General features: G+C 41.5%; 1 protein-coding gene across 1 annotated transcript; it reads right to left on the minus strand.

The window, feature by feature from the left end:
- Positions 1–512: 512 nt before the first annotated feature.
- On the minus strand, positions 513–46,822 carry CHODL (chondrolectin). Its single transcript, XM_077807275.1, has 7 exons — positions 46,732–46,822; positions 13,058–13,370; positions 12,106–12,263; positions 8,116–8,163; positions 7,611–7,694; positions 4,398–4,500; positions 513–597 (listed from the first exon to the last, which is right to left on the minus strand). Exons 1-7 carry the CDS (start codon positions 46,820–46,822, stop codon positions 513–515), a joined length of 882 nt encoding a protein of 293 aa, XP_077663401.1.
- Positions 46,823–72,089: the final 25,267 nt, after the last annotated feature.

Raw genomic sequence — 72,089 nt, forward strand, 5'->3', positions numbered from 1 at the left:
AATCAAGAGCGGTCTTGAAAAATGTGCAAATAAATAACTGAGCAATCCATTTATATCAAATATTTATGCAAAGATAAATTATTTTGTTACACTGTAAATTTATGTCCATTCAATTTACAGTACACCAACTAAAGTGGAATGTATGAGGGACTACAGGAAACAAAAATGTAATGATTACTACAAACAATTTTAAAACTGACACATATTGTAGATATTTCCGCCTATAAACCTCAAATGCGTTGTCCCTTCCATTGCTAAGTTGTAGCCGAGTTACTTCCCTTAGCAAAATAGACACATCCTCTTTCTTTATTTAGCATCACATGTTTCATTTAATTAATAATCAAATGTTACATACAAAAATGATTGGAATAGTTGCCTCAAGGGAGAGCTTACAGTTCATCTTGGTGATCCATTGCAATCTCAAGCCATTCCAAGCTAATGTGCTGAGATGACATTATAATGGAGCCCGACTGTCAAATATTGTTTTTGCTTTGTTTTCAGTCATTAAATTGTTATACCTCCATGGTACTGTCCTTCCTGGGGTTCTTTGAAATCCATAATGTGGACTGGTTTGGGCTGGTTTTTGTTCTTCCTTTACTAAAAAATAGAAATATAAAATAATTTCAATTCATTTGATCCCCCTGTGGCTCAGATTTAGGATGCGGCTAGGTCAGGGTATGTCAGACTTGCATCCATCCATTAATTCAGAGTTGCCTCTGTTATTGATTTAATGTAGTTTCTCCTACAATAAAGTTATACACAAGCTCTGCCTAAATGCATCACCACAGTGATCAGCAAAGGCAAAGAAACCACTAAATTATATTTGAAAGGAGGGTAAATTATTTTGTCTCCCTGTAGACTTAGATTGTCCATGCTGTACTATATTGTTTAGGTTCAGATTTTGCCACCCTTCCTTATGCTGAGCAGTACCTTATGCTGACAGCAGTCCCAGTGGCAAGGTTTTCTTCCATATGAACAAGTAGGACAAAATCTTTCGTTACAACTTGATCCATTTTCTACTGAAATCAATGGGCATTGGAGAAGACCCTAAATGAGGGTCCAATGACTTATGAGGAGAGGCTGAGGGAACTGGGATTGTTTAGTCTGTGGAAGAGAAGAATGAGGGGGGATTTGATAGCTGCTTTCAACTACCTGAGAGGTGATTCCAGAGAGGATGGTTCTGGACTATTCTCGGTGGTGGAAGAGGACAGGACAAGGAGTAATGGTCTCAAGTTGCAGTGGGGGAGGTTTAGGTTGGATATTAGGAAAAACTTTTTCACTAGGAGGGTGGTGAAACACTGGAATGTGTTGCCTAGGGAGGTGGTGGAATCTCCTTCCTTAGAAGTTTTTAAGGTCAAGCTTGACAAAGCCCTGGCTGGGATGATTTAATAGGGGATGGGTCCTGCTTTTGAGCAGGGGGTTGGACTAGATGACCTCCTGAGGTCCCTTCCAACCCTGATATTCTATGATCCTATGAAATGATGAACTGACCACAGTAGAAAAGTCCTAATTATGGCCGGTCAAAAAAATTTCCAACAACATTGGTTTTTCCTGGAAAATTGGGGTATTGAGTAATAAAAAGTGTTTACTTTCTACAGGAAAAAAATATTTTTCATCAAAAAATGGAAGTCTGAAAAAATTAATTCTGAAATGTCGCCACAGTACCTCATGTTCCCATTTTTTTCTGTGGGCTGGGATCCCCAGCCGGACTTCATCTTGCATGATCTACTGGGGCTGGGACTTCCAGGATGCACCACTTCCCCTCACCCCTGAGGGGGAAATGGTACATCCTGGGAGATTATATCAGATCAGGAAGCCCAGATTTTACAGGAGAATGGGAGCAAACTACAATGCCTATCTTACACCATGGCAGCAGTTCAAAATCCAAATGCTTTGGTTCCCAGACAAAATATTTCAGTTTTTTATTTTTTCCCAAAGGGGAGGGGGGTAATTGGAGTAATTGAAAAGATTCCCATTTACTTCAGTGGGTTTTGGAGCTGGGCTGTATTCTTCCAAGCTTTACTCCAGTTTTACACTAGTGAATCCAGCCCATTTTGTTCATTTATGTCTGCGGTACCCTGAATGGAAAGTCATCTAACCAAAAAACAGTTAAAAATATGCACTCTACAGTACAACATATCTAAATACCATGGATCAGAACCTCAGCTGCTGTATATCTTCAATGGGTTCCATGAAACTGTGACTATTGACACCAGCAGAGGATCTGACTCTGCATGCAATTTCTGCGAACAATGTTAAGTAAGGAGCAGTAAATAGTTTGAGGATATTGTCTGGAATTGTTGCTTTGACTGTGAAATACAATCATAGAAACTGAGACATATACCAGGTTGGAATTTAAACTTTCTGCAAGGCATTCAGATGATAATGGAGATGGGTCTGTGAAGCAGTTTCTCCTTGCTTCCCTGGAAGAAAGGAAAAGGAGAGCATCTAAGCATGAATGAGCTGAGTGTTGCTACTAATTACAGGAGAGATGCTCTGCTTCCCTTTACCACTACCCTGGAAGAGCCCAAACCATCCAAAACTGCCCATGTTCTTCCAAGCTAAGCAAGTCCTGGAAGGCCATGGGTTATGGCTCCACAGCAAGCTAACCTTTCAGAGGAAAGGTCATCCTCCCATGAAAGCCCACAAAAGAAAAAAGGGAGAAGAAGAGACTCATTTGTAAGTTGGGAACTTCCTTTCGTGGTAGAACTCCTCACATAAAGCACTGGAGTTCCCAACTTCTTGTGCTCTGCTCTTTCTAGCTCTTGGAAAGTGCAAAGTCCTTTTCTTGGATGAATTATTACAGTTTCAGGGTCATGATCTGAAACCCACTCAAGTCAACAAGTCTTTCCATTGACATCACACACTCACATTCTTGCATGGTCTATCTGGAAAGATAGGCAAGGCCTGAACTCAGCCTTTTAGAACCCTTTGCATGGTAACGGAGAGTGTAGAATGAGCTGCTAAAAAAAAAAGATCATGAATGTACCTGCCATGCTACTTACCTAGAAGGCCAATCCCACTGTTATGCAAGGTGAGATATATCTCCTAATCCTTACAATGTTATGGATGGATGGCCTTCATCACAACCTTCATGGAATCTACCAAGGCCCTTTTGGTCAGCATTGGAATCACAGTGGTTGTATGGAGGTATGGATTTGCCTGACACGTTACTATTGGTGAGGCTGGGAAATGCAAATCTTCCACTTCTTTGTGTGGAAGTGCACGTCATTAGGATACCGTACACATTCTAATGTAGGCCTCATGCATCTGGAGGGATACGTTTACTAAATAACTGTGTGATGCCAAGGAATACCGCAGTGATAGTTTATATAAATATCAGGAGATTGTTTCTCATTTGGGGCAATATTTTTTTTAACGTTTCAGAAATTGCTTATCTTTTATTTTGTTTTCTGTTTCACAAGGACGAATTAAAACTGAACCCCACCAAAACAGAGAAAATTAAGCCTTCCAAATTTTAAAAAATCTAAAAGAAAGCCCACATGGAACATCGCTCCATTTTACTGCCGAAACTCTCCCATCGGCTATTCCCTGGGTCCTCAGAGTTGTTAGTGATCCTGCCCTCCCACCAAAGCTGACATTCAGGGGCAGAAGAGGGCCAGCAATGAAGTACTAGCATCACAGTCATATGTATGTGCTTGGGAGGAGGGAGGCGCCACCACCAATCAATATGCTACAAAAGTGCTAACTGCTACTGTCAAAACAGATGCATTCTTAAATGTTAGCTGCTGTGATTTCAGTGCTGAGTGCTGGAATCCAGGTAATTACACTGTCCATAAACATGTTTGTTTTTGTAAAATTCTTCTGCTCTGGTGGTGTCTTTCTTGCTCTTCCTGGATGGCTAGTGAATCAAGACATATCAGGCTGCTACCCCTTTAAGTTTTTCTCCTAGCAACTTATGCCCATTCAGCCAGGGAAGAATTCACCCTTTGTGCAGAAAGTTGGGGGAGAGGGGTGCTTCTTGTGCATACTCCATGTCAGTGAAGCTTCCCAATGTCATTCCCAAGAGACCAGTTCTAATATAGATGGTGATCAGGCTGGAGGAAGTAAAGGAAAATTGCAACTGTAGGGGCAGAAAAAATTGTCCTCCTTGGAACTGGAAAAATTCCTTATGGCAGCATAGTGTGTCTTAAGGGATCTGTGGATCTACATTAGGCCAAAGCCTTTTCATTGGTGAAAAGCCATGAACATGAATTTTCAGCTGTCAGATATAAATAAGTTGTTTGGATTTTCAGGGACAACAAGATGCATACAGCACAACTAAGAAGGAAGCAGGGGAGAGATGTAAGCATTCTTTATGTTTGAAGAGCTTGCTAATGGAAACCTGAATTCATCATTGTAAGACAATTTCATATCAGTGTATTGAAAGTATTTACCTTTTGTGTAGCATCTGGAAACAGCAAGTACCAAAGGCCACTAATATCAACAACAGCAGTGGTATGGTTGGTATAACAACATAAATTAAATTTGGAATTATACCTACAAGGAAAAAAAAGTCTCTCATTAGTGCATACTGCATTGAAAGATGCTGTCCCATCTCACTGTATCTCTCTGTACGCCCACAGAGTTCAATTCTGAATTCCTTGTGCAGAAAGACTGCTAATCATTTTAGAAGGAAGATATGAATGTATTAGGAATGTAAGAATAAGCCCCCAATATTTCATGCAAAAGCTGTCCAGAAGGTGCATACTGTAGTTTTCAGTATAAGATTAATATCTCATTATACTTACACTGCAGCTAAAATATACATCTATTGTAGCAATGTACACTTGATTACATGCTATGGGCTGAATAGACACAGCTCTTATTCAGCCATGCAAGGGAGTAAGAGGGCATAAGTCCCAGGTCCACTCCCCACCCCCATTCCCCTTTACAGTCTGAAAAGTTACAGGCTGCCCTTATGTCATTTGAACTTTTTTTTTTCTCAGTATAGCAGTTAAAGAACAAAAACAATTCCTGAAGCATTAAGTCTCCTTTGAGATAGGAAGAGGTGAGGCCCTGTCCACGCAAATGCTTACAGTGGGCTCAAGAAGAAGGATGTTTAGACTCCAGAGACAGCTGTTGTGTGTATAATGAAGGAACCATCCTTTGCCCCTTCATTAATATGCCACCATAGACTTAACATGCTGCTGCTTACTGACCACCATGTAGTAACAAGCAATCATCATTGTACAGCTATGTTTAATAGGATCAGCTTCCAGGTTCAAGAGAGAAACTGTGATTACATTTTAAATAGGTTTATACCCACATTTCATTACCGTACATAAGATAAAGTACTCATAGTTGTCTAAACCTGACCCACAAGCTCGTACTCTGGATACTGTACTTCTTACCGACTATTTTTGAATATACTTTCACTTGCAAGAGCAAATGTTTAAGGCCAGTTTATTTGTTAATCGTAATTTGGCTTTCTATATACCATAGCACTAGTGTTAAATACAGTCTCTTTGTATGTCATGCATTGAAAAGCATAGTACCTATTTATTTATTTATTTATTTATTTACTTACTTACTTACAACAACAGCATCTGCCCTTGAGTGCTCAGATGAAAAATTGCTCTGAGAAACTAAGCAGGTGCAAACGGAGATCCACGGTTGGTTGCGGCTGCTGCTGCTTATCTTTCCCATGCACCATTGTAAGCCCCATGTTTTACCTCTCCATTATCTAGCATTTTTCAGGATTCTTTTTTTCTTTCTTGGCCTATTAGCATTCTTGTTATATATTCAGAGAGCTGCACAATAATGATGACATTTTAAAATAAAATGTTATTCTTTTAAATGACAACAATGGCAACAAAATAGTCCATTGACTCATGTAAAAGTATATGGGGGGGGGCTGGTAATGGGACATGTGGGCATTCACAACAAGGGAATTGATTCAAATCCAGTTGAGATGGATAGTAGTGGAAAGTTAATGCCATCTTTCAGCTGATCAGTGAGCCAGATGTTGAGCTGCTCCAGAGAGATGTTGCGTGCCTCAATGCCCACTGACATTTGTGAGAGTTGAGGGAACTTAGCACCTCTCAAGAATTGCTTGGAACCATGCAGATTATCAACCCTTAAATTAAATGAATTGGTGGGTCTCTGAGCAGTTCTTAGAGGGTAGATGGCCCCATACCAAAAAACAACACCACAGCAGGAACTTTTCTTGGCAGTTTCTCAGATGCTCTCAACCTAGAGATGATCCCTCCAGATAGGGGTTGGGGTACATGGGGAACCTTGCTTTACCATAGGGCTATTGGGTAGATAAAACAACACTTCAGTCCCTAGAACTATCAGTCTGGCACCTTTTGTGAGCACTAAAATTCAGTTTTAAAAGAGAAAACAAGTGTCTTATGTTTGTGTTAGACCATTTTACACATTGCTGGCCTTGACTCTATCAGAGATATTTGAGGCCTGATCCTGTAATCAGATCCACAATGGCAGAACCTTGTGCCCTGGTAGAGATCCACTGAGTTCAGTGGGGCACTGGTGAGGTGCAAAGGTCTGATCCAGGTTCATGCAGATCCAATTGCAGGGCTGAAGACACAGTAGCAATATTTGAAATAGTTGAGTATTCCCTCCCAGAAAGCTAATCATAACCATTGATTCCTGCAAGAACAACTAAAAGAAACTGATCAGAAGTCTTGGATTATTAGTCAAGAGTATTGTGATGGGGTGGACTAGGCCCAGAGGACCCCTGCTGGAGGCCTCCAGGTGCTACCACACTCCATCTCAGAGAGGAGTTGAGTCCTCCAGCTGGCCTAGAGAGGCTGTGGAGTGGGGGAGAGAAGCAGCCAATGAGAGAGGCTGCAGGAAGCAGCCAATCATGGCCCAGGAGGGTGATACAAAAGGAGCTGCAGAGCTAGAGTCAGGTAGTTGTTGTCTGGAGCTGAAGGAATGAGGACTGTGTTCCTGTCTGGCTGAAGAAGCAGCAGCAGTACCATGGACAGATCAGTTGCTGGCAAGGACCAGAGAGCAAGAGGGAGCTCCTGGCTGGCTGCTGGGACTGAAGATAGAATAACAGCTGGGGCCAGAAAGGGTGAAGAGTTCAGGAAGCCCTGGGGTCATGGCCCCATACCAGGATTGAGGGACTATTTGAGGCTAGCCCAGAAGGGGCTGTCGGACTGATTAAGGAGTGAGTCCAGGGAGGGCTGCAGGAGGACAGTGGCTCCAGGGAGGAAGCCCTGGGGGGTCTGGCCCCATACCAGGGCCGGGATTATGTAAAGACTGAGCCTAGGGAGGGCTACAGAGATACCAATGGAGGCATACTGGGATAGGCCCCTGGTGGATTGTACACACCAGAAGGGGTCCGTTTTGTTTCACATACAGATTGCATGTGTGACTTGGCCAGAGGGCTGAGGTGTTGAAAACCTGCCTAAGAAACCACCGACAAAGGTCACTGCAGACTAAAAGAGTGAAGGCACATGCACCTGGCCAGGGGACACTCATGAGAAGTGGGTGCCACCCCTTACAGGTATATTTGCAGCAGAGCTTTTAGGAATAAACTGTCCAATTCCCATCAACAGGGAAGTTGCATATCTAATCTAATTCCCTCCATCCTCTGTTACTATTTTACTTTGAACATTAAAACACTATGAATAAATTACCTGTTTCAGTAACAACTACATGAGAATTATCTTCTCGTTTGTTTTCATCATAAGGCTTTCCTGCTGCCACTGATGGGAAAACCTCTGAAAAAGAAGTTAAACAGATTAGAAAAATAGCAACTGTATAAAGAGAGGTTATTACATATTGTAGCATCTGTTCATAGTTTTTTATGTTTAAAACAGATTCATATTTGTTATCTGAACTGTTTCAGCATTGAATAAGTTATTGGAAGTAAATGTGTCTACAGAACTTTAGTGTATTGTTAGGATTAAATATGGAATAGGAATTAAAAGCAGCAGTGTTTTGAACTACATCTATATGTTTGCAACTACATCTGCAAATATTCCTCTCTGCAGGATTCTTTTTCAATATGTTCCACTACTAACACAAGTCTGTTTAAAAAAATAAAAAACTATGTAACTTTTCCTGGAGCCTGTAAATGATTCATGAGATTGTGTCTTTACCATTACAACTCAAGCTAAAAGTTTTTTTAAAGTTTCTTACCATAATCTGTCTCTGATCTGTCGCCTAGTTCTTTTTCTAGGACATTATCTGTTAAATCAATAGTTTGACAATGAAAGAGTAAGAGTAATAAAACAGACATCTTTTACATTGTTTTACACCTAGTACCACAGCTCAAAACTACGCCCCCATGTTCATTAAAAAGCACAATTATTGCAGAGTTCTTTAACTTCATATTTCAATATTTGGCAAGCACCTTTCTGAAGAATGTTTGACACAAAACATTCAAGTTAAGAGTTGGTATCAAACTACTTCTAGTCCATACTTCTGTACAAATCTATATAAATAGAAATGCTGCAGTTTAGCCTTAAACCCATTTTTTTTTTCTGGTGGAATTTACTAGTTTGTTGGATGAATAATTGAACCCACCCTTTTCTTGTGTCAGATTTAATTTGAATACAACTTTTCTTAACATCTCACTTCTCTGATAGTTAGAGGACCCTAGAACATACTAAAATGGGCAGTTGTCTTAATAGTGTGGGCTAAAGAAACCTTTTCTTATTTCCAAGATGATTATCAAAAAATTAGCTGTGGAGCAATAAGAAGTATGAACTAGATGTTTTGAGGGCAGATATCAAGGGGTTTTTTTTTGTTTGTTTGTTTTTTCGCTACAGACATCCCTAAAAACAAAAAAGGATACATCAGGGAACGATTAGAAATTGGATGGTAAGGAAATGCAATCATTGCAGAAGAGGAAGATAATGTTCCATTTCTAATTATAAATAACCAGTTGGAAACCATAACTATAAGACATGCAGCAAAGGCCAGTTAGGATGTAGAAATGGGAGAGTGGGGTTATGTATGTCTAAAGGATTCCATAGATTATTGAAATTATTTTGAATGGAGAGGATGATCACAGAAGTAGAATTTGTATGGTTATTTGACAGGTTTCAGAGTAGCAGCCGTGTTAGTCTGTATCCGCAAAAAAGAAAAGAAGGACTTCTGGCACCTTAGAGACTAACCAATTTATTTGAGCACAAGCTTTCGTGAGCTACAGCTCACTTCATCGGATGCATTCGATGAAGTGAGCTGTAGCTCATGAAAGCTTATGCTCAAATAAATTGGTTAGTCTCTAAGGTGCCACAAGTCCTCCTTTTCGAGACTAACCAATTTATTTGAGCATAAGCTTTCATGAGCTACAGCTCACTTCATCGAATGCATCCGATGAAGTGAGCTGTAGCTCACGAAAGCTTGTGCTCAAATAAATTGGTTAGTCTCTAAGGTGCCAGAAGTCCTTCTTTTCTTTTTATGGTTATTTGGATACCATTCCCATGCCATAAGATTATGAACACCAGTTGTATTACTGGTCTTTAGCTCAAAACAGTAATGCTCAGAGTTCAAAGAGGTAATAAAATCTACTACAATTACTTCAGCTTCTCCGATAAAAACTGGTTACATTGGGACATGGCTTGGAGAAAAATGTCAAAATACTAGAAACTATTGCTTCTAGAAGTAGCTAATTCTGGAACATAAAAGGGTGGATTAATTTTTAATTTGATCTGAAAATCAAGATGCAGGAGGAGTTGGCTCAAACTAAATGTGGTTATAGCTACCATTATATAATTAAGATCCACATCCTTTCAAGGTGAATGAGATTCAAACCCACAGCTAGTACTGTGACATTAAACATAATCAAGGGAGGTCCCTCATCTCCCCCCGCCCCCAACTGAAGATATTACTTAGATGGAAAACAAAAAATTGCAAGTGAACATATGCAGATTAGGCCTGGAGGCTGGCTGAGTAAGGGCTTGTCTACACTACCACTCAGGGTCGATCTAAGATACACAACTTCAGCTCCGTGAATAGCATAGCTGAAGTCGACATACTTAGATCTACTTACTGCGGTGTCTTCACTGTGGTAAGTTGACAGCTGACCCTCTCCCTTTGACTCCGCTTGCACTTCTCGTTCTGATGGAGTACTGGAGTTGACAGGAGAATGTTCAGCGGTTGATTTATCATGTCTACACTAGACACGATAAATCGACCCCCACTGGATTGATGGCTGCTCGCCGATCTGGTGGGTAGTGTAGACAAGCCTCATTGCCTAATGAGTCACAGAACTCTACTCACAGCATGAATTTCAGTAGCTCCATCATTAAGATGAAAAAACAAGACATGTTTAAGTACTTCAGAAGTAGGAAGTTTGAGGAATGGAGATCAATTGGTTCTCCTACTCTGATTTTTCTAAATTTGTAAATCTCGCTGAGATTGAAACAGTCACCTTAATCTGCATGCAGACTGTTGAGATTTACGGTCTGTAAGGTGTAAAACATTCTAGTTTGTAATGGACATCTTGTCACTTTTGTGGTTAGAGGTTGATTGTGTAGGAAGCTATTGGATGGGAATCTCTGCAGGTTCAGATTATGCAACTGAAACTCTGGTTCAGTGTAAAACTCTGGTTTTACATGCAGCCTGGCTTTGATGAGGCTGGTTTACAACCTGTTTGTTTTTTGTACGCAGTTTGGCTAAATTTATCCTGGTATTTGTAAGTTCTCTTTGTGGCCACAGTGGACAATTTAAGACTCAGTAATGCTTTGAGTACCATAATCCTGGTAAGAGACATGGTGTTTATCTACTGCCAAGCATAACTACGATAACTAAAGTTATAGCCTCAACTTCAAGCTTGCTTCCAATTTCCTTGTTCTGGCTGTCCAGTTTTAAGTCTCCACAACTGGTATATGCAGGATCCAGAAAAGATTCCCATGTTGTCAAGGTTCCTCCCCCACTCTGAACTCTAGGGTACAGATGTGGGGACCTGCATGAAAACCTCCTAAGCTTACTTTTACCAGCTTAGGTTAAAACTTCCCCAAGGTACAAATTAATTTTATCCTTTGTCCTTGGAATATCCACTGCCACCACCAAACTCTAACTGGGTTTACTGGGAAATGTAGTTTGGACACGTCTTTCCCCCCCAAAATCCTCCCAATCCTTGCACCCCACTTCCTGGGAAAGGTTTGGTAAAAATCCTCACCAATTTGCATAGGTGACCACAGACCCAAACCCTTGGATCTGAGAACAATGAAAAAGCATTCAGTTTTCTTACAAGAAGACTTTTAATAGAAATAGAAGTAAATAGAAGTAAAGAAATCACCTCTGTAAAATCAGGATGGTAGATACCTTACAGGGTAATTAGATTCAAAACATAGAGAATCCCTCTAGGCAAAACCTTAAGTTACAAAAAAGACACACAGACAGAAATAGTCATTCTATTCAGCACAATTCTTTTCTCAGCCATTTAAAGAAATCATAATCTAACACATACCTAGCTAGATTACTTACTAAAGTTCTAAGACTCCATTCCTGGTCTATCCCCGGCAAAAGCAGCATACCGACAGACACAGACCCTTTGTTTCTCTCCCTCCTTCCAGCTTTTGAAAGTATCTTGTCTCCTCATTGGTCATTTTGGTCAGGTGCCAGCGAGGTTACCTTTAGCTTCTTAACCCTTTACAGGTGAGAGGATTTTTCCTCTGGCCAGGAGGGATTTTAAAGGGGTTTACCCTTCCCTTTATTTTTATGACACATGTCATTTCTGGAAGTTAAGCCAAACTGAAAAATCCCTGGCCTCTTGTGTCCTCATCTGAACTGGACTCTCTCTCTCTCTGTGTGCGCGTGTGTGTGTGTGTAATTTTCTTCCTGTTGCGCTGAACCTTCCTGATCTCCATTTACCTGTATTCATTTTACAGATGGGGAAAGTGAGGGACAGATAAGTTAAGTGACATTTCCAAGACCTCACAGAAAGTCAGTGACAGAGCTAAAGGGCGAGAACTAGTGTTACCTGAAAGTGGTGAAAATATTTTGGCAACATTTCACATGAAAACATTGGCCAATTCATTTCATCCACTTCTCAAGTTCTTTCAGTACAGTTTTCTGCAAAATGTTGAGGATCCCAAAATCCCCAACATTTTCTGCCAAAGCAGTGCCTTTTCTGTTAACATATACCACATATGAAATCTGACTTTAGCTTTTTCTTACCTGGACTATACTTGCAGATAAAATTGTGCTTCATGTTGCATCTGTCATCGTTCCACTGGTAAAGGTAAGCCCCCCCTAGACCAGGGTTTGCAGTTGGTTGATGATACATCACAACACAAGCTTCACTTCCACAGGAAGGCTCATCCGTATACCAGTTTCTAGCCGTGCATATAAATCAAAATGTTCAAAAATTGCAGCTAAAAGGCCCACCGTATCATCTAATGGAACCATTTGCAAGCATCCAGAAATGCCATAGTCTAGCGACGGTTATAGTACATAGGCTCCATTGTCCCTTAAAGCAGAATAAGCTGCATTTCCCCCCTCTCCTGCATGGAACAGAGTGGGGGGTCTACTACCAGTCTTGCTGGTCTTGGAGCATCTTCCTGCAGTTAAGGAGCATCCATGCAGATGTTCCTTCCCTCCCTTCTGATGCCTGCTTCCCCTGCCACCTACCCACAGACGCCCTGCAGATTATGGCTCCTGAATTTTGCCATTTGTTCTACTAGTCTTTAGCTGAACCAGGAAATCTAATGGGATTTCCAAAATCTGAGGTGTGGGCAGAGTGAGTTACTCTAAACAGTCTGCACTAATTTACGCAGCTGTTGGCCTTCTAGTTTGGGGCCAAACTCAGCAGAGTTTGGTTGCCATTTTCTGACCCCCCGCCCCGCACCTCCGCTCCTTTCAACTCCACAGAACTGGAATCTTGTGGAGCCCTTACTTCTATGAAGCTGGGGGTGGGGGACTGAGACAAACATGCCACAGAGACAGCACTTCATCCTTCCACATCCCCAAGTGCAAATCCATTGGCTCAGCCTCCCCTTTGTTATTAGCCCCACTGAACAACTTTTCTATATGCTTAAATTCACAAAACATTTTACTTTTTTGGGTGCTGCACACACTGTGTTTCCCTCCATAAACCCTCTAAACTATAGGCAATCTCCCAGACTTTTACCTGAATGATGAAACAGTTCCATCAGTCCACTGGTAGAGCTCAGGGCAAGCACTTGATATTGCTTGCCCCTCTCCGCTTCTCCACAATCCGATCCAGAAGTCACCGTCAGAAATTCCAGAGCCTGACTTGGTGAGGTTTTGTAACATGTTTTCTATGAGCTTCTGTTCAGTTTCATTTTCCAGACTTAAAAGCACACCACCGTCGATTTCACAGGCATGGTGGGCCTCCTGAAAGCCCACACGTCTTGACAAGTCCTGGAAGTAGGCTATCTTGTAACAGGGATGCTTGAAATCTCCGTAACACACTTTTTGACCTGAAAAATATATATATATATACACACACAGCATCAGCTAGAGAATACAAATGAAAAGCAATCACTGAAAAAATATAGTTCAGTATAAATGCAGTGACAAAGAAGATGAATAATATTTCTCCTTGCCACGTGTGGAAGGAAGCCATGCTTTATTTTGGTTGGGTTAATGTTGCTGAACCCCCTATCTCTAATTTTAATACTGCTGGTGTCATGCACATCTTGGTCCCTGTCCTAAAATCCCTAAGCAGGTGAAAGTCCCATCAAAACCATTGAGAATCCCTTTGGCAACTATGGGAATTTTCCCTGCTTAAGGACTGCAGGGTTGGGCCCCTTCCTAAAAAGTAGTCTTTGTTGTTGTTTTTTTAAATACTGTATATGGGACCAATCCCACTTCTATTGGCATGAATGGCGAAAACTCTATTTGCCTTTAATCGGCACAAAATTAGGCTCTAAATTTCCAGGGTCAAAAAGGAGGTCATGAGTGTCTTGGGTCAGTTGGTTCCTGCTTGGTTGGATTCTCCAGTATTTATAGTTTTACCCTATGTCCAAGCATGTTCGATGCAGTCAGTGTAAACTACAGACGGCACCTGAGACCATAATAATACATAGCCAAGCAGAACAATATAATCAAAATATTCTCAGAAAGCATCAAATCTAATGTGCTCACACAAATATTTACTTAAACTCCAGTTTGATAAATCTGTTTAAAGGATCAAACCAAACAATCCAATGGCTCTTTTTTAAAAGAAACTGAAAGGTAAAGAAAGTGAAACTGCACTTATTATATATTTACTTTCTTCCAAAAGCAGTTGAAATGTGTGCTTACCATACTGTATTTGCTATTGACCTGCTTTAGAACTTATGCTTTCAATCTAAAATGACAAATGATTGGAATCAGAGCAAATTAGTGGTGTCAGCTATATATATAATGTGGTGAGTGCTGCTGAAGCCCATTCATTTTTAAAAATGTACCCGCTGTATGTATAGTCATCTCGCTTTTATCTTAAAACTTTACACAATTTCTTTTAGACTTCTCATCATTGGACTAACTAAAAGCCTCGTTATCAAAGAATCATTTTTCTTTTCTGTTCCAATGCCAAAATAGAAAATGTGCAAATGACCGCGTTGTGTAAAGTTAACAAAGGCCTTAAAGAAGTAATAAGAAATTACTATAATTATCTAGACTGTTTGAACACAAGCAGAAAACAATTTTACCATTAAACCTGTAAAAATAAGCTGTTCATAAGCCATATTTGTTGAAGAGGAGCATAAATGATTATTTTTACTTGAAAAAATCTACCTCTTTTTATACTAATTTTTAACCATAATAAATGTTAACAGATCTAGGTAAACACCCCAGTGACTTTATATCTGAACAAGTTTTATCCTATTTAGCTTGATAAATGTATATTTTTTGTAATTAGGATGCAGAAACATCATCGTGCAACTTAAATTTAATTTTCCCTAAAAGTTTTTCCATACACAAAGTGTAACCATATTCTTTCAATCAAAATGGCCTTTATACGATATTAAGAGAATGACAAAACAAGAAATAACAAAAGTAGGTCTTCATGAAAGAGTGAGCACACAGTGGATCTGATTTCCCTCCATTAAGTTATTCTTAATTCACATAAGCAGATTGTATTTGCACACTTCATAGTAGCTGCTTGTCTCCATTTAAAGGTTTATACAGCATAATTCTTGGAACTTCTGGCTAACGGCCAGAATTGTATTCAAGTTGCATTAAGCAATAGTTAGTATGATCCAATCCATCCTAGCTAAATCCAAAGTTAACTCCCATTGCTACAGATTTTCAAAGAAAAACAAATGTGGCTCCTCTGTGTTGTAAAGTGAGTACACAGTGGGTCTGATTTCCCTCCATTAAGTGAGTAGGGATGACCCTTATATTTAGTTTGCCTACCTCTTTACATTATAAATTATTCTTGTGACCTTTCTTGAAAAGCCCTAATACTTCCATTGTTTGAAGCAGGCATTTGAAATTCAGTAGGGAGAAGGGGTGGGATGAAGCGGGGCCTCATGGAAGGGGTGGAATGGGGGCGGGGATGGGGGAAGCAAGAGGGGGTGTCAGTGATGCACTAGTCCTCATGTGGCCCTCGTGATCATTTGAGTTTGAGACCCCTGCTCTAATCTAAGGCCAGGCTGATGCCAGCTCCACATACTACACAGACAACCCTGCAAGAAGACAGCTTCCTCAAGAGTTGGGGGACAGAAATTCTGACTGGACTTGCTCTTACAATGCCTCCCAGATTCTGCACATGACTCCAGAGGTCCAGTCTGGAGGCTCACGTGATATTCGGTGGGATTCTGTCTCTAGAGGAGGAGAGTAGAAGACAAGACAAGACTATGATCATCAATAGATGGCTCAGGCAGTGGTGCTATAAGGAGGGCTTTGGGATGTTCAACAACTAGGAGGCAATGATGGACAGAAGACTTTTCTCACAGGATGGACTCCACCTACGTAGGGTGGGAAATAAACTTTTGGTATGGAGGTTGTCACAACTGATTAAAAGAGCTTTCAACTAGGAATTTGGGGAGACAGTTGGGAGATGCTCATGTAATTGCCATGCCTCTAACATTGAGTGGGAAGAAAATCAAGTAACAGAGGATACGGCATTAAAAAAAAGAAACAACAGAGGGTAGGAGATTGGACATCAAGAGGAAAGATGGTGCCAATACCAATGACAGTAACAGACAGGTAGGTGATACTGGCCATTAAATGATTGTGCCTAATAGGGCGAGAAATGTGGGTGAAGCCAAACAGAAACAACTAAGATGTCTGAACACCAATGCAAGGAGCCTGGGTAACAAAATGGAGGAACAAGAACTACTAGTACAGGAAGTAAAACCAGCTATTATAGGGATAACAGACACATAGTGGAATAGTAGTCCTGAATAGAATACAGGTATTGAAGGGTATGTGTTGTTCAGGAAAGACAGAAATAAAGATAAAGATGGTAGAGTAGCATTGTATATTAACGATGAGGCAGACTGTAAAGAAATCAGAAGTGATGGAATGGATGAAACAGAATCTGTTTGGGTCCCAATCACTTTGGAAAGTAAGGTAAAAAAGGTTCTACTGGGATATTGCTTAGACAAAGGAAATGCAATAGATCTAATCTGCTCAGTAAAGCAGTTGATACAGTTCCACATGGGAACTCATTAGTCAAACTGGAGAAAATGGGGATTAATATCAGAATAAAAAGATGGGTAAGGAACTGCTTAAAGGGAAGGCCACAGTGGGTTATACTGAAAGATGAACTGTCAGGCTGGAGGGAGATTATTTGTGGAGTTCCTCAGGCATCCATCTTGAGACCAATCTTATTTAACATTTTCATCAATGACCTTGTCACAAAAAGTGGGATTTGCTAATAAAATTTGTGGATGACACCAAGTTGGGAGGTATTGCCAATATGGAGAAGGACCTGACTATCATATGGAAGAAGGAAGAATATCGTACAGGAAGATTTGGATGACCTTGAAAACTGGAGTAACAGAAATGGAATGACTTTTAATAATGCAAAGTGCAAGGTCATGCACTTAGGTACTAACCACAAGAATGTTTGCTATATGTTTGGGATGTATCAGTTGGAAGCTGCAGAGGAGGAGAAAGATCTGGGTGTATTGGTCTACTACAGGATGACTATCAGCTGCTGATGCAGCCATGAAAAAGGCTAATGCAATCCAAGGATGCATCAGGCGAGGTATTTCCAGTAGAGCTAGGAACGTGTTATTACCATTATTTAAGGCACTGGTGAGACCTGTTCTGAAATACTGTGTGCATTTGTGGTCTCCCATGTTTAAGACAGTGAATTCGGATGCAGAGAAGAGCTGCTAGGATGGTCAGAGAAATGGAGACCCTACCTTATGAGAGGGGACTTAAGGAGATTGTCTTGTTTAGCCTAACAGAATGGAGGCTGGGTGGAGATATGATTGCTATCTATAAATACATCAAAGGAAACAACACCAGAGAGGAAGAGGAGTTATTTCAGTTAAGGACCAATGTTGGCACAAGAACTAATGGATGTAAACTGGCCATCAAAAAGCTTAGGCTTGAAATTAGACAAAAGGTTTCTAACCATCAGTGGAGGGAAGTTCTGGAAAAGCCTTCCCAAGGAAAGTAGTGGGTGCAAAAAACCTAGCTTGTTTTAAGAGTGAGACTGATAAATTTATGGAGGGGATGGTATGATGAGGATCCCTACAATGGCATATGGTCCATCCACTACAACTATTAGCAAATATCTCCAATGGCCACAGATGATACAGTAGAGAGCTAGGGCTCTGAGTTGCTACAGAGGAATCTTTCCAGGGTTTGGCTGGTGGGTTTTGACAACATGCTCAGGGTCTAACTGATCACCATATTTGGGGTCAGGAAGGGATGAATTACAGTATTTTGTAAAGGTCACATTGAAAGAAAGGGTTTTTCAACTTCCTCTGCAGATGGGGCATGCGTCACTTGCTGGTTTGAGCTAGAATAAATGGTGAATTCTCTTTAACTTGAAATATTTAAATCAAGATTTCAGGGCATCAGTAACTCAGTCAGAGGTTATGGGCCTACTGCAGCAGGGGTGGGTGAGGCTCTGTGCAATGTGCAGGTCAGACTAGATGATCATGATTGTCCCTTCTGGCCTTAAAGTCTATGAGACCTTAATAGGAGGTGTATTGGTGATGAGAGATTACTGATTATCATGATTTCATGAGAGTTACTTCATCACTTACGGTCAAAGGCATCCCCCTTATCAAACTGGAGCAGCCAGGGTTGGCACATAGGGGGTGCTTCCTGAGGGCCGTGATGGGGAGAGGGCCATCCCAGGCTATGGAACAACAGTGGAGACTCTCTGGAGATGCTACTGCAGCCCTTATTGCTGTGTCCCCAGTTTGTGAAACCTAAGTGGATCCATATCCAGATGGATAAACTGAACCTCTCCTTCCGCAGAGGCTATTGTACTGCGTTGCAGAGTGAGCCCCCTTGGAGCTGGTGTGCAAAATATAAAGGAATGTGCAGGCTCTTCAGACCTTTTCTACACACAAAGTTGCACAGGTTTAACTAACCATGAGATTTCTAAACCCATTTAGTTAAACCCATGCAACCTTGTGCGTGGACACACTTAGGCCAATTTTAAACCCAGTTTGTATTACTTTAGTCAATATGGGTGTCCACACTGGAGTATGCACTGGTTTAACTCAATCAATTTTTAAAGTGACCTCTACTTCATCTGGTAGCTTCCACAACTGTGGCAAAAGGCATAGGTTTTGTTCCTTAGAATATCAGGCTAATAGCTATTCCCGAGGCACAGTATCTATAGAACATCACAGAGAAAAAAGTCTGTGAATAGCTGTAAGTGGCATGTTTTGGGATCCAACCCCTCATATGCAAATGAAACACCTGAAATCAGATGTTAGGTTCTTCAGAGACAGTTGTGAAGTTCTCTGTGCTCTAGCTAAATTAGTTCCTGATGTTCAAGCAGTGACCTACTCTGAATCCTCTTCTTTTTTGCTTCTGAAGAAGAGTTTCATCATCATTTCTGCTGCATCAGAAGTCATTCAATGTGCTAATGGAAATCTGGAATTGTGTATTAATGGCCAGTAAATCAGCTGACATTTTAGTGCCCTTCTCGGAGCACGCTGCGATGTCAGCTGCTTGAGTTTCATTTTTAACAATTTTGTCTCTCTGTTATTCATCATCTACAAAGCAGAAACGATCTGACAGTGAAAAATGGTAGAATGTACCGCACACAGGGATGCAGACAAAATGGGTAGTAAAACATTGACTATGAGCTGTTTAACCTTTTCCTAACAAAAACTTTAAAATAGGTAACTACCCACAATTAATTTAAAGTAATGTATCGGATAATTCTATCATACATTTAGAATCAGATTCTCCCACCATTATAATTCATCCCTAATTTTGCAGTAGTTTCATTGGAATGAAGGGGGCTACTGCAAAGTAACATACTACTCAATCTGAGTAAAGGTAGCAGGATCAGGCCCTTACTACCTTAGGGCAAAATTATAGACTGTGTTGAATGAATGATGGAAGAGGACACAAGAAATCTCTTCCATCCCCAACTGGGCACCTGGGCAGGGATAGGGCAGTATGCAGATCTTGTATTCCCTTGAACACTAGGCTGGCTAATGAACCAGCTAAGATCCAAATATGTATTCTTTTTATTATCATATGACATGTTCAGCCATCTTGAGGTTATAGACAGGCCCCTGGCTTCTTCCCATCAGGCAGCAGGTACTGTGGGCAGACGAACAGAAACGTATACAGTTCCTTTTATTGGAGTGGGTTACATCGCGCCCACCCCACCCCGCTCCCTGAGCTATCCTACCTTGTGCAGACAGAATAGCTCAAAACATTCCATTCTTACTAACCCTGCACCACTGGGAGAAGCAAGCACTGGATTTTGCCCTTATTTTTTTCCCCCAAGAATCATTTTTTTTCATCCTACATGCTTGTGAAACAGACATTATCCTACTGAAACTTGCTTTACAAATCAAAATGCTCTTATCCCTATTATTAACACCTTCCTTTCCTAAAACTGGAACCCTTTGAAAAACATCCAATTTATATTTCCAACACTTACATTATTCACTCTTTGTACTTTATTCAAACTGAACTATTGCAAAAAAGCTAGTCAGTTTCCTGTCCTGGCACTCTTGTACCAGCACAATGATGTGATATTTTTAAGACAAACACCAATCAGAAAAAAAAAAAAGCAATTGTCATCTGAATATTTTAAATTTAATTTAAAAAATTCTACCAGTACTAATGTCAGCAAAGCAATTCCCTGAAAGAAAAAAAAAAACCAGGAAACAAAGAAAATAATTCAGTACTGCTTTTATATATTTAAGTTCCAGGAGGTCAATTAATTTCATATTGGCATAGTAATGCATTATTAAATGGGAATACTAAATGCTTTTAAGTCTGCACTTATAAGTAACTTCTGCCAAAATCTTGCTGAGAACCAGGGTCATCAATAAGAACTGCACCGCTCTAGGAATTGTAACCAAGGCTTTCAGAAGTGTTCAGTGATTTGAGGTGCATTTAATTTGTAGATGCTTAACTTATGACACCTTAAATGGCCTGATTTCTAGAGGGTGGGGGCTCAGCGGTTTCTGAAACAAGGTACCTTTTAGATGTCTCAAAATTACCCAAAATTACTAGTCACTTTTGGAAATCTTGGACAGTCTTTGCTTGGACTCACACTATTTACTAATCCACTGCCTGTGGCCATGGATGTTCAGAGGGATCCTGCTGCAGCAATGAAGAATACTGGCTCACACAAGTCCTCCCAGGAAATGCACGCTACACCAGAAGCTCTGATACCATTTCAAAGAATGGTATGCTCCCTTTCCTTTGAGCCCATCCCTCACTTCACCCTCCCTTCCCCCATTAGCACTCACAGGAGTATTAGCAGGAAGCAGTGTTTGAATTCCCTCTCCCTCCCAATATTCCCTCTCCCTCTCAATTTCATTGAGCCCTGATATTTTCCATTGGCTCTAGTGCTCCTCTTACATCTGAATTCTTACTTTCTTCTGTCCATTGGCTCTGTATTACCTCTGTTGTTAAATTCAGTGAGCTGATCTTCCTGAGTGAACACCCTGGGTTAAAAACCTAGCAAGTTGACTAACATGTGGTTAAAACTGCCTTATCATCCTTTCAAGCTGGGCTATTTGCAGTCTTTTATCCAAGGCTTAATTGCTGTAAAAAGAAAAGGAGTACTTGTGGCACCTTAGAGACTAACCAATTTATTTGAGCATAAGCTTTCGTGAGCTACAGCCCACTTCATCGGATGCATAAAGTGGAAAGTACAGTGAGGAGATTATATATATACACGCAGACCATGAAAAAATATACATTGTAAGGAGAGTGATCACTTAAGATGAGCTATTACCAGCAGGAGAGTGGGGTGGGGGGAGAGAAAACCTTTTGAAGTGATAATCAAGGTGGGCCATTTCCAGCACATTTCCAGGAGTTAACAAGAACGTCTGAGGAACAGTGTGTGTGGGGGGGGAGGAATAAACAAGGGGAAACAGTTTCACTTAGTATAATGACTCCTCCCCTCCCCCCCCAACCCCCTCCCCCCCACTCCCTGTTCCTCAGACGTTCTTGTTAACTCCTGGAAATGTGGGAAATGTGCTGGAAATGGCCCACCTTGATTATCACTTCAAAAGGTTTCAGAGTAACAGCCGTGTTAGTCTGTATTCGCAAAAAGAAAAGGAGTACTTGTGGCACCTTAGAGACTAACCAATTTATTTGAGCATAAGCTTTCGTGAGCTACAGCTCACTTCATCGGATGCATACTGTGGAAACTGCAGAAGACATTATATACACAGAGACCATGAAACAATACCTCCTCCCACCCCACTTTCCTGCTGGTAATAGCTTATCTAAAGTGATCACTCTCCTTACAATGTGTATGATAATCAAGTTGGGCTATTTCCAGCACAAATCCAGGTTTTCTCACCCTCCACCCCCCCACACACAAACTCACTCTCCTGCTGGTAATAGCCCATCCAAAGTGACCACTCTCCTTACAATGTATATGAAAATCAAGGTGGGCCATTTCCAGCACAAATTCAGGTTTTCTCACCCCCCACCCCCATACACACACAAACTCACTCTCCTGCTGGTAACAGCCCATCCAAAGCGACCACTCTCCCCACAATGTGCACGATAATCAAGGTGGGCCATTTCCAGCACAAATCAAAAGGTTTTCTCTCCTCCCACCCCACTCTCCTGCTGGTAATAGCTCATCTTAAGTGATCACTCTCCTTACAATGTGCATTTTTTCATGGTCTGTGTGTATATATAAAATCTCCTCACTGTACTTTCTACTTTATGCATCCGATGAAGTGAGCTGTAGCTCACGAAAGCTCATGCTCAAATAAATTGGTTAGTCTCTAAGGTGCCACAAGTACTCCTTTTCTTTTTGCGAATACAGACTAACACGGCTGCTACTCTGAAACCTAATTGCTGTAGGTATTCACATAAGCATTTTGCTTCATTCTTTGCCCCCTCAACCACCCAACTTCTTCCACATCGTCATTACATTTCGCCTCTTATCACTTTAACTGGTGTTTGGTGAGCAAAGTTGCCACTGTTTGCAAAGACTTTGGTCCTTCTCTTTCCTATCCTCCATTTGCATCTCTCTCTACCTTCCCTCCATCTTTGGGACTGAAATTGTAATATCTAAACCTTACATCATAAAAAACGAAACAAACAGACAAAAGCCCTACATACGTATAGTCCATAATAAGCAGTACATGCTCTGGGCAGCTTGAAGAGATTTGGTTATACAATACAATAGTTACGCCATTTGTAAATATGCCACAGTGCATCTGTCATGGGAAATTATGTGCTAGCTTTAAACAAAAGCACATGCCCTTTTCACTCTCCCCAGAAGGTAACTATGGAGGATGTAACCCCAGGCTCCAGAGATCATGTGACTATAGTTTGGAAGCCGGTCTATATAAAGCCACAGGAAGAAGATACTTCAAGGAGCTGTCAGAATTATTCTGGGTCTCTCTATTCAGGAGTGGAAGATTAGGGTCAAGGTAAGACCTGTGAGGGGAGGTTCCTCTTCATCAAGAGGGCTGGAGAAAGAGCAAGGAGAGGCTGGCTACCAGAAAGGCAATGGGCGGGAGCCTAACGAGAGTCAGGGGACAGAAGAATCCAGAGAGGGATGAAGCTGGCACCAGTCCTTGTTTAAAAAGCTCCAGGCTGGGGCATCTAACTAGGATGGAAGAAAACTCCCCCACCAGCTCTGCATCAGAGTGAAGACTTGGGGAAGGGTGGAGGGTTACTGAGCCAGGGGAGATCCAGGGAAGAGGAGTTGAAGGTTATTTTGTTTACCCTGGAACAGGAGGAATTTTGCTTGGTTGGAGGAACAAAAACACCAAAAGTCACAGGGAAACTGAGACATGAATTATTTTATGGTCAGAGGGAGCCTATATTATCAGAAGGGAACCAGAGGCATAGCAGGGAAACTGAGGTAAGAATATACAAACTGATGTCAGAAAGGTAAGAATCTGTTACAGGTGCCATCTGAGACCAGGGCCCCATTGTACCAGACAGTGTACATCCACTTAGTGAAGGATAATCCCTGCCTCAAAGTGTTTACAATCTAAATAGACAAGTCAACGTTATTACCCCTAGTTGACAACTGTGAAACTGAAGCACAGCGAGATTAAGTGACTTATCCAAGATGACACAGGAAGTCTGTGGCAGAACTGGGAATTAAACCCAGATTTCTTGAGTTGCAATTCAGAGCTTTTAACCCTCAAGGGTATGTGTCCTCTTGCACTTTTTCCTTGTGACCACTTCATTTTAATTCTTTTGCCAACCACTGAATGTGGCGAGGCGCAAAGGAGCTAAAATATTCTATTTTAATTCCACTGAACCCCTCCATATTCTATACAAATGCTGGAAAAAGACTACTATAAAATTCATAACTGCTCCCTTAAAATTAATTCAGGGACTAATTTTGTTGCAGATAAAACATCACAATCAGGGAGACTATTTGCACACTTTAAAATGAATTATAGTATCTCTGCCCTAAAATATGGTTCCTGGACAGAATGGGTATATGAATCTTATTTTTTACTTTGAAAGCATTCATGAGACGTTTGTGATCCCAAACCAATAAATAATGTGGAGTGTATTTCAAATATACAGATGGATAGCTAGTCACTAAAAGTCAGGAAAGAGAAAGCATTCATCTAAATCATTTGAGAAGTTATTCTGGCTTTACAGGTTTTTAATTTTCAAATTAAAACCCAGCACATATGTTTGAGTGGAAGACTTTAATTAAGTTCATATGAAAGGCATAAATTTTCTCTACTGACAGTGAATTTCATTTACCTCAGCTATATTGTCTATTGGAAAAAAACAAAATAAGAGAGTGGTTTTTCTTTTAAAAATTGTGGGCAATGCAATGATTATTAAAGTGAATGAGTAATTGTATTGCCTAGAGCTTACTAGGCATAACTAAGTCAGATTTTGTGAAAGCTATCCCAACAATGCTCTGAATTATCACCAAAATAGGATTCCCCTAGAGGTCTTCAAAAGTGAGAGGCTAGTATATTAATTTACTACACCAAAAGAAATAGCATTTTAATAGAAACTACCCCTAGTATTCTCCAATGTCCTTAAGATCCTATCTCATTACAGAAAGAAAAGGAGTACTTGTGGCACCTTAGAGACTAACGAATTTATTTGAGCATGAGCTTTCGTGAGCTACAGCTCACTTCATCAGATGCATACCGTGGAAACTGCAGCAGACTGCTGCAGTTTCCACGGTATGCATCTGATGAAGTGAGCTGTAGCTCACGAAAGCTCATGCTCAAATAAATTCGTTAGTCTCTAAGGTGCCACAAGTACTCCTTTTCTTTCTGCGAATACAGACTAACACGGCTGTTACTCTGAAACCTATCTCATTACAGTGTAAACTTCTAGGGGCAGGGACTACCTCTGTTTGTACAGCACCTAGCATAATGGGGCTACTGTACTATAAAATAATAAGTACCTTTGCTTACCGACAAGGAAAAATGCTTTCTTTGCAACTGTTAAATACTATCATATCTTCAAAATCTGTCCCTATATGAGTAGTGAAAAGTTAGTTTGCATTAGTAATTTTTGAAAGTTTTAACCCTTTTTTATGGTTTATTGGTGGGATCCCACGGAATTAGCCATGTGGCAGAATTCATGGTCTGATCACTTAAAACAGCACATGACAGTTTTGGTCAGAATTTAAGCACTTTAGCACTTTGAAGGATGTACATTGTATGTATTAAGGCAACTGTCCACTTGACTAGCCATAGGCTAATACTTCTTTATATCCTTTAAAAAAAAAAAGGCCTGCTTTTGTGGTACTATCGTATGTGATAAGATGTGGGAAATATAGACGTTGTATGAAAAAGATAAAAAATATAGACCATTATTAATAGGCTTTAACTTGAAAGATTAAGATACATATACCACCCAAGTATCAGTCTATGGAGAGGACCAGAAATGCCGGTACATCATTTTCAAGCATCTCAGACATTTTGCAGCTGATGTACTACTGAGTAGGATAGTGAATTTAGCATGAATTGGACATTAACAAATACAACCCTGTACAGAAGGATTGAGGAGAAAATAAGGAAATTTGCATGATAATACTGTGAAATCATATTATTATTTATATTATATTAGCACCTAGACCAGTGGTTCTCAACTTATTACACATTGTGGGTCGCATGTGCAGTGGCAACCCAGACCCCAACCCCGAACCCCACGGGTCCAGCCGGCTGCCTGCCCTGGGCCCTGGACCCCACCATGCATGGTGGGCTCGCTGCCCCATCCCCGGACCCCAGAGCTTGAGGGGCGATCCAGGAGCCCTGGACCGCTGTTGTATGGGGCCAGCCAGCTGCCCTGACCCCAGGCCCCCACCACGCAGCTGCCTCAGACCCTGCAACTCATAGGGCTGGGCAGCTTCCCCAGACCCTGGGGCCCCGACCCCCCAGAGCCAGCTGGGAGTCCCAGACCCCTGACCCCTTGGGGCCAGCTAGGATTCCTGGAGCTCCGACTCCGCGAGGCTGGTTGGGAGCTTCTAGGGTGACCAGATGTCCTGATTTTATAGGCACAGTCCTGATTTTGGGGTCTTTTTCTTGTATAAGCTCCTATTACCCCATACCCCCTGTCCCGATTTTTCACATTTGCTGTCTGGTCACCCTAGGAGCTCCAGACTTCTGACCCCACGAGGCCAGCTGAGAGCCCTGACCCCAGCCTTTAGCACACAGCTGAGCTGGGCCACAGATGTGTGCTAATTGGGCCGCATGTGGCCCGGGGGCCACAGCTTGAAAACCACTGACCTAGACTCTCTAACCAAAATCAAAGCTCCATTGTGATAGGTACTGTACATACATGTATTCAGAGATGGTCCCTGCTCCCAAAGACTTTACAATCTAAATAGCCAAGACAGTGAAAGGAGGGGGAAGTATTGTTTTCCAGATGGGAAATTGGGGCATGGACAATTTAAATGGCTTGTCCAAGGTATCGTGGGGAAACTATGTCAGAGCCTGGAACTGAATGCACTTAACCACTGCCTTAACCACAGACCATACTTCCTCTCTAGCATGAATTTTTTTCCCATGAAATATTCATTAGATCAAAGAAATTTGGTCCACTAATTTAGGTATGAAATGTCAGAAAATATTGTAACATAGGCATACAGCGTGGAATGAAGTACAGAGACACACATATAAATATTTCTTTATTTAATAATGTTAATCAAAGTACCTTCTTGTTGAATTTCAAATTAAAAAACATTTGTAGCTGTACTACTGTGGAAAGATGACTTAATGTGATAACTTCTCATAGGACTTTCATATGTTTTTCCTTGCCTAATAATTAGTGACACTTTCATTTAAAATCTTGTGCCATTGAGATATCTTTTATTATTATGACATTGGTTTATTAGAGCAGAAAACATGTTGACCAGCAGAGATTCTGACGCACTAAATCATGTGAAGGGGAAATATTAAAATGATCATGAAATTTACCCCTGTACAGGGAGCCAATACAGGTTTAAGTGGAACTTAGTCATGCATAGGCCTCGTGCTGGCTTTCTGCACAGAGATGAATTTCATCCACTGTTTCCAGTCTTACAAACACTTACTATTAAGTGTTGTGATTACTATCAGAAGGAGAGTCTCTAAGGTTAGTCTCTAAGGTGCCACAAGTACTCCTTTTCTTTTTACTACCAGAAGAAGTCCCAGTTGCTTACAAGAAAGTGATTGCAGGATAAGATCCTAAGTCAGAGCATTCATGATAGAAGGGTCCCACTACGTAATGTGCCCCAGTATGAGATCCCATACTGCTAGTATTTTTCAGCAGTTGCCATATATGTCAGGGTTCCTTCCTCACTCTGAATTCTAGGGTTTAGATGTGGGGACCCGCATGAAAGACCCCCTAAGCTTATTTCTACCAGCTTAGGTTAAAACTTCCCCAAGACACAAACTTTTTGCCCTTGGATTTGGTAAAACACTGCCACCACCAAGTGATTTAACAAACAAACAATCAGGAAAAGGATCACTTGGAGTTTTTATTACCCCAAAATATCCCAAGCCCTCACAGCCCCTTTCCTGGGGAGCCTTGAGAATAAACAAGATGAGCACAGACCAGCCTTGGATTTTTAAGACCCTAAAAACCCAACCAGATTCTTAAAAAACAGAACTTTATTAGAAGAACAAAACAAGATAAAAGAACAACTCCGTAAGATCAGAATGGAAGATAATCTTACAGACAGTCAGATTCAAAACATAGAGAATCTGTCCAGGCAAAACCTTAAGTTACAAAAAGACACAAAAATACACATTTCCTCCAGCACAGCGAATTTCACAAGCCAAAACAAAGAAAACCTAATGCATTTTCTAGCTAGGTTACTTACTAACTTCACAGGGCTTGCATCCTTGATCTGTTCCTGGCAAAGGTATCACACAGACAGACAAAAGTCTTTCCCCCCTCTCCAGGTTTGAAAGTATCTTGTCCCCTCATTGATCATTTTGGGTCAGGTGCCAGCCAGGTTATCTGAGCTTCTTAAGCCTTTACAGGTGAAAGGATTTTGCCTCTGTCCAGGAGGGATTTTATAGTTCTGTATACAGAAAGGTGGTTACCCTTGCCTTTATATTTATGACATATGCCCTAACGTGAAACTTGCATCAACTGTTGCTGATGCAATTGGCATGGTGCAAGAGTTTCCATAATAGGCTAGTTTCCCCACCTATTAATAACATGAATATAAAGGCTTCTTTTTGACTGAAACTTGGCATAGGGATCTCAGATTAGTTTGGCTATGTTTAAAGATGAATGAAAAATATTTGTGGCTTCAGATTCTTTTTCTTTTATTTTATTTTCAACTCGCAGAAGTCAACAATGGCTCCAGTTTAAAGCACACAATTTATCTAATCCATCAGTCCATGTGATTTAGTGCATTTGGGATGGGGGGGGCAGGGAGGTGTCATTTTACAAAATGCATCACACAAACAGCTAAGTAACTGAGTTTTCAAAGACGTGTGCAATGACCAATCTTTCTGAAGGATTTTTAGAACACATGCATTATTGTATTAAATATTATACATCAAGCATATTAATACATCAGGACTACATCCCCCTCTGCAGTGAGGTTGTTTTCCACTGGTCTGGTGGTGCAAAGTATCTCCTCTGAATCAGCAGCAGAGCTTTCCCCTGTCTTAGCATTGCCAGCTTTATGTCACTCTTCTACAATACCTTATATAGGGGATTGGGGGAAGGCATGGCTTGGGCATATTGTGACCTTGCAATCCTCAGATGCTATAACCCCTTGAGAACTACCACAGCTACCAGGAGTTAAAGCAGCCCTTAGGCTACTCAGTATTGCCCACCCCCAACATTCAATAATCATAAGTCTGGCCCCAAAAATCTTGAGATTGGCTCAAAATTCTTTGCCTTCTGTTTGTTGAGACTTAAGGGGTTACTTTTTCATGCTTTTCTCTGCTACCATGACACCTAAAAACTTACTTACAAATACTGAAATTTCTGATTCCCATGTAATAACATGACTCCAGGAACAAGGGCTTTAAGAAATAAATCACAAATATCATGAGACACGGGACAGAATTGTGATTGTTGGCAGCGCTCTGGCTTCCACTGGGGGCTGAACCAGCCCGCAGCAGGCCCAGGGATTCGGGAGGCACAAAGGTGGCCTAAAGCCAGCCTTTCCCCACTTGAGCCTTAAGTCAAGATCACCATGTTCCTTCAGATCTAAATGGGCCTACTGTGTCCATAATCCATTAATTAAAACTCCCCAGTTCTTCAGTACAGCAACTGGTCAGAGGAGGTGAGGACACTGGGCAGAAAAGGGATGAGGATCCAGAAGAGCAAGAGGGCAGGAGGAGGGATCAAGGGAATGGGATAGAGGGATGTGGTGGGGTGTGTGCCCCACACTGGCAGAACAGGAGTTAAAGCAGCCCCGGGGAGGCTGCTCAGGAGACAGCCAATTAGGAAGGTTTAGAGAGACAGGCCCAGGCTGGGCCATGTAAGAAGGGCTGCTGAACAGAGCAGTGGCAGTCACTCCCTGGAGTTTGAGAAGGGAGGACTTGCTGCCCTGAAAGAGGGAGAAGAGACAGCACCATGGTCCAATCAGTGCTGGGCGGGGTCAGTGGAGCATGAGTGAGCTCCTGGCCAACTACTACCAGACTGAGGCCCTGATACGAGGGCGGAGACGTTGCTAGGGCTGCGGGAAAGTGGCCCAGGGAAACAGACGGTGGGGGTTGGAGGTGATGCAGCATGTGGCTGCCGGCTAGAGGATACCTTGGCTAGGACCCAGAGTAGTGGGCGGGGCCAGTTCGGCCCCCCACTTTTGGCCCTACTTGCCATGCGGGGCGTGGCTAGACCCTGGACTGCAGCCTGCCACTGAGACAAGTGGCTGGAGAGAGGACTGGCAGGCCCTCGGAAGTAGGGGGAGAGAACGGAGTGGGGCACAGCCAGAGGGCTGTGTCCAGCAGAGGACACCACAGTCCTGAGAGCAACACGGGTCCTGATGACAGAAGCAATGGTGGCGAGATGCCACTAAATGAAGGCGCACCAGCGAACCAGAGCTAATTCCCAGGACGGCCAGCAGGAGCCACAGCAGTGGTGAGTCGTGCCCCGTCACATGCAGTGGAGAATACGGCAAACATTTATCCCCGATACAAGGGGAAGTTAGAAGACTGTGGGGACTATTGCCTGGTATAGACGTTTGAGAGACTAAGGAACACATAAGGTGGAGAAAATGGAGTCAGAGGCCTGCTTTGTGGAGGGCTTTGCGGCCTTCTCGAACTGGACTCCAAAGTCGGTACCCCTGTGGAAAGGGGCCAACAAGCAGCAAGGGCAGCTTCAGATCCTGCTACAGCAGGTGCTCAGAGCCCAGCAGAGACAATGGGAAGCACATGAGTACCTGCAGACCTGTATGACCAAACTAAGTCACTGGGAGGGGGAGTCCAAAAGAATCGCAGGGAGCAAGAGGGGAATTCAGGCACCAGGACCAGGAGGCCGGCAGACACTGTGGGCAGCAGGGACACTTTAAGAGGGAGTGCCCCTGCCAGAGAGAGGAACAGAAACATCATCTGGGGAATGGAAGGGAGAAAGAGCCCAGGAGAGTCCCCCCTGTGAGGAGAATAGGGAGGCAATGGGCATGTTGGGACTGTGGGCAACAGGGGCACCTGAAGAGGGAGTGCCCAACCCAAAACTGCAGGGCCCAGGCTAGCCCAGAGTATGGGGCTGAGCCAGAGAAGAACTATAGGAGGGCCATGGCCGAAGGGAGGCAAAGGACATGCTTCCAGTGCCATAAGGACGGTGATATAAAAAGGCATTGCCCCCTGAAGAGAAGGAAGGGAATGCCTGAGAGCTAGGCTCAGTTGGAGACTGCCCAGTGCTATGGGGTAGTGAGGAATGAGTACCTGGCAGAAAGCCATTTCCCATACTCAGCAGGGGGAGGTAGTGAGGAGATGGATAGGATGTCTCGGACAAAAGAGATCCAGACAAACAGAGGAACCCACACAGGAGCAAGACAGGCTACAGTGGGGACCCAGACCCTGGAAGAGGGAAGCAGGTTGTTCTTCTTGGTAGAGAGGGCAGGAGAGGGACAGCCTGCAGGCCCAGCTGCGAGGGAAGCTGGGAAAGTAGAGACACCTCCCCTCCCGGGTGTGTGGTCTTAAGGGGGAAGGGTGTGTGATAGGGCATCTGCCCCACACTGGCAGAAGGGGAGGTAAAGCAGCTCCAGGGAGGCTGCACAGGAGACAGCGAATTAGGAAGGTTTAGAGAGACAGCCAATGAGGGCCAAGATGGGCCATATAAGAAATTGCTGCTGAACAGAGCAGTGGCAGTCACTCCCTGGACTTCAAGGAGGGAGAACTGGCTGCACTGAAGGAGGGAGAAGAGATAGCACCATGGTCTGAGCAGTGCTGGGAGGGGCCAGGGGAGCATGAGTGAGCTCCCGGCTGACCACTGCCAGACTGAGGCCCGATACAAGGGCAGAGAAGGTGGTAGGGCTGCAGGGAAGTGGCCTAGGGAAACAGATGCTGGGGGTTGGAAGTGACACAGCATGTGGCTGCCGGCTAGAGGGTCCCTGGGCCGGGACCTGGAGTAGCAGGTGGACCCGGGTCCCCTCCCTTCCTTTGGCCCTACTTGCCACTGAGGGGAGTGGCTAGAGTACGGGCTGCAGTTTGCCACTGACACAGGTAGCTAGACCCTGGACTGCAGCCTGCCACTGAGACAAGTAGCTGGAGAGAGGACTGGTGGGCCCTCAGAAGTGGGGGAAGAGAACCGAGTGGGGCACAGCGGAGGGCTGTGTCCATAAGAGGACACCGCGGTCCTGAGAGCGACATGGGTCCTGATGACAGAAGTGACAGTGAGATGCCACTAAATGAAGGTGACCCAGAGCTAATTCCCAAATCAGCCAGCAGAAGGCACCACAGTGGTGAGTCACAGCCCATCACAAAGGAAGAAGGACCATCTGGAAGAACTAGTGTTGGGACGGGTGGAGTCATGGGCTAAAAGGAATGGGGAAAACAGACCAAGGAAGCAAGAGTCTGGGCAACTGGAGAGACTCAAGATGAGGAATCCAGATGGGGAGAGAGGACCATGCAAAAGTGGAAGAACTAAGTCCCTACAAAATGACCTACAGAGGTGGATCCCAATGTCCACAGTTTGCAGGATCAGGACCTACATGGAGAAGGGAGGAGCAGGGGCACTGGGAAATGACAAAGAGGGAGGCAAGAAATGGGGAGCTGGCTGCAGGCTTTCAGGAGAGAAAACAGGACCAAGAGCTGAAAGAGGCCAAGAAGTAGCAAAGAGGGGAGAAATAGAGGTCAGTAAGGGCTATGAGCAGACAGCAAATGACCATGGACTTTTGGGAAGTTCAGTGTGGGGAAAATGCTTGGAGACAGTTTGTGACCAGAAAAAGGTTAAATCTGTTTGGAATATTAGTTATTACAGATTGTTCACTTAGTTCTCGTGGCCTGAATGTTTTAGTCAAAACCATCTGAAAAAATGTGTAGATTGGAATGGGAATGGCGCATGTCCTCCCCAGGCCCACGGCTCTGTCACTGGTATAGATCCCTACCGCCCATCTGGTAGGACCTGGAAAGGAGTCACCAGCAGGTGGCTGACAATGGCTAAAAAAACCTCTGGCCAAGTCCTGCAGCATTAAGACCAGCTAGAACGCAAAGATGGGGAAGAGAAAACAGCTCCCACCATCTCCACTCCACCCCTTCTGCCACCCAGTGCCTCATCTTTTCCGTCCCTGGCCTAAGCCAATCACACTGGAGATCTCCCCTCCCCTGGCTCATAGAGAGCTCAGCTCTACGCAGGGGAAGAGTTGCTTCTTGAGTCACAGCCTGAAGAAGCACCTGAGTGCTTTGTGGACAGAAGAAAGAAGCACTAGCCTCCCACTCCTCAAAACCCCCTAACATAACCACACCAGCAATGCCCCACCCCCAAGCCCTACAAGGTTTTTCACCCCCAAAGCCTCCCCAGCCAGGAGAACCAGCTTGCACACACATGGGGGAAAAAATGACCTACCCAATTCTAATCCCACCATCCTCGATATGATTTGTATGGTAATTTCCTGTCCATTCTGGACATGGTAGATCACTCTTTTTCTCTCTCTGAAAAACTGCAGGTACAAGGACCAGACAGAGGCACATGGTAGACTTTTTAAAATAATGTAAATAAGAACACACACAGGGACAGGGGGATAATTAATTATATTTGGCTGAAGTACCAGTATGAAAACCTAACCTAGACAGAACTGCATACAAACAAAAGACTACATAGTGCATACATCTTGCTGCCCTCACTGTCTGCTGACTTATTGTTGGGCTAGACCCTCAGGTGGTATCAATCGGTATAACGTCATTGACTTCAGTGGCATTATGCCGATTTTCACCGAGTAAAAATTTGGCCCACGTTTTTTCCCCACCTTTTCATGTGTCGTACTCAGTCCCAAGCTGAGTCCTAATAATTCACTTTAGAATGTAGCCACTAAGCTGATAAAAAGTAATAAATCTTTCTGATCACATTATGATCCAACTCTGATGCATCATATGTTAACTGATCTTTGTATCATCCTCTCACACTTTAATTTGGGTCTTGTTTTGATATACTGCATTACTACTGTTGATGTTTTACTGTATCATGTTCTCGGCTAGCCCGTATACTGAATTTAATTTGGATTTTATGATGAATCATATTGCATTACTACTTTTTAAAATAATATTACTACTGAAATAAGATTTCATAATTGCATTCTGTCGTCATTTGCAATGGAAACAAATGGAGACTAATCCCATCTCGACTGTCAAGGTTTATAGGTCTCCAAAGACATATCTCCCCTTTGTTATTAAGTCACAATGTCCAATTCACAAATGCTGCCTAGTTTATGCTCCTGACAAATGTAAGAAAATCAGTGTCACTCATTTTGACACACAGCTGCAAACTGGTAAATAGATTTTAATAGCACAGTAGTCAATGTCATTGTTAGTATTTTAACAGCAAACTTCCTGTCCCCAGGGAGGTGGGGAGAGAAGCATCTTTTACTATTTGGGTTTGCTAAGGTAGATGAATCACTAGGGGCTCATGTCGTTTCTGGTCCAGGGAATAACACAAATTGTCACCATGTTGATCTCAGTAAAGTTGCTTTAAAATAATAATAATAGTTGTTATTTCTGTACAAACTTTTCGTCAGAGGATCTCAAAGTGTTTTGCACATATATTGGGGATCAGAATCTGGCTGAAAAGTACAGGCCTCTTTTGGGGCAATCGTGCAGCAGCTCTGGGAGGCTCTGTGTCTCAGGGAGGCACAATGCCTCCTGCAGCTCCTGGAAGGGGGTGCTACAACCCACCCCCTTAAGAGGTTACAGTGTGAGCTACCTTCCATGGGTAGCCACTGCAGATGGCTTGCATTGAGAAGGGGCAGGACCATGGTGTCACTTCCCCTCAACAACTGTTGAGGTAGCTTGTACCTCAGGGCTACTAGTAAATAACAGTCACTAAGCTAAGGAAAGAACAAAGTCTATAATAGTACCTGCACATTGTATGGTCTTCAGGCTAGAAAGTGGTCACTGTTCTGTGTTTGTAAAGTACCTAGCACAACTGGGCCCTGTTCTTGATTGACCCTAGATACCACCATAAATAAAATGATTAATACAGAAGGGTAAGTCTTCTTGTTCTCTTCCCCAGTGCAAGGTCCAGCCACAATCTGAATATAGTCAATTAATCCTCATGATACCCCTGTGCATTAGGAAAGGGAGATAGGTAGTAAAGATCACCTAGCACCAGTGAAACGCAGCCAACTCTAGGGATCACTCCAAGTGTTTAGTCTTGCGGAGCAATACTCTATACAAAGGCTAAAGATAGCAGGTAGAAAAACAGTACTGTGTCCCATTGACACTGCAGAGGGGATTTAGTTTTGATAGGCAGAAAGTATACCTTCACAAGAGGCAATGTGGTCAGGAGGTCAGATCAACACCTCCTCCTTTTATGAAACATACCATGGAATTTTTAATACCCCCCAAATGGATCAAGACTTGAATTTCATATTATCACCCCAATCAGTTTTTGTCACCCACATCCTTATTCTCTCCCCTTTTTATCTGTGATCCTCACTTATTATGTCAAGGGACAGGCAGCTATCCTTACTCATTGTTGTGAGGCTCCTAGCATATGATGGGGTGATCAATATAAAAGAATCTGAAAGATGAACTTTCCATCTGTACAGTGTCCTCTAACACTAGTGCTCACTGCCTGGGGCACTGGGGTAGTACTGACTCAGGTGTCAGAGTGTGTTCTGTAGTCACCAGCACCACTTTCATCAGCACCTAGCTGTTCTATGGATTCTGCCATCCCCATACTGGCCTCATCCAGCCCCGCTTAGTTCGAAACCCATTAGGATTACTGAATAAGATTGCATGCTTACAGGCTAGATTCAGCAAGGAACATACTTCTGAATGCTACTGAGGAACTTTCATCCTAAAAATGCATTTGCCATGTTATATTAAAACAAAACAGATCTTTGTCTGCAATGTGCATTGGTATAGATCTTGAGAAATCATTTACTGTGTATATCAGAGAGAAGCTAGCCAAGAATAAAGTTTGTCTCATTTTGCAAAAGTTCAGTGGTTTGTGGGTTGGTTTTTGTTTTGCTGAACAAAAAAGATTTGGATCCAATCCAGATTCCACTTTATCTGAACTCTCAAAATTTGGGAGGGTTTGATTCCAGCACTAGCTGGGCTTTGTGCATGAAGATATGCAGTATCTAATTTCCCAAGATACAGGGCATTGCGCATACAAACACACGCACACCACATGCTGAAAGGAGTAATATCAAACCTTATAATCATGCCCCTACCAAATTCATGGTCCATTTTCGTAAATTTCAGTCAACATTTTTTAAATCTTGAATTTCACGGCTTCAGATATTTAAATCTTAACAAAGCCTGAATATGTATTTTTAAATGGCAAAACATAAACATTCGATAGCACTCCCCAAAAAAGGTGACAACACCCCTCCGTACCATGCCTCCCTTACTTCTGTGCTGCGGCTGGCAGTATCACTGCTTGCAGAACTGGCCAGCCGGCCAGGAGCCGCTGCTGCTGCTTTCTGGCCATGCGGCTCGGAAGGCAGCACAGAAGTAAGGATGACAATACTGCAACTCCTTTACAAAAGCCTTTGGGTTGGGAGGCCCAGTTTGAGAAATGCTGTATATGGTAAAAGTACACAAAAGACCAGATTTCACAGTCCACGATGCATTTTTCACAGCTGTGAATTTGGGAGGGCCCTCCTTATAATGATCTCCCCTCAGTACTAATGGGAGCTATGCACGCTGATCAAAGGGAAGACTAGACCACTTCATTTGCACCTTAAACTCTCGATACAGAGACATGTTGTGCAAGTCTAAACCTACATCTAGAGGAGATGGAAGGAAGTGACTTGATGTCTAATTCTTATTAGAACAAGCTAATCAATATTTCAGCGTTCTCCTGCAGAAAAAGCATACCATTACAGTTACCTGAATCAATACAAGGTAAATGCTGCCTCAACTAAGAAATGGATATCTATTTTGAAAGAACAAATTAAACATGGTTTTTATTCATTGGTGTAAGAGGTATGCTTTATGAAGAAAAAGAATCCATGAGGTATTTCCTGATAGCATATTTTTTGCCATATCTATTAAAATGTGACACTTTTGCTTTTTCATCTAAGTGGAAAATGTCTATTTTTTGGCATTTGTTCTGCTCCATATATTTAACATTGCATGAATTAGAAATGTGAGACCCATTTAGCTCTAGCTGTAATAAATACATTTTACTGCCTTCTGACCAAATGGGCCTTGTGATTATAAATCATAGGACTGATCATGACAGACACCCACCACATAAAGGGCCAGTGTGCAGCAGCACCATCCCTGTTGGGGGGGGGGGGGGCACCCTGAGATTCTTGTGCCTCACGCAGTCAAAACACCTCCTCACAGAGTTCTGGGAGCACAGTGGCTACACCAGCCTGGTGCAAACTGTAGCATGTGCTCTCCACCATCATGTGCAGGTCCAGCTCTCCTGCATCCTGTAGAGAAAATGAGTCTCATGCCTTCATAATTTCATAAACCCTTATACACTCATATCCCATAGTCTCATACCTTATAATTTCCCTGCCCCCTTGGAAGAGAAAAGTGCCACTATAGATGCTTGCCTTGCATAGCCTTGTGCTCAATGAGTCCTGCTCATCCCTCCCGACACCCCAAGAGGCATGGGAAGGACTAGTTAAAGGTGTGGGCATGTGGTGTAGACTCCTCTCTAAATTGTTTTCCAGTATCTCAGCTTTCCCTTTTTAAAAAATTACATTTGTGAGGAAAGCATTGACAAATTTTTCCCAAAGTCTCACTAATGCAGCAATGTCTGCCAAAGTTTACAGAGAGCCTGAAACTATACAACTGAGGTGTGAACTGCCCCATTCATTTCAATGGGTACTAGCCCAGATGCTAATGATAATCCTTTAATTATCAAAGCATATAAGAAATAAGAGGTAAAATCATAAGATATGAACATCGATATGATCTCTCCTTAATGACTGCTCATTTTGGGTAGTCCTTTAGCAACACATGGCAGGGTTCAACAGAAATGCGATTCATTTTGTTTTCCTGAAGGAGTCTCAGCTTTCAAAAGTTTGGGAAATGATGAATTAGGCCATGATATAAATTTCAAAGACAAGCTATGGAAGCCCCCATAATTTGAGCCATTTAACACTAAAGCCTGGAGAAAACACTTAAAAACTCTCATGGAAATGTCTTGCTTTGACAGAGAGACTGACAAAATAGGTCTTTTTCCATCTCTTACATCTCAGTGTAGCAATTCATTCCAGAACCAACTTCCGAGACATTTTTTAGCCAGACATAGCATGCCTGCATAATAGCTTGTGGCAAGCATTATGGGAGAAGCCACTGGCAGAAACTGCAGGATCTAAATAGCTTAAACAACATATGTGTGACACTCAGGGGAGCAGTGAATATATTTATTCCCCTGGCCCCAATCCTGCAAACACTTACCTACATGTTTAATTTTACATGGCTGCGTAATCTCACTCAATAGGACATGTCACATGCATAAACGTAGGTACTTGTGTACATTTTTGCAGTATCAAAACCTGTTTCTTATTCCCTCTTTCTGCTTTTTACAAGCAAATAGTACTTAAAATCCCAACCATTATCTTTAATGTAGGTGATCAAACATTTTTCAATATATGTCGTATTTCAGATGAGAACCATCCATTCTGTTGAGTTGCCTTGTGCATGGTTTCGTTTCACTGAAATAGAAATGTTTTTTCCACTTATTAACAATTTGAGTTCAATTAATCTGGATTATTTATTAAATAAATGTTATCTACATTATGTCTGTCAGATAAAATAATAATATTGTGTGAGTTTGTATGCGCACATGCATGTAAAATATATGGGGATTAGTACAATCTCTTCCAGGGTTTATGAACCTAACATTCTCCAGGGCATAACATAAACTAGCATGAAGCCCCAAATACTAGCATTTTCATTTGCATATTTGTGTTATCTGAAAGATGTGTGAAATGTCATACACAGTCAGCTCCACACTGACTGTGCATGCGAGCAGGGGCATGGGTTTGGCTTTATCCAGCAAGAATATGGAATATACTATGATCCTGGAGTGTGACAGGGTGGCTGGATTCTACTGTGACTCTACCCTGGTAGCTGGACCCAGAGCTTCAAAGTTATTTAGGCTTCTAACTTCCAGTGAAATCAATTGGAGTCAGATGTCTGCATACCTTTGAGGTTCTGAGCCCTGTAAATTAATCCCTGCTCACTCAATGATGCAGGTGTGGCTTGTTAAACTCCACAGTGTACATAAGAGAGGTGGGAATAGCTCTTTAGAGGGGAAGCTAGAGCCTCAGGCAGATGGGGCCCAAGGTAGGAATGTTGGTGAAGTCATATCTGGGGAGAAGGCATAGGTTGGAGTTTATATTGTTATGTTTTGTTTGAGTTACCCTTAGTAATAAAGCCAAAACTCAGGTAGGGGGGTAACTTTTAACCTAAAACAATGTGTATATGGCCTTTTGTGATAGTAAGGCAGCGACTCCTTCAGTTTACAGTAACTGTTGTGTAGAGCTAAAAGTTCCTACTTTTTTTGTCAGTGGCAATAGGGTATGACTTTTCTACAAGCAAGGGAATATTAAGCATTCATTTAAATCTAACGAGCTCTGGGGAAGATTGTTGTACCCTGCAGAAACACTTGAGGTGAAGTTGCTGCTAACCCCTTCGGGCAGGGGTGCCCTACAAGGCCCACCAGAGTATTTCATAAGGCCCGCTGCCTGCTTCAACACAAAAAACTATTGGCCGATTCATTAGCCTTTTGTTGTCATGTTTACATCATTTTAGTTTACACAAGTGTGTAAATAGACAATACCATACATAGAAACAACCTATCTACATACATATGAAACAAGCTGAACTTAAAATATAAATCAATACAGGTGACTTTAAATCTTATTAAAATATGTAGACTCTGTTTGGCTGACACAAGGTTGTGCTTAGGCTTATGTGGCTGTGTAATAAGGCTGGGCACCCCGCCTTAGCGTATGTCTACACTGCACACTAAGCCCAGGCTTTGACTCAGGTTTCAACCCAAGTCCCTATTCTGCCCACATGTAAATCAGTTTAACTTGGGTCAGCAAGCACTCAGGACATGGTCCTAGGACTCTGCTGGGGGATGGGTCAGAGCACAGTTCTTGCTGTGATTCAGGTCTAAGCCCTGTTACTTTGTAGGGTGGATGCAGCTCAAGTCACAGACCCAAGCCAGAAGATCTGCATAATGCAGTATGGTCAGCTCAGAGCAGCTGTGACACCCAGGTCCAGCAATTGTAAACACAGGTTTACAGTGCAGTGCTGCTGTTCAGGTATGGGCTTGGAAACACCAAGTCCACTAGCCTGGGTCATAGAATATCAGGGTTGGAAGGGACCTCAGGAGGTCATCTAGTCCAACCCCCTGCTCAAAGCAGGACCAATCCCCAATTTTTGCCCCATCCCTAAATGCCGCCTCAAGGATTGAACTCACAAACCTGGATTTAGCAGGCCAATGCTCAAACCACTGAGCTATCCCTCCCTCCCAGCCTTAGTGTGCAATGTAGTTCATCCAAGGGAGAGTGAGGAGAGATTATTCAAAAGGGAAAGTTGTTCTAGAGGTGTGACTTTCTCATTTGAGTCAAATTATATGCATTTTACCTCACCCCCAGAGCATAGCTGCTGTAAAATGACCAACACACACACAAGTATCCCACATAGCCATCTTTACATGCTTTAACTATTACTGTGCCATGAAGAACTGGAGATGGCTTTTGGGAGCTCCTGTTCAAATCTCTGCCACTAAACTGGAGTAAGAGTTTAAGCTGACTTCCCATCCTCTGATGGGGTTCACCTTCAGTCCTGATACTGCAAAACCATCCCTGACAAAGATGACTGATCCCTGAAACTCACGTAAATATCTCTTTAAAATACTTTATCTGTTCACGTTGGGAATAGAACAGATTGCACCAAGCATCAAAAAACTCCCTGAGGAGGATACTTCTAACTAGGGTGACCAGATGTCCCGTTTTTAAATGGACAGTCCTTTTGGGGAGGCTTTTTCTTATATAGGCGCCTATTACCCCTCACCCCTGTCCCATTTTATCCCAGATGCTATCTGGTCACCCTACTTCTAACTTACCCAACCAGAACGTAACCCCGTCATCAAAGCATCTCAGGTTATACAAGCTATGTATTTTGGTATAGTATCCATATACTCCACATATTTTGCAGGAAGAAAGTACAGACATTTCCAGTGCACTTAGCGTAAGCTTCCTTGCCAAATAATGTTGCCTTATTCCTTGGTTATACTTATGAGAAGTATTTTTGTTTACTAAATGATTCACCAGTCTTTGCCCTGTTTCAGCAAAATACTTAAGCATGTCAATCCAATGAAGTCAATGTTTAAAGTATGTGTTTAAGGCTAAGATTTCCAATAGGGCCTAAGAGAGTTAGGTGTCCACCTTTGAGTGGGAGTTGGGCACCTCATTCCCTTACACCCCTTTGAAAATTCCAGTTTAAGCAATTAGTTGAATAGGTACCTGCAACAAGAAAGCTGCAGTTTGTGTTGTTAATTGGTGAAGCACGGGTGGGCACTATTCAATAGGAACAGCCATGCCACTGCATAGCATAAGGTGGGTTCTTCCGCTACAGGTAAAAATCACTCAGCTCTCCCTGGAAGGCCATCCAGTACTGCTAGTGATATCTCCCATGGGCCAGGCCCTGAAGCTACCATCGTTTCACCAATATGAAAAATACCAAAGACATGATAGGATATCTTTCCTCGGCTAGGGTACTAGCCTTTTTTTTAAAAACTGTTTTACACACTGTTTCAGATTTCTTTTAAACCCAACAGTTTTGCAAAAAATTATCTTAAAAAAAACGCAGATAATTAAAAAGCAATGGATATTGTCATTTCAAAAATATCTTGATTAAAACCCCGTGAGCCAATTTCAGAGATGGTGCAAGCAAGCCCTTGAGGTCAATGAAAGTGTGTCTATTTACACAAGGATCGGCTTTATGTCTATTCATTTTGTTATCCTGTCCAAAAATATACATCTTTAACATCTAACCTCTTTGAGCATCACACATAGAATGTAGTATTTCAGCAAATCAGACCATAAACTACATAAATAAACTAAAACTATTCTTAAAGACATATGAAGTAAATAGCCCTAGACTTTAAGAGCAACTATGTTGTTTCTTTATCTGGTGCATGTTAATTTTTCTCACCTTAGGAAATATTTTATACATCCAAATACTTCCCCATTCAAATAAATATATTTATTGCTTTAAAATGTTAATATTAAATCTACTGTCACATGCCTTGCCATAGTAAAGAAAAATGTCATAATTTAAAAAAGCAAAGATAAAAGGACAGCAAACATCAGTCATTAAGGTGTAATGACTATGATTAATACATTGGTTGTTAAATGGTTAGTAATAAGATTAGTTTGCTTCTTTCCTGCCCAATAGATACTTAAAGTAATTGCATCTTTGCAAACTGCATTATCATCACTTCATGTGCTTTATGATGTCATGGGACAGCAATGCAGGCCCTGTAACACTCAGCAGTTTTTCCTACTCCTACTTTGTTACTTTCCTTTAAAACCTCTTTTTCTGCCAACTGCAGACATTCTGACATATGAGGATGTAAGAATAGCGTACAAAAAATCTCAATATATCTATATTAAAAAGTAAAGACCACTTACATTTTTTTTTCTTTAACAACTTGCACATCAAAAATAATTATGGCTAATGTGCCATCATAATGTGAAGAATCTGCTGAAAACAGTAATAAGCCAATTGCTTTTCTCTAGCTAGTTAGATTTTATTCACAAAACAATATGTTAACGAGTGGATAAGAGACATTAACTTAAAGGGGAAAAGGATAAAAAATGGAAAACCATTACAGAACTACATTAGCCATAAATCTGAAAGCCATTTTAAAAAGCAGACCATTCTTTTTTGTGATCCCTACCATTTATGCTAATACAGCAAGGGTCATTATATCTCACAGTCTTTGCCATTTATCATAGCCCCTTTGTGGATATGTAACTGTTATTACTAGGCCTGATCCAAAACCTATTGAACTCAATGGGAGTCTTTCCATGGACTTGAGTAGGCATTGCACGAAACCCATAATGAAGCATGTTCTCTATTCTAGTTCTTGGAAAAATGTAACTGATGTAGGGAGGGAATGAGAAGGAGGGGAAATTCACAATTCCTAAAGAAGGTGATGTATTAAAACGAAAGTTAATAACTTTCCAGTTCCTCTTGTCATTGCCATCTGAAGTTCTGTTTCTGTGATAGTTTAGACTAATGCATATATACACACATATATGTCTTAGACCAAATTGTTGCTGCTCATAGGCAGATATGCAAGATGGAAGTGGGGAGGATGGCACAGTGTACCCTACACACCTCTGCTGGTGCTTCTGTTTCCTGAGTGCCAAGGAGTATTAACACTGCCAATAGGACTAGACAGTTCTAGTGTATGTGGCAGGGCAGGCCCCTGTTCAGAAAGGAGGAGTCTCCCTTCAGCACCCCAGAGGCACTTTGTCTGCCTCTGTGTTCTGGCCACTGCTGCTTGGTATAGTGCTTGCCTGCACACTTGAGCTAGCTTTGACTACTGAAACCCCAGTACAACCCTTAATGTTTTTATTTTCTGCATCTGGCTTCAAATCTTCTTATGTATTTGTTACACAAATAACCCCATATAGTGTAATCACGTAAGAGATTAATTTTATGTTTGACAAATAGTGTGTTGTAAGTGTGCCTTTCAATAGGAATCTAACAATGGTTTGAACCACAGTTTGAAAAAATATAGGTACTGTAGCCTAGTTTTAAAAACATTATTGACACAGATGGTCTTTTATGAATTATAGTCACAAATTTCATTAAAAGATATAGTTCTGTTGAAGATTATGTGCTCAAATCTTGTCCGGGACATACATCCTTAGAAAAAAAAATAACACAAAAGAAACACTCATGGAAACTAAATGCAGTTATAATTATTCAGTTTCCAGATGGCACCTATGATAGAACACATGGTCATTTATTCATATCTATACACAGAAGCTACTAGTTCAACTTTCTGATTGCAATGCAAATTTAAGTAGTGCATCTTAGAATGCCCTTTAGCTGGGTGTGACTTTTCAAATAACAAGAACTTCCAAAGTATGGCATCTTGGGCCTTGTTTCCTGGAAAAAAAAAAACTTTAATGGTGTAAAAAAATGAAAGCATGCTACAGTTACTTTCATCATCTTGCTTCAAATAGGTACCAGTTGACTCGCAGCAAGTATCAGCACACAGCATCTGTACTTAGCACCATGATAAGATAAAAGAGATTCTGAACTTTTCAGCTCCAAGATAAGCATGCCCAAAATAAATAAAAACTAAAAATGAATCAATGTTTTCTATAAACATGCCATCATTATATTATTACTCCTTTTGTAACATCTTATATGGAAACCATTTCTATCATTCTGCTATCTGTGTATAGCGGCATATCCTCATCTGCATGCACAAAGATTTAGATACATAACTCCTATAACTAAGAACTTAAAAAGTTTTCTTCTCAAATCTCTTCTCAAAAGATGCACAGTTGGTGGACATGAGGTAAATTTCAGACTTGTGCATGGGAAAATTGCACAACAGCTTGGCTACAATACATCCAACTTTAATGAGCACTTCTAGTCTAATTTTCTCAAGTCTATCAGTAAATTCACATCTTCACTCCCTCCATCTATATCTATGTCTATATATAAAAGCAAAACCTTCAACATCATTTGTTTGTTTAAAACAAACAAAAGGAAGTATTTCTTCACACAATGCACAGTCAACCTTTAGAACTCTTTGCCAGAGGATGTTGTGAAGGCCAAGACTATAACAGGGTTCAAAACAGAACTAGATAAATTCATGGAGAATAGGTCCATCAATGGCTATTAGCCAGGATGGGCAAGGATGGTGTCCTTAGCCTCTATTTGCCAGAAGCTGGGAATGAGCAACAGGAAATGGATCACTTGATGATTACCTCTTCTGTTCATTCCCTCTGGGGCACCTGGCATTGGCCACTGTCGGAAGACACTATACTGGGCTAAATGGACCTTTGTTCTGACCCAATGTGGCCGTTCTTATGTGCTTAAGTGTAGTCAAAAGTGTAAATCATCAGCATCAGGATCAATCTGTGGACTCAGTTCTGTATTCCTTGTGCATCCAAGATTTCCATTGCCTTCAGCTTTCAGATCCAAAACCCATTGAAGACCATGTTAATCTTTTCATTGAATTCAGTGGACTTTGGATCAGATTCTGAGTGTGCCAGGAATGTAGAACTGAGTAGTAAACCTTTTGAACTGTAGTTGAACTCACATTTCAGTTATGCTTTCGTCCTCTTCCTTTTCGGGTAGCACAAAAGACAATGCAAATGAAGATACATACACAATAGAAAAAAGCTTATGCTGTTTTCTTTTTAGTTTTTTCTAAACTAAAACTGTAAAAAGAAGAAACAATCCTATATAACTATAGACAGATGAACAGATAAAGATATCCTACACAAAGAAGTGCTGCAGCATGTATCTTTTATTATCCTTTTAAAAATAGTTAATTTAAGGCACAAAAATAGTGACATTTTGGAGCTTAGCAAGATGTTTAAAAATATCTTGTCTTCTGGTTGCAGCAAAAAATGCCTTAGAAAACTTTATGTTGGGGAGGTTGCAGATCATAATGTATCATAGTGATTTGCTGATCTAGCTTTTTATCTCTGAAGATCTGGAATCAAATTTGCTTTTGAGTGTAATGAGTTTGGCAGTCTCTGTTTAGATTTAGCTGGTCCTTATGCAGATTACAAAAATGACAGTTACAACAAACAATCTCTTCTCAAAAGATGCACAGTATGTGGACATGAGGTGAATTTCAGACTTGTGCAGGGGAAAATTGAGCAACAGCTTGGCTACAATGCATCCAACTTTAATGAGCATTTCCAGTCTGACTTTCTCAAGTTTATGGGAAAACAAAAATCAATCACTAAATTCACATCTTCACTCCCTCCATCTACATCTATGTCTATATATAAAAGTAAAACTTCAACATTATTTAAAAGAAAAAGTTCCAGATTTAATTCTTTTTCTAGAACCAGCCTCTCATGTATGATGTATGATGAATCTATTTTTTTTAGAAAAAAAGGTCCCTGTGTTTGCAGCCAGTAAAGGTAGTTAACTCACTGATGATCTCAGTACCTTAAAAACCAAACTTTGTTATCATTATCACATTGTCTTAATTTTATAGAGGATGTTTCAATTATTTCTTTTTTTAAAAAAATCAGTGGAAAGTTGATTTTTAAAAAAATGACTGCTACTTGAAATCCAGACCGCAGCAATTGCCAGGTCATGAGAACTTTTATGTGCAATTGACTAGAAGCCAACTATCAACAAAGGTGAAACGGACTAGCTTGTTTTCATTGATCAAAATGAACTGAAATCAAAAGGGAGACAACACAGAACAAATAGCTTATAAAATTCCTTCATATAGTCACCCTAAGTGTGAATTGTCACAACATATATATTTTAATCCGTCCCTGTCCCATCAACTAATTTAACAGCATATTCTGATTATTTTTTTAGAGGCAAGGCTCTCTATGGCTCTTATGAGCAATGTCAATATAAATTGTAAGGGCCAAATCCTGCAGTCTTTCCTTAGGCTTAGCTCTGACTTTAAGGGGGAGTTTTGCCTGTATAAGGGACGGAGGAAGAACTTCAGGATTTGTCCCTAAACGGACGATGTCTTCCAACTTTGGGACCTGTGATGATGGGGGCAGTTAGAGAGAGGACGTGGGTTAGAAGCACTAGATGGGTCTCTTCTAAACTGAACTCTCAGGCTAGCTCCTCCAGTCCTGCTTCTGCCAAAACTTCAGGGGAAGTTCGGCCAGAGTGAGGAACGCATGATTTGGCCCTAACCGCGTTAAATAAATCCTGCCTTCTCCCCTTTTCTTCATCTAACCAGGTTTCCCGCACCAGCCCCCGTCAGGCACAGCTGCCGCTGCAGTCAGTGAGAGCGATGCCTGAGTAGGGTCTGGGTCTCCACGATTTGGTGGATTTGGCCGTAACCGGCTGCAGCTGTGACAGCCGGGCAGTTCCCTTCCCAGTGTATGTCCGGCAGGCTTGGAGGGAAGCCCCACGCCCTCTCTCGCTCACTCACCGCTGAGGACTCGCAGGGAGAGGCAGCTCGGCCCCCGCAGCATCGCGGCACCCAGCAGCAGGGGGATCAGCCTGGAGGGAGAGGCGCTCATAGCGACGGGGGAGTCCCAGCACAAAACAAAGGCGGCACCAAGCACGGGCTGCTGCTGCACCTGCACCCACCGCGCTGCTGCTGCTGCTGCTTCCCCCGGGGAGATGCTCCAGCAGCCGCAGGTCCTCCCCACTTGCACCAGCACCGCGAGCGCTCAGAGCAGCGGGGCGCCCAGCGAATCCCAAGCCGCTGCAGCGCCGCACATTTCCCTGGGCCAGAGCAACGCGCTGCCCCCTTGCTGCCCACTCCCCCCCTTCTCTGGGCTCTCTCCCCCGGTGCCTGGCCCTGCCTGTGCCTCTCTCTCGGGTCCCGCGGCTCCGGCTGATGCTGAGCGGGGCGTGGATGCTCCTTGTTATATAGCCAGCCCGAGATGTTGTGCCTGGGAAGAAACCAGCCCCAGACTATTGATTTCTGCTGCTGCCGCCAGCCCCCCTCCGGTGTGAACCGCCCCACGCGCAACGCTGCAGCTCTTCTGGCACAGAGCGGGACCCAGGGCACGCCGGATGGGTGGACTCAGCAGCAGCCCCTCCGCCTTCCTGGGGGGCAGGCGGGAACCCAGAGCTTCGGGGTCGATTTGCATACACAGCTGTGCCATAAGAGTCTGGCAGGGGGCTGGCTCCCTTTCGTTTTCAAACTGCTGAATGTGCAGGGAAGTGGCAGGCTAGGGGGTCATTTTACTCCGAGCGGCTGTGTAATGCTTCACTCGCTGGGGTACCTGGCAAGATGGATAGAGCAAGAGGGAACCGGCTCGGGGAATTCAATACCGGGCAGGATTTTCCTGAATTCTGGAACTGGATCTCAGCCAAACGGGTTTCGTCGTTGAATGGTTATGGAAACAGACCGTGGAGAACAAGCACCCAAGAGTCATACTCGACCATCCCCATCCGTATTTCAGGGAGGGGGGATTCAAATCAGGGCTTTTCATTTGGCCCATCTCTAAATCTTAAAGTCATATTGTGCTATACTACCATGGAAATGTCCTGCAGAAACAACTAGAGAATGAAATCCTAGCTAGGGAGTTTCAGAGTAACAGCCCTGTTAGTCTGTATTCGCAAAAAGAAAAGGAGTACTTGTAGCACCTTAGAGACTAACCAATTTATTTGAGCATAAGCTTTCCTGAGCTACAGCTCACTTCATCGGATGCATACTGTGGAAAGTGTAGAAGATCTTTTTATATACACACAAAGCATGAAAAAATACCTCCTCCCACCTCACTAGTGTTTAGCCAAACTATAGAATTTTGCAGCAGGCATGTCACTCTCCATTAAATTCCATCTATTTGAAATAATTTCTGTAGATCCCCTACACTATAGGGATTTGAGCCTGTACAGTACCATTAATATCAATGACAATTTTGCCATTTAGTTCATTATATTCAGGATCAGACCCTAGAGAGCATCTCTATTAAGTGCTTAAGGAATTTTTTTTCCATTAAGGGTTTTTCTCCATAAGAATATGAATAAACATATATTTTCTACTTATTTTTGTAAAAGAGAATCTCTCCTGCTCTCTCTGTTAGGCTACTGTAGCCAAATCCAGATTACTGTTTTGATACATTATGATAATTATGTTTATAACACTTTAAAAGAAGCCCCCAGTGACTTTTCTTTTGGGATTATGGTCTCAACTGTTTCGCTTAGGTATGTACTTGTGAGTGGTTTATTTTATTACAGAGCACGATTCATGATTAGTATAGACCATTGTGTTTAATGGACATCTTCTATACAAATTCTTTGGGGGCTTGTCCCTCAGATTCCAAATACTAGCCATGTATATGGCACATTTGTAAATCTCCTCCCCCCCACCTCCCCAACAGTTGTTATAACTGGTCTTGAAGTCAATATATCTCAGCTTAGAATGGATTTTCAAAAATTTAAGGGATTTCCTAGCTGCTTTAGAAATATGTGAGACCGGCTTTCATACTGAAAAACCCAGTGTTAGGTTTCTAAACAGTAATTGAAAATCTACTTAAAATATACAGCATTTTGTTCCCAACTTTTTTTTATTACTTAATAATAGGATTTGTGTTTTTACTTGGTTTATACAGACTTTTCCACTATAGCTTTCAAGTTTCCAGTGAGGTCTCTAGTACTTTCCAAGTTTATAGTGCCGCAGTGTATCAGCCTCAAAATAGTCACGTGGGGTCATATGGCCTCTTCCTGTGCAAAAATAAACAAAAGTAGAGAATTTAACCGGAAACCTCCATGGCTTCTGAAATTCCACCCATTCCTCATTTGACACTATTGGCATTGTGGAAGAGATGGAGCGTGGCCACCTAAGCGTTGCTATGCTGACAATATCTAGGTAATGATGGCAGCCAAAACCCCACAGGTTTATCCCATGTGTGTAAACTTCTACCCCAATGTCCCAAACATGAGGGATTGCGAGAAAGATAATTCTACAAATTATCAAGAATCATAGAGCATATCCCATCAAAGAGCAATGAGGAAAAGCCAGGCCTGATGGTGTAGAAAAGGGAAAGAGAGAGAGATGTCAAAAGCTGCATTGTGCTATTTAGCAACCTGTCACTGTATTAAGAAGGGATGGTAATGATAAACTGATATAGGGGATGAAACCCCTAAAATTGTGTGAAGCTCCATCCAAGATGGGCTGTACATGCCACTGATACCTGAAGAGTCTGACTTCTTTTTCTTATGCTTTGACAACACTTGCATAGTTTGTTATGCCAATAAAGTCTCCATCAATTGAAATTGTATCTGCCATGCCTCTGCACAGCTCCAGACACGCTTCCAGGGCTTGACAACCTGGTTAGCTTCTTTACCATGCTTGCACTGGTACCCATCATGACCCTTCCAATAGGGTTCACATAGGGAAGCTTAAAGCAGATTCTGTCATAAGTGTATTCCATATATAAGAATTACTGATAGAAGAATCCACCACATATAGTGATCAAAACCACTCGGACAAAATCATTCCTATACTAACCATGCTAAATACCCCACTTGTAAGAATCAAGCAATCCATTTATAAGAATCATTTCAGGGCAAACTGACTACATGTAATACAATACTTGATCCAGCGCAATGACATGTAATAAGCCAATAAAGCTGTTTTGAATCTGAATTTGATCACATCTTGTGTTATTAGGCACATAGCATGCAAAAAATATAATCCCTGTGTAGAAAAAACAAGTTGTGCCATTTATGTGTGAGTCAACATGGCAGGGAAAAGAAATGCTTTCTGCAGATGAAAAATGCTACCTCCTGGAGTCCTATGTTAGTCTTCCCAAGACCACAGCTCAGAAACTGGGCATTGCACCACCTATATTGTCTAAGATTCTCAAAGACAAGGAGAGCATCATACAAAATGAAGAAGACAGAAAAAGAGTGTGATGAGGCAAGGCATCTATGGTCGAGGTGGCGCTTATAAAGTGGCTCAGAAATTCCAGAGAGAGAAATCCTCCCTCCCCCACCCCCGTCAAGTGAACGGCTGGTGATGTAGAAAGCAGAACTGGTGGTGTCCCTGTGCGTTACTGACTTTAAGGCCAGCACTGGCTGGTTTGAGCCCTTTAAAAAACTGAAGGGGGATTGTTTTTAAGAAAATGCATGGAGAAGCCCAAAGACACGGACATTAGGTCACATGAAGAATGGTTAGAAAACAAGTGGATGAAAAAATGAGATGTGATATCGCTGAAGATGACATTTCAGTACAGATGAAAGTGGAATTTACTTTTGAGCCCTGCCTGGTGGGACTCTTGCCTTTAAATCAGACAATAAAAGAAGGAAAGAAGTCTAAAGAAAGAATTTCTGCTCCGTTCATCAGTTCCATGACTAGTAAGAAAAAAAAACCTTTTCATCATTGGGAAAAGTCGAAACCCTCCGTCTTTTAAAAATGCGAAACATCGTCCAGTCCACTACATTGCCAATGCATCTGCCTGAATGATGGGGTATCTATCTGGTGAGTGGCTGAAGGACTGGGATTGAAATTTGGGACAGGAAAGGAGAAAAATTTTGCTACTTGTGGACAACTACACAGCCCACATGATGAAAGATGTAGCACTGAGAAATATCCCACTTGAATTCCTCCCAAAGAACACAACTTCTATCTTTCAGCCATGTGATTAGGGAATTATCAGAACTGCCAAAGCATACTTTTGCAAGCAAATGGCTCACAGGGTGGTGCATCACACTGATGATAAGAACAACCGGGCTACTGCTGTGGAAATTGCCATGAAGATCAGTCTTTTAGATGCCATTCTAACGCTTGCAAATGCCTGGTGTGATGTCAATGCTTCAACAATCCAGAATTGCTGGGAAAAAGGATGTCTGGTCATAGCACCCATAAGAGATGCAATTGTTGTTGAGCCACCAAAAGAACTCAGTGCACACGAATGTTAAGAGTGGATAGACATCGATGACAATGCTTTTGTTATACAACCTGACTCTGACGAGGACATTGTGACTTAGATCTGAGACCAATTTGAAGTGAAACCCAAAAACGATGCAGGGGCGGACTCTGAATGACAAGGTAATTGTGCCATCCTTGACCCAAATGGAGGATGTGATGAAAAAATTGACAAATGGCCTGTTGTACAGGGGCTTCAGTGATTTTAACCTCCTACATTGCCTTGAAAAGCTGGTTAACAATGTTGTGGATCATGCAATCATCCAGGGAACATCAGACAAGTTTGTAATCAAACAGCAACTGTGCCATTGCATTGTGAATTCACAGCACCAGACATGCCACTCTGGGGACAGAAGGAGACACTCAAAAATAAATAATAATGTGAGTCAATACTGTTAACCACCCATTTTGTTGTTTTGCATTTAAATTTATGCTATCAAACTCAGTGTAATGCACTTTCATATGTTATATTTGTTGCAGTTTATTTGAACAATTTTTAAAATTTGGATCTTTGGATCTTTACCTTTAGAGGTATATAGCTCCGCTAACCTACGCTTTGTGTGAAGTTGTAACATGCTGTACAGTATTCATAATTGCCTTGAATAAACGCACCTGCTAAATGATTGGGTAATAATAATATAGTGTGTTGTTCAGTTAGACTGTTGGTGTGGTTTTGTTTCATGTTGAATATCTATGTTAAAGTCTAAAGAATTTAGTTATGGTAAATGAGACATTTCTCAGCTGAATAAACAAAGCCAGTTGTTTAAAACATAATGGTCAATTTCATCTATTCTTTGCAATTCCGCTTGTAAAAATCATCCACTTATAAGAATCAAATCATCTGGGATGTGATTTTTACAAAAAGGAGTGCACTCTATTAAATTATGCAGAATTAATTGATGATTTGACATGCTTTCTGCTGGTTTGTCAGGAGAATTTGCCACATACAGTGACTGCTCTTTGACTTCCCCCCCTTCTGGCTGGCCACGCACCCCTTTTCCTCTCCCACATATTTTCCGAGAAAGACTCTTGCTGGCTGTCCTCTAATATCAGATGCTACCACATTTCTATATTTCCCATTGGCACAAACTTTCCAGGCCCCTCTTTGTCTTGTTTACACCTACCTGCTATCCTCCCATAGAAGAAGGGAGCAGATGGGATTTAGTACTGTATCAAATGAGTTTTCCTCACCTATTCAATTTATGCCAATTCACATAAGCAGAAGATCTGGCCCATTATTACTGCATCTTTCCAACCCATAATTCCACTCCATAATTTTTATAAGGATCAATGTTTTATAAGGATCAATGATTTTACCTTCAGTGACAGAAAACTGATTTACATTAGGATCCTTCTAGATCTGGTAACTGTATAGCTTTGAAAGTGTTCAGCTGGGGCTACTACAAGGACAATGAGTAGTTTGCTTCTTTCCTGAGAGACTAAGCTTATTTCCTTCATAATGTGTTCACTCTGTGCTGGTGTCTCAGTTTGGTCGACAACCTGATCTCTTTCTGAATGATGCGTACTGTAGCACACAGCACTGTTGCCAAATCATTGAACATCCCAGAAGTTCAATAAATGGTGTTATTTATGTTCAGAGTGGCAAACTAACCGTGTGTGTTTCAAGAAGTCAATACCCAAGATATCTACAATTCTAGTTCATTAATGCTTAAGGTATCTAACCTATCTCAAATTCAAACTTAGTGCTTTCCAAAATTGTGATAGCTAATCCCTCTAGAAGACATTTATTTAAAAGGTATTAAATACTGGAGTACTCTTTATATTACATCATTTACTTTGCCACATTACCATGTTTAATTTTCTCAGTTTAAGACTTGGGCAGAGACTTCAGGTTAGCTGAAAAATAGCAGGCTAATTGTCCCTACTTGGACAACTCACATGGCCTTGATCTTCACAGGTATTTAGGTTCCTAACTTGCAAATAGAGACTGGATGCCTTTCTTGTAGATATGCTTTAGTCAAACCCATGTTGTTGATCTCAATACAGGAAAAACTGGGTGACATTCTATGGCCTGTGTTGTACAGCTGGTCAGACTAAATAATCTAATGGCCCTTTCTGGCCTTAACGCCTTTCATACTTGCATGCCTAAAGCTGGGCCTCAAAATAAAAGCTTATTTAAGTACCTAAATATAGATGGAGGTGACTAGCTTTAGGTACCAGCACTGACAAGGTGGCATGAAGGCTTTCACTGTTTCTCTACAAGAACCTCATTCTTTTGTTTATGTAACTGACAGAAAAAAATCTGTGTTAGAATTAATTAGCATTTTACTACATATTACAGACCTATTTATAATATTTATGGTTAAATATAATATTTCTCTCTTTCTTGCTTTTCATTTGGTACATATTAAAGACAAGATTCTGCCAACCTCAGTCGTAAGGTACTACTTGGTGTCAGTCAGGAAGGGTGGCAGTATCTATCACTAAACAAGCCTAAAAAGGAAGAAAATTAAATTGTGAGTGTACAGGAAGTTCTCACATAAAAGGGATGACTTTTCTTTAGTCATGGCACCATTTGCCATGTCCAGTGGATGCAGCAAAAAGGTGGCGGCTTACATTTATTTTCATACAGGTTCATTAGAAACACCAGTGATTGCCATATATTTAGTTCATTTATCATCAAAGATTATTTTCCATGTTCTTATTACTTTTCCCTACTCACTTCTGAGCTCTTCTTTAATCTGCCCCAAAATCATGCACCATCCACAATTGCCTTTGTTTTGTTTTTCCGTGTGTTTACCAAATTCACCCAACTCTCATCTGAAGAATCTATTAAATTCTTTTAAATGGACACTATCAACTTGACTTCTAGCTAGTTTTAAAAAACAGTTTCAACTACTTCCGTTGTCCCTGGATTTCCCTGCCAGTTTCTGTGGCATTATAACATTATTATATTTTTTAAATATTGTTTTTCTCCTTGTTCCTATTGGAAAGAATCACACAAATATCATAACTGACTAATTACTAAGGCCCTGATCTTGCAATAATTTGAGTATGGGTTTATATTTGTCCACGTACATGGCTTCACTGAGTCAAGGGGAGTACTCACATGCATAAAACTAAACACATGCATAACTATTTGCATGATAGGTGTCTAACTGGCTGTACATGGAAAACAATGAGCACAAAGTGCTGCAAAGGGCATAAAGTAATTCAATTGCTTTCAGTTATAATCCTCTTAGGTGCTACATGTAGCAATGCTAGGTTAATAAAAAAAAATCAGACAGAAGCGTCAGTCAGAGAGTGTCCATTGAAAACCACAGGAAGCCTGTTAAAACTAAGGCTGACGGTAAGATTTAGTCAGAGGTATTTATAGTAAAAGTCATGGACAGATCAGGGACTGTGAATTTTTGTTTATTGTCCGTGAACCATCCATAACTTTTACTAGAGATACCCGTGACTAAATCTTAGCCTTAGTTATAACCTGCAGACCTTCAGTTAAAATAGTAAATTCTACAGAGTTATGTACTTTTAAGTTTGGTTTTACTTTCCATTTTATTGGAATCCTAAAACCTGTCTTGAATTAGTTCTCTCATCTACTAATATGCTTTTTTCTTTAAACTACAGTTAGTAATTAGATTTTGAGCAAAATTGTAGCAGCCACAAAATTAATTTATGTATCTGTATTATGTAATGACAACATGTTTGAAAAATACATTCCTTGTTTAGAGCCCCGGGACTAATTATGGGCTAGTGGATGTCTTTAGACATAGCCTTGAGCAAGGGGTTGTATGTAAGATGCAATCTCCAGGAGGCATTGAGCTTTAGAGGGTATGTCCTACACTGCAGCTGGGAGTGAGCCTCCCAGCCTGAGTAGACAGACTCACACTAATGGGGCTCTGATCACTTGCGTTCATCAAATATCATATGGCAAATTTACAAGAGTACTTGTGTTAAATCTAGGGATGTTCTTTTACTCTGTTGTACAGCATCTAATAAGATTCAGCTCCAGTTGTGATGGGGGGGGGGTCTCTAGGAACTACCACAATAAAAATAATAATATGTAGGCCCTGACAGTGGGTCCAGAGTTAAGGTTTCACCAGGGTTTTCCAGTTAATGTGAACTTTGTGATCCTCTAGTTCACTTCTGTCCAGGTTTTTTTAAGAATTTGAAAATAGAAATCTCAGCACATTCCGATTTTCTGGGGATCTTTGAGTTGGAAAGTCATACAGTTAGGAAATTACTGTGTTAAAAAAACAAAACAAAAAACACTTTTATAAAAAACCAGGATGACAGTGGTTGAGTGGGGCAGGTTTGCTACAAGAATTGAGAGCATGTTTTGTGAGTGGGTGTGCATGTGTGATGTTATGTGATGTGCATGGCTTGACACTGCATTTCTTAGTTTTTGTAGGTCTGAGTTTGGTGTTATTGCCCCCTAGCAGCTTTACATGGTTTTAAATAAGTGTATTTTATGGCGGAATATAAGGGGTATCCACCCACCTTTTCTCCCTGCAGCAGTCTTTGGGAATATGGGGAGGGGTCTTAGCCTGACAAAGGAGCTATAAGCCAATAGGATTTGTCAACAATAAGGCAGGGTGGGTAATAAATGTGTGTTAGCCAGACCCAGAAAGCTGTGAGTCTCTGGTTAGGATACTACGGACTAAAGAAGTTGCCTGGCTGATGTAGAGCTTTCCTGATCTAGCCCTCTATCTCATCTACTCACTCCCAGCTGCAGTGTAAGAAGAAATGGAACAGGTGGGTGTGTTTAATTATCTTTGTGGCCACATGGGCTCTCACATACCGCAAATGTCTCTATCTCATCTACTCCTCTTGCTGCTGGAGTCCTGTGCACTCCTTAACACCCATGCAGCTCTGCTGATGCTACTTAGTCTGGACTTGCACAACCCATGCTATTCCAGTCCTCACCGGCTCCTCCCCCAAGCAATTACGCCAATACCCCTCAAGCCTAATTTTCCCCCCTCCCTTCCCTTTATTCTTCCAATACAGTACTGAGCTTCTTGATTTCCCTCCTCCCCAGCTCTTCTGATGTCCCTCAAGGCTGACATCTGACACCCCCCATCCCCCTGCTATTCTAGCCCTGGTATCTCCCTCCTCCACCTTAAAATTGATTACTCTTAATCTTGACCTGTAGTCCCTTTACTGCTATTCCAGTCTGGGGCTTCACACATGCAGACCTGCCAGTGCTGATCAAGCCTGACACCAGTATTGTCTGTTTCTTTGTGGGTTTAAACGTTCCACCTCTATTCCTAGTCAGCTTGTCTCTTCTCTTCCCCTCCCTGACCCCATTCACCAATAACTCTCTATCCTTCTCCTCAAGGACATGCCTCCAGCCAGTACTGAGATGTGGGATTCTGACTACAGTTCAGATGAAGAGGTGAGAATACTGTTTTAGCTGTAGATTGCAGGGTCTCCTGGTCTGGCTCTGGGAGGGGATTGAAGTCTAGTGGTTAGAGCAAGGGTGGGGCCTGTCATGGTTAGCAGGTCATTCAGTTGTTGTTTTTGTATATATACATACACACACCGGTTAGTGCTGTCTAGTGTGTGTGTGTTTTTGTTTTGTTTTGTAAATGATCTTGGGCTTAACTTCTCTATCAATATGGGATATTAATTAACCCTTCTGTATTAACCTAAGTGTGAAAGAAACCCCACAAGTTCCACAGCCAGCTTTGTTTCTTAGCCCTTTCTTGAATGAAGGAATTTAATGATGAACAATCAAAATGTCTTGGGCTTGCAACAGAGCTGCGAATTTTGTTGAGTCAGTTTCCCCAAACACAAAGAAAGATGGGAGAAAGGAAAAGACAAGGGAAACCTTTGTTAGCATCAGACTGGTTTTGCTTCAGGTAAGCAGCATCCTGGGGTCTATCTGATATTGGATTAGAAAGTCTGTGTCAGAGGTGCAGCTGAATGAAGTTTCTCGACCAGTGGCTGGGGACAGTGTATGAGCAGGCAAAAACAAATCTAGGACCAGCTAGTGTGTATATCCAGGACACTGGGTGGGTGCTTATGGATGTAGCTTAAAACTTGGAATAAATAAATAGTTGATAAAACTGGAGGAAACAGAATGGCCTGTGGCTTAATGGGCTTGACTCTCAGAAATTGGACCAGAAAAATAAGAGCAAAGAGAAAGGACTAACAAAACTGGAGACAAAGACCAATCCAGGCCATTTTAAGTTATGCTGAAATTTGTACTACTTAATTTACAGAAAGATACCAGTCTGCAGCTGTCCTTCCCCAAAGTCCTTCTGTCCCAAACACTCTTATTCAAACAATGCAACTTTGGACAATCTCAGAGTCCAACCCCCCAGAAGAAAGTTTGTTAGATTCTCCTTAGTATGACTGATTTAAATGGTAGGCCTTTTCTCAAAGTTTAGGATAATGTATTGTCCATAAGCTTTAAATCTAGGTGTCTCTTAAAGAAAGGTCAGTTGTTCCAGAGGCAGACAACTCTTTTTTTTTATACTGGGTGGTTAGAGTTGTTGAATATGGCATCAATGCATCATTTGTATCATAACTGAACTTCTCCACTTGTAATGAAGGGAGAAAATTGTTCCCTTTTTAATTCAATCCCTAAATTTGGGGGCACCTACAGCCCCCACCCAAGTCACCAGTTGCTGTGTCACTGTGTTCCCATTGTCATGATCTTTCCAGGAGCTGGGACTCTCTAATCCTGCTGTGGCCTGGTGGGGGAAACAGGGAATCAGAGCTGCCACTGATTTTGTGTGATTTAGACCAAGTTCCTCCTGTGCCCTGACTTCTATCAAATAGAGATAACAGAACAGACCTCAGAGGGGTTCACATCTGTTCAGCATTTATGCTGCTTGCCCTTCACTAGCGCCTTCCATCCAAATGGGGAAGCTAGTGTTCTGTGGTGTCCCTTGCCGTCACAGGGTTAGTGCAGACACCAGACCTGGTGCAGGTTCAATTGCTCACTCATTTGATTGTCTGTCTCCAGATATCCACGAAGAAGGATCAGCACTCACGTCTGGGAGAGGATAACTTGGATGACACACTAGAGTATGACTTCTCTGGCCCAGCCTTGAGAAGGGAGAGGCTGGGATCCCAAAAACCATTGATGGGGGACAGTAACCCAGCAAAAAGCGAGGATGCCAGACAGCCAGGGGATAGGAACTGTGAGAATCAAGTGCTCTCGGCTGTGCCTGACCCATCCAATGGCTGAGTTATTTAATTTCTTCGTATCACAGCTATTTTTTGTCACTTTCTCAGCCAGCATGGGAATTGGAGACATGGAGGTGGAAGGCCCTATGTTCTGTTTCCCCTCTCACCCCTAAAGTAAATTAGTCCTTATCTTGATCTGGGTTCAGATTGAACAGACATCCTAGAGATGAAAGGTACAACTAGAAGAGTAGCCCATTGGGCTTGGAAAACAAAGGAAAAAAATTATAGTACTGTCTCTCAATGGCTCTGGCCTCAGCTGTCAAACTGTCCTTGTAAGTCTCCAGCTTCCCCTGAACTTCTGCAAGTGCAGTTGCAAGACTGGGGTCTGTAGTGGCATTTCTTGCATATAGTTACAAAGATCTGTGTGTGTGTTGTGGTGGGTTTTTTTTTTTTTTTTTTTAAAGGGGTATTAATAAAGATGTCTATTTACACCCACATTGTAATAGTGCAAGGAGTATTATTGTGTCTGGTGAATTCCAGAAAGCTCTAGGGGAGAGACGGTGAGTTAGCCTTATCTCTATAGATATTTACTACAAATTTAAAACTAACAAAAGGGGATCTATTTTTTTTTTTTGTTACTTTATTTCACAAAATACACTTCACCTGTGATTCTCCCATGAGGGAAATGCAGGAAATCACCTCAGCAACCAGATACATCTCTCCCAACCATGTAGTACATTTATGATATATAACTAAGCTATAATTTTCTGCATCCTCCATTTGTTTTTGTTTTTTTTTCATAAAATAATCAATCAACTCTCAACAAATAACTAGGTAGTATATTTTGTGAGCAATAGCTAGCTCTTGGCATTAACGATGAATGAACTGGATTGTGTGTATACCTGTAGACTAGCAAAGTAATCATTATCTTAGAAATACTGAATTTTGAAAGACTGATTGTTAGGGGGCTTATTCCTTCACCCACTTACTTCCCTGGTCCTTCTCGCATGAACAGAGAGCAACAATACCCGAAGTCCAAAGGTGCAAACAATTCAATGTTTATTGGGGTGAACTTCCAGCAAGCATGATTCCAGTTTCCTCCCTTAGTGTCCCCCTTCCCAGCTCTGACACCACAGAGCCTTACACCTGTGTCCTTGTTCCCATTCCAGTCCCTGTTCCCATTTCCCCTTTTAGCAAAACATGATTCCAATTTCCTTACCCCCATTCCCTGTTCCCATTTCCCTCACCCCCACCCCCTACTTCCCGATTGACTGCAGATTATATAGTAAAACTTGAGTTCTGCTTTGCTATACCTTAACCAATCATGTTCCTGAAATTTAACTAACCAATCCTAACATATTGTAACATGCTTATGTAACCAATTATATCCCACCACCTTAATTAGTTTACACCCAGCAAAATTAATTATACAGCAGACAGGAACAATCACAGAACCAGACTGAGATTATACAGACAAACAATAGCAAAGTGGGAACTATAATGACAAGACAATACAGAAGTGAGGATTTCACATCCCAGCTATTGATAAGTGAGTTCTTGCCAGACAGGATGCTATCAAACTAAGTTTCCTTTTACATTTTCTAGGCACTTCCCTTTCTCTGGAGGTGATAGGAATACAATCCTGTCCTGATAGTGCCTGACAGCCCAATAGCACCTTATTTCAATGTGACTAGTTTGGAAAGTGAGGATGTGACTGTTCGCTTCCCAGCTTATGGCTGCCTCTGCTGCTTAGCCAAAGGCCTTAGCCTAAGAACAGGGCCTCAGACTGTTACAGTAGGAGAAGGCCCTTACACCAGCAGACAGTGATTTTGATTCTTTCTTTTATACCTCTAGAACTAGCCAAGTGATAAGAATACACCTAAATTCTTAAAGTACAGGCCTTTACAGACAGGCCTGAATATCTATATCCTAACACTGATCTCATGAATTTTAAAGGTTTCAGAGTAGCAGCTGTGTTACTCTGAGGATTCTAGGTCACCACAGAACTGTACAGAACGCCACTAGCCATCACCTTCAGCCCCCAACTAAAACCTCTCCAACGCATCATCAAGGATCTGCAACCTATCCTGAAGGACGACCCATCACCCTCACAGATCTTGGGAAACAGGCCAGTCCTTGCTTACAGACAGCCCCCCAACCTGAAGCAAATACTCACCAGCAATCACACAACAGAACCACTAACCCAGGAACCTATCCTTACAACAAAGCCTGTTGCCAACTGCGTCCACATATCTATTCAGGGGACACCATCATAGGGCCTAATCACATCAGCCACACCATCAGAGGCTCATTCACCTGCATATCTACCAATGTGATATGTGCCAGCAATGCCCTCTGCCATGTACATTGGTCAAACTGGACAGTCTCTCCGTAAAAGAATAAATGGACACAAATCAGACGTCAAGAATTATAACATTCAAAAACCAGTTGGAGAACACTTCAATCTCTCTGGTCACTCGATTACAGACCTAAAAGTTGCAATTCTTCAACAAAAAAACTTCAAAAACAGACTCCAATGAGAGACTGCTGAATTGGAATTAATTTGCAAACTGGATACAATTAACTTAGGCTTGAATAGAGACTGGGAGTGGATGCGTCATTACACAAAGTAAAACTATTTCCCCATGTTTATCTCTCCCCCCCCCCCCCCTGTTCCTCAGACATTCTTGTCAACTGCTGGAAATGGCTCATCTTGATTATCACTACAAAAGGTGCCGTTAACCCCCGCCTCCCCCGCTAGTAATGGCTCACCTTAAGTAGTGATCACTCTGGTTACAGTGTGTATGGTAACACCCATTGCTTCATGTTCTCTATGTATATAAATCTCCCCACTGTATTTTCCACTGAATGCATCCAATGAAGTGAGCTGTAGCTCACAAAAGCTTATGCTCAAATAAATTTGTTAGTCTCAAAGGTGCCACAAGTACTCCTTTTCTTTTTGCGAATTTTAAAGTCAGTCAAAATGACAAGTAAAAATAGTGATTTCTCTGATAGCATGTTGGGAGAGGTTTTTTAAGCTGTCCGGGAACCATCTTCTCTTGATGTATCTTAAAGCTAGGTAGTGCTTATCGGTACTTCATAAACTAAAAAAGTGTGAAAGTGCAAATTGTAAGGCAGTAATGATTACCCCATAAACTTTGGTAATAGCATATGTCATAAATATAAAGGGAAGGGTAAATACCTTTAAAATCCCTCCTGACCAGAGGAAAAACCCTTTCACCTGTAAAGAGTTAAGAAGCTAGGATAACCCAGCTGGCACCTGACCAAAATGACCAATAAGGAGACAAGATACTTTCAAAGCTGGGGGGGGGGAACAAAGGTTCTCTCTGCCTGTGTGATGCTTTTGCGGGGAATAGAACAGGAATGGAGTCTTAGAACTTAGTAAGTAATCTAGCTAGATATGCGTTAGATTCTGTTTTCTTTAAATGGCTGAGAAAATAAGCTGTGCTGAATGGAATGTAGATTCCTGGTTTTGTGTCTTTTTGTAACTTAAGGTTTTGCCTAGAGGGATTCTCTATGTTTTGAATCTAATTACCCTGTAAGGTATTTACCATCCTGATTTTACAGAGGTGATTTTTACTTTTTCTTCTATTAAAATTCTTCTATTAAAATGCTTTTTTCATTGTTCTTAAGATCCAAGGGTTTGGGTCTATGTTCACCTATGCAAATTGGTGAGGATTTTTATCAAGCCTTCCCCAGGAAATGGGGTGTAGGGTTTGGCAGGATTTTGTGGGGAAAGACGTTTCCACGCGGGCTTTTTCCCTGTTATATATCTGTTAGACGTTTGGTGGTGGCACGATAAAGTACAAGGGCAAAAGGTAAAATAGTTTGTACCTTGGGGAAATTTTAACCTAAGCTGGAAAAAAATAATCTTAGGGGGTTTTCATGCAGGTCCCCACATCTGTACCCTAGAGTTCAGAATGGGGAAGGAACCTTGACAGCATATATTGCCCATTTCTTGTCTTATGATTACATTAATTCAATGAGAACTGTGATCAGCTCTGTTACAACTTACAGGGGTTTTGCTAACCAGTCTCAAGCACAGGTGAGGCTTCCAATTCAGCAAGGTACTTAAAAAAGCATCTAACTCTCAGCACACAAGTATCCCCATCAACTTCATTGGAACTACTGATGTGCTTAGGTGGGGACTTAAATAGTTTGCAGAACTGGGGCCCTTTCAAGAAGAAGTAACTCAGCCCCATCTTGCAAGGCATTGAGTAGCCTTAACTGCTATTGAAGCCAATGAGGGTGAGAGTTAAGGGGGCCTAGTACATCATGGGGTTGCCTCCTAGTGACCAATCATCTATAATTGAAAAGGCCACTTGAATATCAACCCTAAGACCATATTCTCACTTTGTGGAAAATTGTCATAGTTCAGTGGCATGATGACAACATACACCAGCTGAGGATCTGATTCTGGAGATCTTGGTAGGGGGAAAGGAAAGCAAAGGGGTTACTTTTTAAAGTGATATTTGATCTAGCAAAACTAGTGCAAAGAAAAAAGGGTGAGCTCATCAGATGGTTTACATAGAGGAAAAGAGTGGAGTCAGTTTTCAAACTTTAAATCAAACTGAAGTTAAACTGTAGAATAATTATATTTGTGGCTTCAGTAAATGGAAGGTTGAACCTGCTTAATCAAGCAAAGGAGTGTTGAATGACACCGGTTTGGATTTGTTTTGCTACGAGTGTTCACCAACATAGCGATAGTTTCATAACACAAATAGTTCTGAGGGAATATTATTTTACTAAAACACGCAACAGGAACTGAATAGTGTCAGATGCTGGTAATGGATCAATAAACCTTTTGACATCTGTATTGCCAATGAACACTGTGACATGGCCATTTTGATTTACAGGAAGATTTTGTTTTGGGGCCAATTTCCTGGGCAATACATAGATCCTTAGTTTGTCCTAGAGTAGGCAGAAGCAAAAACGGTCATATCAAGAGACCAAACGAATGTAGCAAGAAGCTAACTATATGGTGACCGTCAAGAAAAGTTGGCTATAGTAAGGTTACACAGTACTTAAGATATTTCATCCTAAGACTTCTGATATCTGCTCATTAAAATAATTTTCATTAAACAAATAAACATTACACAAATTCATCCACATTTCCCTGGTTTCTTGGTCTCCACATTTTAATACCTGCAACTAACTAAAATTGAACATCCTTACATTACCCTATAGGGCTACATAAAGCTGGTATAGGGACCGCAGTAGCACCTAGGTGTACGAGACCGCTCTGGGCCCTGCGCTTTGGGGGGGGGGGGCCCATGAGCCGGTATGGGCGGTTCCAGAAGTGATGGATTTATCACTTCCGCACCGGGCCCCAGCCTCCCTAGGGATGGCCCTGCTTCATATATGAAATGAGGAGATTACCTCACTGGGTCCATTATGCCACTGATACCTACATGGATGAATTTCACCTATAGAAAACAAACAATCTAAGAAGCTATGGACTCTTGTCCACTCCGATGCATCATCATGACTGTACCTGGGTTTTATATGGCCCATGATATACGAGAAGTCCCTTCGGGCCTTAAGCTCTATAAGCTTTATGAATTATGACTGGAACGGGTTGAAAATGCCAATTCTTTTTTGTGGGGAAACTCTATTTTAAAAAACTACATTTCTCATGGATTTTTTTTTCAGTTGAAATAAATTCTGAAACCTGAAACTTTCAATTTTCAAAAACCATTTTCAGCAAAACACTCCATTTTCAAAATACAAACTTTTTAACCAAAAACTAAACTAGAAAAGAATATTTTCAATAAACAACTTTTTTTTCCCTGTTTTGGTCAAAAAACCCCACTTTTTTCACTAAAAAAGCTTAAATGGAAAAAAAAATCAGCCAGCTGTAATGGTGATTTATACCAATCTTGGTATGAACACAATATATTTTAAAAATATGAAACTCCACTTTTCTGAGTACTATTTACACTTTACAATCTCTGGAGTCTAGACCACTGGCTCTCAACCTTTCCAGATTATTGTACCCTTTCAGGAGTCTGATTTCTCTTTGTACCGCAAAGGTACACCTCACTTAAACTATTTCCATACAAAATCAGGCATAAAATACAAAAGTGTCACAGCACTCTATTACTGAAAAATTGCAGACTCTCATTTTTACCATATAATTATGGTAAAATCATGCCTGACTAATCTAATCGCCTTTTATGATGAGATTACTGGTTCTGTGGATGAAGGGAAAGCAGTGGATGTATAGTTTCTTGACTTTAGCAAAGCTTTTGACACGGTCTCCCACAGTATTCTTGTCAGCAAGTTAAGGAAGTATGGGCTGGATGAATGCACTATAAGGTGGGTAGAAAGCTGGCTAGATTGTCGGGCTCAACGGGTAGTGATCAATGGCTCCATGTCTAGTTGGCAGCCGGTATCAAGTGGAGTGCCCCAAGGGTCGGTCCTGGGGCCGGTTTTGTTCAATATCTTCATAAATGATCTGGAGGATGGTGTGGATTGCACTCTCAGCAAATTTGAGGATGATACTAAACTGGGAGGAGTGGTAGATACGCTGGAGGGGAGGGATAGGATACAGAAGGACCTAGACAAATTGGAGGATTGGGCCAAAAGAAATCTGATGAGGTTCAATAAGGATAAGTGCAGAGTCCTGCACTTAGGACGGAAGAATCCAATGCACCGCTACAGACTAGGGACCGAATGGCTAGGCAGCAGTTCTGCGGAAAAGGGCCTAGGGGTGACAGTGGACGAGAAGCTGGATATGAGTCAGCAGTGTGCCCTTGTTGCCAAGAAGGCCAATGGCATTTTGGGATGTAAAAGTAGGGGCATAGCGAGCAGATCGAGGGACGTGATCGTTCCCCTCTATTCGACATTGGTGAGGCCTCATCTGGAGTACTGTGTCCAGTTTTGGGCCCCACACTACAAGAAGGATGTGGATAAATTGGAGAGAGTCCAGCGAAGGGCAACAAAAATGATTAGGGGTCTAGAACACATGACTTATGAGGAGAGGCTGAGGGAGCTGGGATTGTTTAGCCTGCAGAAGAGAAGAATGAGGGGGGATTTGATAGCTGCTTTCAACTACCTGAAAGGGGGTTCCAAAGAGGATGGCTCTAGACTGTTCTCAATGGTAGCAGATGACAGAACGAGGAGTAATGGTCTCAAGTTGCAGTGGGGGAGGTTTAGATTGGATATTAGGAAAAACTTTTTCACTAAGAGGGTGGTGAAACACTGGAATGCATTACCTAGGGAGGTGGTAGAATCTCCTTCCTTAGAAGTTTTTAAGGTGAGGCTTGACAAAGCCCTGGCTGGGATGATTTAACTGGGAATTGGTCCTGCTTCAAGCAGGGGGTTGGACTAGATGACCTTCTGGGGTCCCTTCCAACCCTGATATTCTATGATTCTATGATTCTAATTATAAAATCAATTAGAATAAATTACATTTCAGTGTATAGTATATAGAGCAGTATAAACGAGTCATTGTCAATATGAAATTTTAGTTTGTACTGACTTTGCTAGTGCTTTTTATGTAGTCCATTGTAAAACTAGGCAAATATCTAGATGAGTTGATGTACCGCCTGGAAGACCACTGTGTACCCACAGATGTACATATACCCCTGGTTGAGAACCACTGATCTAGACCATCTATTTGGGTGTGCAAACCACAAGAAAAGTTTTCAAAAGTAACTTACCCTTTTTTTTATGTGTATTAGCATGGAGATATACAAATTAGCAGAAACCAATGTATACTAAATTTTGAGAGAGATTAATTGTTAAGTAACAGATCTTTTATCCCAGTGTGATACAGTCAGACATGCATTGTGCTGAATTGCACCTATTTTGTGTTTCTTCTAATCTTTTCAGTTGGAATTTACTTTGTTTCCATGAAAATCAGAATAGTTTCCATTTCAATTATTCACCTTTGAATGCTCAAAACACTGATGCAAAGGGCATGAGTCATCACTGGGTAGTCTTTGTTTGATGTGACATATCATCAGCTTAATAGTCAGCCTTTGGCCATTGCACCATATGAAATAATATGCCATTAATGTTATATTACTATTGTTAACTCTGATCGATACAACATGGATTTTCCAATGTCATTGATATGCGCAGCCTTCAATAGCAACCAATTACAGTGTTCTTCAGAAGTGGTAAAGAAGTAAAATTGTATGAGATGGGAAACAAAAGTGGCCTAGAAAAGGATACATATTTGTCAAGTCTTTTCAGCAGGAAAGTGTGTAGCTGTCGTCCTGAAATCATTATAGTCCATGTGATGTCTTACACCGGCACTAGAATCAAGTTATCTTTTAGTAAAAAGATAACAAACTTATCAGCAACAATCTGAACAGTAGGATAGCACTAAACAAAAAGAACTCCATCTCAGGTAATTGGCTCATGGAGGCCATTCTTTATATTGACCTGACACATTGGGCTGCTATATTATTTCCAAACTTCCTGTTGAATTTTAATCTCCCTTTTCCTCAGATTCACCAAATAACAAAGAGAACATGTTTTTGAGTGACAGTGTTATTACTAAAAGAAATGGAGTACTTGTGGCACCTTAGAGACTAACCAATTTATTTGAGCATGAGCTTTCGTGAGCTACAGCTCACTTCATCAGATCTGATGAAGTGAGCTGTAGCTCACGAAAGCTCATGCTCAAATAAATTGGTTAGTCTCTAAGGTGCCACATGAAGTGAGCTGTAGCTCACAAAAGCTCATGCTCAAATAAATTGGTTAGTCTCTAAGGTGCCACAAGTACTCCTTTTCTTTTTGCGAATACAGACTAACACGGCTGTTACTCTGAAAAGTGTTATTACTAACAGGCGGTACATAAATAGAACATTATTATTAATTTGTATAGTGGTGGGTACGGTATGCATCTGATGAAGTGAGCTGTAGCTCACGAAAGCTCATGCTCAAATAAATTGGTTAGTCTCTAAGGTGCCACAAGTACTCCTTTTCTTTTTGCGAATACAGACTAACACGGCTGTTACTCTGAAAAGTGGTCTTCAAGTTTGCTCTAAAGCAGCAGCAAGTACTGGCTCTGTATCCTCTCCCAAGTTGCAGACTAAGTGATGAAGTGAACTATCCCATCCAGCTTAAAAATAAAAATTATTTTTTTAAAAAAATCATTGTCTGTTTCTACTAAATCAAATGGCTGCAAGTGTGAAATAAGCCTGTAAGATGCTTCCATGATAGGTATATAAAGGCTATCCTGATCATGGACAAGCTTAGGGTTCAACAGGGATCATAGTGATGACTATGATGAAAATAGGGACAGTTGTCATCAAGGTATTTGAAATGGATGACAGTTTCATTGCTCAAAAAGAAAAGGAGAACTTGTGGCACCTTAGAGACTAACAAATTTATTTGAGCACAAGCTTTCGTGAGCTACAGCTCACTTCATTGGATGCATTCAGTGGAAAATACAGTGGGGAGATTTATATACACAGAGAACATGAAACAATGGGTGTTACCATACACACGGTAACGAGAGTGATCTGGTAAGGTGAGCTATTACCAGCAGGAGAGTGGGGGGGGGAACCTTTTGTAGTGATAATCAAGGTGGGCCATTTCCAGCAGTTAACAAGAATGTTTCATTGCTGTAGTAACAACACAGACTGAAAAAGGGAGGGAAGAAGTTACAAGTTGCACTGTCTTGGTTGAAGGCAGAAAGAGGATTGTCTTGTAGTTAAGAAACTCAACTGGGACTCAGGACAGGAGATCTATGTTCATTCCCAGACTCTGCTACAGACTTCCTGCATGTCCTGGAGCAAATCACTTAATCTCAGTCAACCTCAGTTCTACATTAGTAAAATGGAGATGATAATACTTTGTCCCCTCTTTTAGTTAGTAAACTCTTGGTTTCAACTGAAACTTTTCTTTCAGCAAAAAATGAAGCCTCACTGAAAGCTTTCGAGAATTCATGCTCATCTTGCCAAATTGTTTTAGCTGAAAAAAAATTCTCAAAGTCAAAATGTTGTTTTAGAAATTCCTTTCAATTTAATTTTTTAAATTGCAAAAACATAAAAATCACTGAAAATCAAAATGAAACACTTATTTTCAGGGCAAACAAAATTATTTGCTTGACCTATAATTATTATTTTTTTTTTTACTTTTTGAATTGGTGGAAATATCCCCCCCCAAAAAAATGTTTTCAAGCTAACCCCAAACAATCTCTTTCCACCCCCACCCTCCTGCCAAATTGCCAGCAAACCCCAAAATTAATTATTTGCAAAGCTCTAGTCCTGATCTTGGTTGGGGCCTCTAGCTGATACCACAACACACACCATATAATAATAAAATATTAATACTAATACATAAATTAATACTATAGACACACCATTAAACTGAACATGCTAGGAGAGTCTAGACTGGGCTTACCTAGTGATATCTTTTTGCTTCTTTTGTTGTTAGCAGTTTGTGTCTTTACAGCATTGCACACTGAACTATCGCAGCTGAGAAGCAGGCAGAACATTACAGCAGAGCTGTCTCCCCTTCTAAATTTCATCTGCAGATTAATCTAAATCTTCACTTTGCTTTCTGAAAGAGGAAACCATGTGCTTCATTCTCCCACTTCTGTTGGCTACTAATTAGTTTTCTGACCTGTCTTTCAGTGGGACATCATGAGCCATAGGGAAGTCTTGCCAAATTCCCCAGATGCCAGATAGGATGGCATGAACAGCAAATACTATTTTGTATTTGTCCTGAAAGTTGAAATATGGCAATATTTGTGGTATTCATAAGACTATTCAATATTTGCACATCTCTAAGTAAATCTTCTATAGTCATTTGCCTGTCTGATATCTTCCTACACTAATCAGATGGGATGGAAAGGTAACTATTTATATAGTATTTATACTACTTTCTTTTTACAGATAAACTCCTTCAGCCTAAGCCATTCAGGTTCAGAAAAAACTGAAATGTTAAGGTCATGGCACATACTAAGTATGACATATATAAACTGACAATGTGTTAAATGTGATGGACATGAATTGGATAATATGCTTAGCTCACTTAAAGCTTATGCAAAGTGTTACTGTCAGGTTAAAGTGTAGTTCTACTCTGAAAAGTGTCTAGAAATAGCACTGAGGGGTTCCATGTTCACTGTGTTTCAATAATTGCATAACATAATTGCTCAGTTTACAGAAAACAGATTTTTTTTCCTAACTACCAGCCCTATAAACTCAGCCTGGGGTATGAAAATCAGTCCAAGTCCTCTCCTTCTCGTGCATTGTCACTAGGAATCAAGATTCTGTCTGGCCACCTTATGTCCTAAATTACACCTGTACAAGATCATTGCCTTCAGATTACACCCTCAGGATTTCCCTGTAAACTCATCCACCAGCTCTGCGATTGCACAGGTCTGCAATGATGGTTGCACAGGTGTAAATGGAGGCAAATTTAGGCCTAAAAAAGTAATCGTCTTGTGATGGTGATGAGGCATGAGTCAGAAGGAACCCAGCTTGACTTTTAGATTCCAGGATCAATTGGGAGGGCTGGCAGTTCTAAAAACAAAAGAAAGCACCTTTTTACTTGTGAACCGAGTATATTTGGTCTGACAATCACCAATACACAATAAGCACAGAAGCCTGAAGTCAGTGGATGTTGGCATGGTCACAGGGGTCCACCTACATGAAGACAATTGCAGCATCAGAGCCTTAAATACTACACTGATTGGGTATGTTAGAAAACCCTGAAATAGACCGTTACTACTGGAAGGAATAAACAGAAGTGAATGGAGATCATTGAAAATGAGTAGATCAGGAAGATTACATTTTTGGTATCACTTCAGTGATTTTAATACTTAAAAAGGAAATGTGAATATGGAGCCTACTCCAGATGGCAGCGTTCTATTGGAAAATGCTACTTCAACAGAATGAAAATGTTCCACGGGAACACATCAATCCTTCTGAAACTTTTGAAGGAAATGAGACAGTAAGTAGTAAACTGTGTCCCTCAAAGCAGTGATCCAGGGAGAAATCATCCCACTTCTCCATTAGATATAAAACTAGCTAGAGCTGGAACAGAGGAGCTGTGCTAGGAGAGTGTAAGAACCATTTATGAAATCACAGGGAGTTAAACAGGGGTAGCTCAGGGCAAGCTGCATACACAGATACTGGCTGTTCAGCTCCCCTTGACAGCCTAGTGAAGGCACCTGTGTGCCTGCAGAGATGCCAGCTTTCACAATATTTGACCTTTCTTTAAATCCCCAGTTCCTGCAGTCCTGTAATTACACAAGAATCTCAGCTTTTTTAAAAAAAACAAAAAAACATTTCTAGCCTTTTTGGTCTTGGAGAAAAGCTTGAAAACATGAAGGTCAGCACGCTGAAGGTTCAAAAACCAAAAGGCAAAAAAATACCCAAATGTATTTTTGTTGCATCTCATTATTGTTAAGCCAATCTCATGATTTGGGGGAGCCTGACTCCTGATTTCCGAATGCTGGGGGTTAGCAATTCTGTACCTGCCTGAGTTTCCTCCTAACAGTCCATTGATAGCCTAGATCCCTATACTATGGCTGTTCCCCTTAGTCCCCATCCAAGGTGGGTGATTCCGAGCAGATCAGAAAGAGTGGGTAGGAGAGGGATCAGATCCAAAGGTCATTGGGAAGAGAATTCAAGCAGGCAAGTAGCTCTCACTAGCATGTGCTGGGTGATTATGAAGAGTTTGGAGGCTGGAATCACCATATGAAGCTGTCTCTGAACGGTGTAATAGCTCTCCTCCAATTTTCCCCATACTCTGTACAATTTATCCTGCTCTGTCCTACCGCTCACTTAGATTTATACCTATTGGTATAGCAATAAATAGAGACATTTATATTCATGATGCTTGTAATGGGGTGTAAACCTCCCACAGGAGATGAAGGGTTAACTGGAGCTGACAAGTTTAATTAAGGCAGCTGGTTGCACATGTTGGGTAGGCCAGGAGCAATTAAAGATGAAGCTCAGCTGGAGAGGAGCTGAGTGATGCTATAAAGTGAGGAAGTCTGGCCTAGAAGGAAGTTTGGTGTGGGTGGGCTGAGCTGGGCTGGGCTAGGGAGACAGTTGAGGCTGTGTGGAGAGGTGTAAGGAATCTGGAGGCTAAGTAGAAAACTGGATGAGATGAAAAATTGTCTGACCACAAAAGAAAGCACTTGTAACAATGAAGAGAAGATTAATAGAGTAGGAGAATGGATATAAAAGGTGGGTAGGGGAGAGTAGAAGCAGATTCGGATGGTAAATGGTATAGGCAAAAAAGTAAAGCTAAGAAAAAAAATAAACCAAAATCTTATAATTGTAAGATCACTAGCCAAGGACATAAGAATAGATGATATTAACCCTGTGAAACTAGCTGACTAGATTTAAAAAAACCAAAGGGGATATGTTAAGAGTCAAAAGGTTGCAAGATGGGGATCTTTTAGTTGAATGTAAAAACAAAAAGCAAGCTGATAAACTGCTAACAACTTGAACTTTCCCTAACGTTCCAGTAAGTTGCCAGCTACCAAAGCATTTGACTGAAACAAAGGGGATGATATATGGGGTACCATTGTAACTGACCAATAACGAGACAATTAAATGCACAGGAAAGGACAGTGTGTTAATAAGTAAGCAGCTACTTAATAAACAAGGAGTAGAAAGCAAGCCATCAACGTCTGTACTGATTACATATAAGGAAAGGATTCTACCTGAGAAAGTAATACTAGGGAATCAGATATTTAGAAACAAGACTTATATCTTCTCCCATCACCACCACCTGCCAAGGTGTTGTAAATGCCAACATTATGAGTATGTAGCATATGCTTCTAAAGGGAAAATTAGACATGGTGA

This window comes from Eretmochelys imbricata, chromosome 1 (assembly GCF_965152235.1).
Source record: "Eretmochelys imbricata isolate rEreImb1 chromosome 1, rEreImb1.hap1, whole genome shotgun sequence".
In the NCBI taxonomy this organism is placed as follows: domain Eukaryota; kingdom Metazoa; phylum Chordata; order Testudines; family Cheloniidae; genus Eretmochelys; species Eretmochelys imbricata.

Excerpts from the sequence above, each read along its gene's own strand:
- CHODL (XM_077807275.1), bottom strand. The coding sequence starts at position 46,822 with ATGAGCGCCTCTCCCTCCAGGCTGATCCCCCTGCTGCTGGGTGCCGCG. Across the intron at positions 13,371-46,731 it reads CTCCCTGCGAGTCCTCAGCG|GTCAAAAAGTGTGTTACGGA; the intron begins GTGAGTGAGCGA and ends TATATTTTTCAG. Across the intron at positions 7,695-8,115 it reads CAGATCAGAGACAGATTATG|AGGTTTTCCCATCAGTGGCA; the intron begins GTAAGAAACTTT and ends CTTCTTTTTCAG.